This window comes from Corvus moneduloides, chromosome 3 (assembly GCF_009650955.1).
Source record: "Corvus moneduloides isolate bCorMon1 chromosome 3, bCorMon1.pri, whole genome shotgun sequence".
In the NCBI taxonomy this organism is placed as follows: Eukaryota; Metazoa; Chordata; class Aves; order Passeriformes; family Corvidae; genus Corvus; species Corvus moneduloides.
The window spans coordinates 113,295,691-113,367,571 of NC_045478.1; the positions used below are offsets into that span (position 1 = coordinate 113,295,691).

General features: G+C 43.7%; 2 protein-coding genes and 1 long non-coding RNA gene across 3 annotated transcripts; all 3 read left to right on the forward strand.

Annotated features, from left to right (window-relative positions):
* The first annotated feature begins 744 nt into the window (after positions 1–744).
* On the forward strand, positions 745–19,052 carry LOC116441708 (serine/threonine-protein phosphatase 4 regulatory subunit 3B-like). Its single transcript, XM_032103929.1, is given in 14 exon segments — positions 745–1,033; positions 11,617–11,652; positions 11,655–11,957; positions 11,960–12,219; positions 13,473–13,550; positions 13,757–13,870; positions 14,616–14,732; positions 14,927–15,058; positions 15,704–15,806; positions 16,237–16,395; positions 17,069–17,230; positions 17,573–17,720; positions 18,161–18,329; positions 18,905–19,052. Coding segments are annotated over 14 exon segments (2,157 nt in total). The 3' UTR covers positions 18,992–19,052.
* A 16,486-nt stretch (positions 19,053–35,538) lies between these two features.
* Positions 35,539–39,022, forward strand: LOC116441709 (translation initiation factor IF-2-like). The gene is made up of 2 exons (XM_032103930.1): positions 35,539–36,761; positions 38,077–39,022. Exons 1-2 carry the CDS (start codon positions 35,539–35,541, stop codon positions 38,099–38,101), a joined length of 1,248 nt encoding a protein of 415 aa, XP_031959821.1. The 3' UTR covers positions 38,102–39,022.
* Positions 39,023–41,981: 2,959 nt separating this feature from the next.
* Positions 41,982–50,203, forward strand: LOC116441565. Its single transcript, XR_004239147.1, has 3 exons — positions 41,982–47,225; positions 48,204–48,379; positions 49,010–50,203. It is a non-coding gene; the product is annotated as an uncharacterized LOC116441565 (long non-coding RNA).
* Positions 50,204–71,881: the final 21,678 nt, after the last annotated feature.

The window sequence follows — 71,881 nt, forward strand, 5'->3', positions numbered from 1 at the left end:
AGTTTACTTGGGTCTTGAGATCTTCCGTGGACACCGACAGCTCGGCAAGGATTAGAAAGAAGCCATCTGCCAACTTCCAGAGCCCCACACCGTGAGAGAGATGCAAGCCTTTCTGGGAATGGTAGGTTGGTGTCATTTGTGGATAGCAAATTATGAATTGTTGGTGAAACCCTTGTATGGAGCAATAAAAGCAGCTGAAAATGGCATTATAATTTGGACTGAAAGCACAAGGGCTGCATTTAAACAGCTGAAACACTCTCTAATGTCAGCTCCAGCACTGGGCTTACCAGACTTGACTAAGCCTTTTGAACTTTTTATACATGAGAGACTTAATGTGGCACTGGGCGTATTAGCACAGCGCCTCGGAAATCAACGGAAGGCTGTGGCCTGCTTTTCCAAATAGCTGGACAATGTTAGCCAAGGGTGGCCTGGGTGTTTGAAGGCCGTGGCAGCTACTGTCATCCTGATTCAAGAGGCCTGGAAACTCACCCTTGGACAACACATTGTAGTGTATGTGCCACATACAGTAGCCGCAGTACTGGAACAGAAAGGAGGACATTGGCTGTCCAGCAACCGGCTGCTTAGATATCAGTCACTGCTGTTAGAACAGGATGATGTTACCCTGAAAACAACTTCTGTTGTTAACCCTACCATGTTTCTGTCCCCTACCTTAACTGACGATGTGCCTGAGCATGACTGCAGACAAGCAAGGAGGTCTATTCCAGCAGACCAGACCTGAAGGACATGCCCCTAGAAAATCCAGACTGGGAGCTGTTTACAGACAGGAGCAGCTTCATGAGAAATGGTAAACTAATGACAGGTTATGCAGTAACAACCCAGGACAAGGTGATCGAGGCGAAGGCCCTGCCGGCAGATGTGTCGTCACAGAAAGCTGAACTGATTGCACTGACAAGGGCCCTAGACCTGAGCGAAGGAAAGAAAGCAAATATATGGACTGACTCTAAATGTGCACTTAGTGTTGTCCGCGCCCATGGAGCCATCTGGAAGGAGAGAGGACTGTTGAACGCTCAAGGTAACCAGATCAAACATGCTGAACAACTCCTTGCCCTCTTAGAGAGCATCAAAAAACTCACAGAAGTAGCTATCATGCATTGTAGGGGTCACCAGAAAGGGAAAACCACTCCAGAATTGGGAAATTGCTTTGCTGATGAAACAGCAAGGGCTGCAGAAAAAGGTATTCTTGCAGTAATTCCACAAAAAAAGATTGATTTGTCAGGGTTCACCCCAAAATATGATTAGGCAGACCACAAGTTAATTAAGTTTCTTAAGGCTGAGATCACACAAAATGGATGGGCTGTTACACCTGCAAATCAGGTTGTAGTCCCACCTCTAAATCTTCGAGAGCTAGCTCGAAGAGAACGTGAAAGCACACATTTCGGGGTTGAAAAATCTTCTGAAACCTCTGAAAAATGTAGTAATAGAAAAAGGAATGACAGATATTGTACAATCAGTAGTGAGCAAGTGTGAAATCTGCTGCAAAAACAATCCTGATACAAGGAAAAGAGCTGTGTTAGGAGTATAACAGAGGCAGGGGACCTTCCTGGCAGATTACTGGCAAATAGACTTTGCTGAGTTACACACAAAGAAGGATACAGGTAAATACTGGTGTTGGTTGACACCTTCTGTGGATGGCCTGAAGCTTACCCCTGTCGCACTAATACAGCCAGGGAGGTGGCAAAAGTTTTGCTTAATCATACAATACCAAGGTTTGGGGTTCCTTTGGGTATGTCCTTGGACAGGGGACCACATTTTGTAGCAAATGTGTTTCAAGAAGTTTGCCAGATTTTGGGAATTGCTTGGGATCTGCACCACCTTGCAGACCCCAAGCAAGCGGTAAGGTGGAACGCGTGAATGGGACCCTTAAGGCACAAATCAGCAAAATTTGTCAAGAGACATCCATGACGTGGGTTCAGGCCTTGCCTATAGTTTTACTGAGGATCCGCATAAAACCGAGGCGGAGGGATAACATCAGTCCCTATGAAATATTGTATGGCAGGCCGTATCAAATTCCACATGTTCCAGGTGAAATTCACATGAGGGGAAAACTTGATTTGCAGAGATATCTAATGGCTTTAGGTTCTAGTTTGCAGAAGCTCCAGAACTACATCGTGTTATCCAGACCCATAGGACTGGACACACCTGCACATCCCTTCCAGCCTGGAGACCGGGTCTGTTAAGTGGTGGGACAGTGATCCTCTACAGGCCAAGTGGAGAGGACCATTCCAGATTTTGCTGACCACCCTCACCGCAGTCAAAGCTGCTGACAAAGGACCCTGGATTCACTACTCCAGAGTTAAGAAGGCTTCTGCTCCTGAAACAACTGAGAAAACAGATACCGATACAAACGAAGATGATGTAGTTTAAATTATTTTTCCTGTCCTTATTATCTACAGAGTTGATAACCCTGGCTCAGGTTTGGAACTAAATTTTGCATATGGTTCTAGTCCAAAGTGTATCCAAAGGCATTCATTTGGATACAAAACTAATAATTGACATGTAAACTGAAGTGGAAAGATCAACAAAATTAGTTTACAATTTGAGAATTAACTTAGATCTGATATTGGATAACATTCAAAGCTGATTGTATCTTCCATACCCTGGTTTCATGGTTACCAAACTGACCCTGGTTTAAAGATTGTTTATAATGATTGTAATTACAATTCTTGTTTATAGATATATACTGCTGTTAGACACATATTATTAGTAGATATTTAGAATATTTGGAATAGAGTCTTGACAAGATAGAGGCCTTGTCAAGCCTCTAAAGGGGGGAAATGATGCCTTAAGTTTTAACCTTTATATTTTTCAAATTCTGTACTGCTTAGTGTGTAACTCTGAAGTTTCTTGTAGCCTGTTAATTTCTGCTCTCTCATGCTAGGTAGACATAACCAAGCCTCTCCTGCCCTGCTTTCCAAGGACACCAAGACTGTCCTAGGCCAAATGTATAAACCAAAGAGCCGCTAAGGGGGGAGGGGGGGGCAAGCTGAGGGCAAAACTGAAGTTCTAATTGGAGAATTAACCCTGCTATGTAAATAAACCAAACCTATAAACGAGTGAAGAACTCATGACCTGGGCCCATCTTGGGGTCCATCTTGGGGTCCATTTTGAGAATAGCTTCCGAGTCCCCAGGGTGTACCTTTGAAGGCCTTTCAAATAAATACCTACTTTTAATCCCTTACTCCTGTTTAGTCTCTGTTTCTGGGAGGCCTCTTAAGGCATCATACTAAGCAGTACAGGATTTGAAAAACATCAAAGTTAATGCCCTAAGGCATCTGTAAAGCTCTTTAATGCTTTTTCTATAAGGTACCTTCCAAAATATTGAGGGTATTCAGAGTTTGTATTTTTTACTTCACCCCAGCAGAAGACAGACCAGCTCTGCTTGATATCTAGTTGCAGAGGATCAGGAAAAAATAACATTAGTATTCATCCACAGAATAGATAGAGCATCCTCTGCTCAGCTAAAGCTGACCTTGGATTCTAACATTGTTTTTAGTGGCATATTTCTGTGTTGTTGGTATCAGTGTGTTCTTTGTAATTCTAGTACTAGGGAGATGGTACTCTTGATTTCTACCAATGAACAGTTCCACAACTGTTAGTACATGCAAGAACTGGTGAATGGACTCTGAAGAAGTCACTTACTTCCTTTAATTCTCTGATTGTGCATTAAAGTCTGGTGGATGGAGCAGGCCCTGATGTCCCAGAAGACAAGAGCACTATGTTATTGGACAGAACAAACTGTGACATTACAGTAAACCAGTACTTGGGAACAGAGAGATCAGAAAATGTCTTGCACTTGGACTGCTGTGAATCAGGGGAAGAGGGGCAAGCAGAGGTTAAATGATTTGCTAAGAAGCTGTTTGTTAAAAGCAATGCATACAGCTTGCTCAACACTTATTGTGCCTACCAAAGCAGGATGAGAAGATATAAGACTTTGATAAAGGGAAGGAATCTTGACCAAAGATCCTGTTTGCAACCTAAAACTAACTTAAACCAGCCTTGAAGTTTGGACTTGGACCAGGGACATAAAGAGCATGCGCAGGGAAGGAAGGTGAAAAGTTCAGAATGAGGAAGACCCTTTACTTCATCTGAGGAAGACCCTTACCCCATCTCAGCAACCCCTGCCCATGACCACCAGACAACACTGCGCAAGTGTAACGCGGATGTAAATGACTTTTGGGCTCATTGTAATACGAGGCGAGGCTAGGCAGGGCTAGGTAATGAATATGTATAGGCATATTGGGAAACTTAATGAATATGGAGCTTGTAACCCAAATATACCAAGCTGAATGCAGCTGTGGGCACACATGACTTTGGAGGAACTATCCCACATGTGTCCCAGCGCTGGAATAAACATACCTACTTTACTACTTATTCCAGTAGTGGAGTCTTTTCTGCATATTAGCTGGCTGCTGAAGTACCTTTTAAATTGCAACCTGTGCTTGAGCGAAGTATATCTTTTTACATCGGCAGAACTGAAAGCTCTTTGCCAGAGTGGAAAATGCCAGGGCTGCTCAAAATCCTAACTCCAGTTCTTGTTTCTCACTCAGGGTAAGGTTTGGGGTCTCACATCCTCCAGGGATCAGGGCACTGGGATCAGGCACCAAAGCTCTTCTTGAGAAGGAGAGGCGTTTTCTAAATGCATCCCTACAGATAGCATTTCCTATGGACCACTGCTAGCCCTGTAGCTCCTCCAATTTCCGTTAATTGCAGACAGAGACTCCAGATTCCTGGAGTTACATAAAAGCTATATAGCCCAGGAATGCTTGTCTCTCTGCATCTCCACTCTGGGTTGTGGTGATGTGGATTTAAACAGTGTTTTAAGGGCTAAGTGCTGGCAAAAAAAAAAAAGGGTTTGCAAAAGTAATGTCTCCACTGTACTAGGCAGTTCTTCCTTCCTGATCACGCCTGGCATGTGTCTCAGTTTAAAGACAAGTTTAGGAGAAAACACTCTGGAATGAGTGTTTCCTCTAAAAAAAGATTTCAACAATCCCTTTCTGACAATGAGAGATTAACACTGGTGGATGAACGTGAAAAAAACTAACCGTTTATTGACAGAGTTCCAACACGGCATGGGAAAAAAAAAATTGTGAATAAATGCTAGATATTGAACTGTCAGACCTTGCCCTCCCCATACACACACACACACACACACACACACACTCACCGGAACAAAAAAAAAAACCAAAATGCCAGGGAAAGAGAAAAACAACGGCTGACCATGTGACAGGGAGGAAGAAAATGGTGCCCGGCTTCTGTCTCAGGGAAGAAAAAACGAAAAGGTTCACACAGCAGCTCAGGGAAAAAAAACAGATGGAAACCTAGTGAATTTCTGATGTTGGTCTCCTCCTCACAGCAGATGAAGCTGGTGGATTTGGTGTCCTTGCTCTTGTGGGTTCAGCTTTTCTGAGGTCCAGGGCCAGGATGGAGGGGCTCCTTGGCTCCCTGCCAGTCCCCTGCTTCTTCCGTCAACTCTGACCTCAGACCAAAACCAAACCAAACAGTTCAGGAGAAAAAAAAACTGCTGAAGGATTGCTGTTGAAGCCTCCAAGGCCAGGGAAAGGAAAAAAACTTTCTTGCCAGAGCTAACAAAAACTGAGCAACAAAGTAATGCCCGTCAGCAGGGAACTAGGGGCAAGAGTGAGGTACCAGAGCCCCCAGGCTCCCCCTTCCCCAGCCCCACCTTAAAGCTACAGCAACCATTTCTGGACATAGAGCAGACGATTAGGGAATAGAGTATCATCATAAAATCACCCCAAGACAGCATGGAGCTATGGAGGTAATGACCAGGCTGTTCCTTGTTGGAAACTGCCTTTGCCAATGCCTGGGCATCTGGGCATGCCTCTAGTCTAAATCCTTCATACTTATTTATTGTTTTCCAAAGTATATAGGTTCCTCAGGCACTGAATTGATTTAAAAAACAGCAAAGCCATTTAGAAGTCCCAGAATGCACTGACAATCAGCAGGATTCAGGGTGTGCTTCTGGTCTTGACAAGGCTGTCTGAGCTCCTTAATCGCCAAGGGTATCCCAATGACATATTGATCAGGTTCACACTGAAGGATACCCTGAATATCTTGGCAGGGCTGATACACTCTGAACAGCCAACTGTGATAATGTGAAACATGCCTAGGTTTTTAATGAAAACTCAAGAAATAAGTAAACCCATTATAAACCAAACAACAAAAATTGTACCTTACACCCCATGCCCCAACAGTCCCAGCTGAATCCATCTTTAACCACTAAAGGAGATGGTGAGCAAAGCATCTGCCAGCACTAGCTGGAAACTTTCTGTACCCCAAGTCCTGCCTCTGGCTCTTAGAGCTGGCGCTGGTCTTCAGCAGACACCAGAATTTTGAGGCTAAAGAAGATGTTGTAATGTTGCAGTGTGATTATTTTTGTCCATGCAATGTATGGAGAACTATGTCACAGTCTGCATGGATGCACCAACCTGGGAATGTCCTCAGGTCTGCAGTGCTGCACAGAGGAGTTACCCAGAGTCAGATTAACAGTGTAGTGGGAAAAGTCTTTGTCACACTTGCAAATCATGTTCCTCTGTGGATCACTGAAAGGTAGTAAATCATCCATAATCTTGTGAGAGCAGCTGCCTGCACACTACCACCTCTGTGAATGGAGCTGAGCTGATCTTCATAAAACCAGCATTTTGAAATGTGGGAATTATTTCTAGCTAACCTAATACTGGGTTTCAAAATTGTCACTTCATAGCTAATATCTGGAAGCTTTAGACAGTCTTCTTAAAAGTCCTTTCTTTTCCATTTCAAATTGATGTTTTTCATTAAATGCTTTCATCACTTCCCCCCCCACCCCCCACATAAATGGAAAGACAGATCTCTGGTTCTTTGGAGACCAAATACCCTTCAATTCATATTCCACGAAGTATTTTTGCATATTTTTAATAGAGTAAGTAGAAACATTTTTCTTGGTTTTATGATGTTTTAATTGAGGTAAAAATCCAGAGCTGAGCATTTTCATAGAATTAAAATTAAAAATACATGACTACGCTCAAAACATTTTAATTCTAATCTCTCTCATTTATAATACTTACTTTCTTTTTTTTTAAAAATATGTTTTCAAAGGCAAAAGAAAGCAGAGTATCACAACTATTAAGAGAAGCTTCATAGCTTAAAGCTCAAACAAGAAATTCCTCAAAACTGACTTCTACCATGATTATTTTGCTAAAAATAAATCAACATCTTACAGTAAAAACTCCCTATTAAAAAGATTCTGATCAGCAAAAGTATCACAACTTGTGCCTGTGCATGGTCTCCTGTTTTCCAAAGGCATCCACAAAATTTTCTGTGTTGTTTTCCATGGGACTCATTCCATGTCTATTTCAGATGCAGTTTTCCTTTGATGCCGAATTGATTTTTGCCTTTTTTTCTTTTATATATTTTCTGTATTCTTTACACATGTATTTGTAGCCTATTAGTATATTTGTAGTCCCAGTACTTTTCCCTTCCTTTTTCCCTAGGCAGAAAGACAAAATGTATTGAAGAGCTCCAAGCCCCAGGGGGTACAAGGCCCCTATCCTATCTTGGTTCCCCCTAGGAACCAAGATCAAAACCAGCTCTTTGAGACACATTTTCATCAAGAACGTTTAGTCCCTAAAAGGAGGTGGGGTGGGATTCAGAGGAGAGTTGAACCAGGGGAACTTGCCTGACCACTTATGTCTCTAATTGGTGATTTTTGTCAATTATACTGATTTGCTAAACTTAGAAAACTGTATTCACCCCAGGGGGGGTAGGGGGGAGGGAGAGGGGGTTGGCATTCTGTGGACATTTTCCATATCTGCCCCTGGAGGCCTCCAATAAACACCAACCTTTACATTACCTCCTATACTAATATAATCTCAAAAGTGTCTGTTGTTTCATTACTAGGCTCTTTAAGACATCACCATGGGTAGAAGAAGCTGGGACACACCATTAATTGTGAAACACTGGACCTGTTCATTGCCATCTGATTTCAAAAGGCTTTCCAGGCCTAATGGGCTGGTGGGATTGTTCATTGCCACTGATGTCTCCCTATATAGTAGCATGTGTCCTATTGCTGGAAGGGCCAGTGTGGCCCCTAGTGAGTGTGGTATGAAGGGACATGTGGCAGCTTTAAATTAACTTTTATTCTTAAAGAATACTTAGAATGTAATTCGAAATTTCTAAGGTGTTGTGTTGGAACTGTAAAAAGAGGCCCAGCGGCTCCGGTGGGGGGAGAAAATTGCAGTCCAAAACCAATGTGGTTGATAAGAGCAAACTCCATTTATTAGCAATCCAGAGGCACTTATACAGTATACCAGCTCATTAACTCTTAAGTCGCTTAAAACTTATCAAAGCGCATTTCTACTTCTACATAATTGGACTTGCATTGGCAAGCTTCTACAGTTATGTTACGATAAAAAGAATTCAGAGTTTACCTCCCCTTCTCTGGGTCTTATCTGAACAGCTGCAAATCTTCAAACTCCCTCTTTGTTTCCCAGGCCTTTCTCACAGGGATTTTTCTCATGGAGAGTTTTTCTCACACACAGGCCTTTTGCTTACAGGCCTATTGCTACAGTTCTTTTATTGATCCCATAATTCTATCAATGATCCATGCCCCTGATCCTTTAATAATTGCAACAGTGTTGCACAAACATGAATTATTTTTTGCATTTACTGAAAAGATAAAACCAGCTGCTATTACCAAGCCAACATGATAAGGGTAAGAGCCGTGATACAGTTATTACTGTTTTTATATCTTGTCCAAATTATAGGATCATAGAATGGTTTGCATGGGAAGGGACTTAAAGATTATACAATTCCAACCTCTCTGCCATGGGCAGGGATGCTTCTCAATAGACATGGTTGCTCAGGGTCCCATCCAGCCTGGCCTTCAACACTTTCAGGGATGGGGCAGCCACAACCTCTCTGGGAAATGTGTTCAGTACTTCTCCACCCTGGCACTAATGAATTCATTCCTAACATCTAGTCTAAACCTGCCCTCTTTCAGTTTAGAACCACTGGCCCCTGTCCTGTCCCTGTGTGCCTGTACAAAAAATCCCTCTCCCTCCTTTTCATAAGCACCTTCAAGGTACTCAAAGACCACAATGAGGTCTCCCCAGATCCTTCTCTTCTCCAGTCTGGACAACTCCAGCTCTCTCAGACTGTTTTCATAGGAAAGGTTCTCCAGCCCTCTCATCATCCAGACCCTCTCTAACAGGTCCATGTTTTTCTTGTGTTGAGGACCCCAGAGCTGGATGCAGCACTTCAGGTGGCATCTCACCAGAGTGGAGAAGAGAGGAAGAATCACCTTCCTCAACCTATTGGCCATATTTCTTTTGATGCAGCCCAAGAAAGGGATGGCCTTCTGGACTGTCAGTGCACACTGCTGGTTCCTGCCCCAAATCCTTCCCCACAGGGCTGCTCCTAGTGCCTCCTCTCAGTCTGTACCCATGCCTGGGATTGCCCTGACCCAAGTGCAGCACCTTGCCCTTGGATTTGTTGAACTTGAAGAGGTTCTTGTGGGCCCACTTCTCAAATTTGTCCTGAGATGTATGTCATCCTATCCCTGCCCCAGGCTATGCAGCTTCATCAAGTGGTTCTGAGCCTGTTCTTCACATACAGTGGGTATTACTCCCTGCACACCCCCACAGAGGATGAGGGACTTGAGAGGTGCAGGAAGCCTGACTGCCAGTGAAGACTGAGGCAAAGAACTCATTGCGTCTGTCAGCCTTCTCCATATCAGTCGCTACTGGTTCATCCTTCTTGCTTATCAGGGGTATACCCTCCTTGGCCTTTTTTTTCTGACCTATGTACTTAGAGGATCCTTTCTTGTTACTCTTCACATCCCTTGCCAAGTCCTGTTCCAGCTTTGCCTTACTTTTCCTGTCCCCATTCCTACACTTTCAAACTGTATCCCTTTACTCTCCCTGGGTCACCTGTCCCTGCTTCCCCTGGCTGTGCATTTTTCTTCCTCCTAAGTTTGAGGAGCACATCCTTTCTCAGCCATGCCAGGTTCCATTCTGCCTTGCTCCATTTCCTGCACAGTGGGATACTGAGCTCTTGTGCTCTAAGAAAAGTGCCTTTAAAGAGCTGCCAGCTCTGCTCAGCCTCTTCATTCACCAAATACATAAAAACAGTTGGAAGTTTGCTCTGGAAAAGTTCAGGGTCCTGACTTTTCTCCTCACCAGGCTCACGCTCCTTGACATCACAAACCCACCCAAGGGCTTGGTCACTACAGCCCACGCTGCCTCCAATCTGAACTCCTTTAATGAGCTCCTCTGCATTGGTGAGCACCAGGTCCAGGAATACCTTACTTCTGGATGGCTTGTCTAATACCTGGATCAGGAAGTTGTCCTCTACATGCTCCAGGAGTGCCCTTGGTTGCTTGCAGCCAGCTGTATTACCTTCCCTGCAGATGTTGGTGAGGTAGATGTTAAAGAATATATTCAGTGCAGATAATTCAGGATGCAGCTGCAGTACAAGATGCAGGTTGAGCTCTGGTGGGGCAGGAGCCCAAGTGCATGGCAAAAGGCCATGAACTACCCTTTGCATTACAAAGGGCACAGGGACCTGTGGGGCAGCCAGGAGACTGGACACTCAGAGACACAGCAGGAGGTGATGACCCCCAGACTTTTATGACCTTAAGACTGTGAGGGGATAAAAGTGCAAGTGGTTCCTTTATTCCAGGTCCCTCCTCAGAGGAACCAGCTTGAGGTGTTATTTTGTTATTTAGTTACTGCACCATGATTAAACTATTCTGAGGATCTGGACATCCGTGACTCTGTTATGGGAAACCCAGGGTTAAGCTGGTAAGGAAACCTGGTCTGACTGTGTGAGTGTGGAGGGTATAGCTTTGAAGGCCTTTGGTCCCACATCAGGTGATGTGAGAGTGACTCCAGAGTGGCTCTTGGGTGGTTGGACAGGGAAGTTTCCTTAACCTTTCCCCCCTTCCTAGCCTCTCACTTCTGAAAAGCCAATAGCCCTCAGCTGCAGTGCTCCAGTTGGGGAAGTGTCCCAGCATGTTTCCATGATGACAGTTTGATCATAGTTAGGTTTGGAAGGGACCTAAAAGCTCATCTGGTTCCAATGCCCCTGCCATAGGCAGGGATACCTTCCACTAGACCAGGTGGCTCAAAGCCCTATCCAGCCTGGCCTTCAACACTTCCAGGGATGGGGCAGCCACAACCTCTCTGGGCAACCTATGCCAGTGACTCAAAACTCTTATAGTCCAGCATTTCTTCCTAATATCTAATAAAAACAGCTTAAGGCCATTTTCCCTCTTCCCTTCCTGCCCTTGGGAAGAGGCCCTCTCCAGCCTTCTTATAGGCCTCTAGCAGGTACTGGCAGGGTTTCTAGAAGTTCTAAAAGGTCAACAACAAACAACAGCCATTGGTCATTTACCATGACCTTTGACAGTCATGAGCCCAGCATTCTGGAGTCCGGGAGTTAGAAGGACAGACCAATCAGAATGCTCTGATCCAGGTGACATCATAATGACTGAAGAACACCTGAGGCAGTTGGAGGGGCAGAGCAGCAGAAGGGCAGTGCAGAGTGGGCTGCTGTCTTGCTTCCCTCTTGCCCCCTTTGGATATTGGTGTCATTCTGCAGAAGTCACCCAGGATCTTCTTGAGTCAGAAGAGGGACACCTAAAGAAATGGGTAGAATTAGTCATTTGATGGACCTTCCTACCTGTGAACTCCATAGACTTGGAGAGATTGCAGACTTAGTGACCTCTGTTCACCTCTCACGTGTCCATAAGGAAAAGCTAGCGCTGGCCTTGAAGAATGGAGACTATATTCCAAAGCTCCTACATCTTTTCCAAGTCTGTGAGAATGCAAAGAACACTGAAGGCTTGCATCTTCTGTTTGACATTGTGAGAGGAATTTTGTACCTGGACAAAGCCATTCTGTTTGAGTTGATGTTTTCTGACCAGTGTATTCTGGGTGTTGTCGATGCCTTGAGTATGATCCATGTTTGGCTCAGCCAGGATGGCACAGGGAATTCTTGACCAAAACAGCGAAGCTTCAGGAGGTTATTCCTGTCAGAGACTGGATTTTGCCTGGACTCAGGCAAAAAATCTGCCAGACATCCAGGGCACAGTACATTCAGGCCATCATCTTGCCTAATCCATCCGATTTTGAAGAGGGTTTTCTTTCTACCCTCAATTCCTTCATCAGCTCCAGCAAAGAGGAGATTTTACACGGGTTGCAGGTAAGTGTTTTTTAATGTGGCTTAGATGGGATCTGTAGAGATCCCTCTGGCTGTAGTTTGGAAATGATTTACAGCTAGTGAACACTGTATAAGTTAATCACAAGCACTTTCATTTGCACAATGTTTTGAATGCTCTCCTTTCTTTCTGATCCCTTGGATTTTGTATTTTTGAAATGATAAATTTCAGGTGAGTATCTTAATACTTTTTATGGGCTGTAACAAGATAAAGTCCTTCTCTTTGATTGCCAAGCAAACCTTTGGAGCTAGTTTTGTAGAAGTATTTAAGGAACATGCATCTTCTGGTATTTTGTTTCAGGGACATTTATTACACTGTTTTCCAAGTAAAGGGGTGCAGAGAAATGGGTGGAGAGAGATGGCAGAAAGTGCCAAAACACTTGAGAGATGATGATGTTCCTAGGTTTTTTGGAGTCTGAAGCATGAAATGCTTTACAAGAAGTGCAGTGTTGTCCTATATATCCTTAAATATCCCATAGCAGTAGGCGATGTGAATCTGAAAAGCAAATAATAGTCACAAAAGTTTCCCATCTTGGCAAAGCAGAGTGCCTGCATGTGGGAGAGCTGGTTTTTCTGTGAGTAAGATTCAGGAGAATGTGGCTGCAGCCAACTTGTACCCTGTCCCCTTGCAGAGGTGGACTGAAAAGATGCTTTGCAATGCTGCAGATCCAAAAGAGGGAAACTGATCCCCACGGGATGTTCACAGTGTAGTATGAACAGTGCAGGTACAGTAGGGTCAAAGTGTTCTCTTGGTTAGCACTTTTTACGTCAGAAGTGTACCAGTTGCTTCCCTGGAAGAAGTGCAAAGTGCAGCGAGGGAGTCTGAAACAAATTAGCACTGTCCTTTTCTCTCCTTTTGATGTGGATGTGGGTGTGGCAAATCCCACAGGGAGTCCGTGGGATGGGCAGAACTGCAAAGCATAGGGGTGGCAGGCAGAGAAAGAAAGGAAATGTCACACTCCGTAGAGACGAATTTAGGGATCAGCTTTAGGGATCATCCCCTGTGTCCAACTTCACCTGTGGCTCTGGTGTCCTGGAGCTATTTCGCCTGCACAAAAGGAGTGCTGAAAGACTGGAAATGATCCTGCTGGAAGTGTACTCTAGCATTTACCTTCCTTGTGATAAAAATAATGGAAGTGTAGAAAGTTTGACTTTGTGCAATGTGGGATCCTAGAAAGATCATGTTTTCACTTTCCAGAGGCACTGTGTAATTTGCGTTCTTTTTGTGTGCTCCACAGAAAGATGAGGAATTTTTGCCTGAAGTTTTTGCACAATTAACAAATGAAGCTACAGCTGGCAAGCAAAGATGTGAATTGGTAAGTCAGTAGTCTTAGTGGTTCCTCAAAGGCTTTAAATAAGAGGGATGGAGTAGAAAGTGAAACTGTTCTGAGAGTTCTGCAGTCTTAGAAGTACTTCTGGAGAATCAGCCAGGACACACCCTGGTACAAATTGTAACTGTTCCCTCCTTTCAGAGAGTTTTCTGACTCATATGTACAAAATGGTTTTTTCCCCCGTGCACCAGATAAGGTTTTTCAAGGAATTCTGTGCCTTTTCTTTCACGTTACCTGACGAAAGAGATGAATTGCTTCAAACTTTGGCAAAGTTGGGAATTCTTCCAACTCTTGAAATGTTAATGGTAAGTGAAAACTTAGAACTGGTTTTAATAAAACTAGAAAAGCCCACAGCCATATGGCCTTTTTTTTTTTCTATCTGCTGAGCACCTTTGTGTAAATCTGATTGGAGAGCTTTGCTCTGCTGAGAGTGGAAGTTTCTGGTAATGCTCAGAATCCAGAAACTGCCCACAGTTCTACTCTGGAGCAGCCTGCCTTGACTGCTCTTACTATTTTTACTTTTCGTGATGCAGAAGTCTGAGGGCAGTGAAGTCCTTGTGACAAGGTAGTCAAAAGGTAAAAGAGATTTTTTCATGTGGCAGCTTGATTTTTGGTTTTTTATCCAAGAAAATCACAACCTTTAAGGAAAGGTCTGAATTCTTGTTGCCTGTAAATGGGCACAGAAACTATTGTACACCTTGATTTGTACAGTTGGTCCTTTAGTACAAAATTAATAAATTGTGGATAGCAGGTATAGAATATCAATAAAGTCTTAGATATTCAAGCAAGTAGGATGTTGTGAATGTTTCCAGCCTAAGTTAGGGCTCTCACATTCACAGAGAGCCTTGTGTCTTTTCTAAAGGAGGAAAATAGTAGGGACAGGATTTCCCTGGTTCCTTGTTGTTTTTCTGTAACCATATTATTGTGTTTCTCATGAAAATTTTTGCAACGAAACATTCTCCAGTCTTCGCCTCTTATTTGCAGCTTAACGTGATAATAAATACCAAACTTGATTTACTTTAACAAAATAATCTCCTTTTTTTTTGTGAGGGAATGGATGATCTGCAAGTTAGATCTGCCACTACAGATATATTGTCTTATCTAGTAGAATTTAGTCCAGCCATGGTCCAAGAATTTGTAATGCAAGAGGCCCATCAGAGTGAGAATGTAAGTAAAAGTGGTTTGGAGTTTATTGAATATACCAGTTTTAGAGCAAACAGGAAAGTAACCAGCCAAATAAAGTCTCAATTTCTGTGTTTTGTTTTAATTTTTATTTTTAAAATTTGCAGAAAGTGGGGAAGTCTTTCCATTCTTATGAGCAATTATTTTGTGTTTTCTTTGTTTGGGTTTTTTTTTTGCAGGATACCCAACTCATCATTGAGGTCATTAAGCAGATGATCTGTAGTCCCGACCCTGAATTTGGAGGAGATAATCAGTTAATGGAGATTTTGTGTGCTCTGATCAATCCAGAGAAAATGCTGTCCACAGCTAGTGTAAGAGAATATGAATGGCAGAAGACATGATACTGTCTTGGAAAACTTAAAAGCCTGATACTCTCTATTGCTATTATTGTGGGCAGAGGATAAAAAATTAGAGGGTGTTTTTATTGAGTGGAGTGTGGTCTGATAGCGACTTTAAAGAAGCAAAATATAAGCTAGTTTTGCTAATGAAAGGTGTATGTCTGGGGCATCGTGCAGGTATTAAACCATGCAGTCCCATGTGTCAGTGCCATAGCACTGTCTGACCATAGCTCACTCTATCTGGATGATAAATTCTGGAAGATTTTAATACATTGTAATATACCAGAATACCTGTAAAATGGTTTGCAGGTTGTTCTGGGCAAAAGTAACTGCATTTCAGAATGGTTTAAGGACACTTTGTCAAGCACTTTGAGTCATTGATGTTTTTTCCAGTATATATTTGCATCCATGCTGGGGATTCCTTTAATGATAGCTAGGTGGGTTGGATGTCTCACGAATTTTTTCCGAAATAAAGAAATTGATCTTGTGTGAAGACAGTGCTGCAGGCCCAAAGAACTCAGTAGAATTCTTTGTAGGCTGTTTCTTCTGTTACTACTCTTTTTTATTTAAAAGGTTATATGTAAATGCCAGTGTTTAATGAAGTTATTTTTGTTTTAGAATTTAGAAATATTTGAATTTCTCGAGATCTTCGACGATCGTTACATTCATGTTCTTACTGCGCTGCTTCTGGCTGATACATCAGAAGAATGGTATGAAATAGGTAATGACAATTTTAATTTTTTTTCCTTTGAAGGGCCTTACAATCCTGGTAACAGCAATAGACTTCTGATGCGTGCTGGGAATATACTTGCTGCAAGCTGCTGTTCAAACAGGGATTCTGTGGGCAGTTTTCATTTCTTGGAGCTGTGAATGCTGATGTATCTTGATAGTGTACTTTGTAAAGATGCACTTCCTTCATGTATATTGAGAATCATGTTGTAGTTTTACTAGTCTAATTTTAAAGAATATTTACTGTAAAGCCACAATTGTGTTTGTTGTTTTTTTCTGACCCAATGTCCTAATTCCCAAAGCAATTCAGTAAAACAAAAATCCACTAAAAATATGTCAGGAACTGCAACAGCAACTTAGTGTGCACTGACAGTACATTATTTATTTTTTTGTACAACTTAAGGCATTAATTTTTCTTGTAGATAATTATCAAACAGCAGAAATACTTGCCTCAGTTTTGGAGCTGCTGTCTTTTTGTGTGGAATGGCACAAGTATCACATGAAGATTTACATTATCAACAAAGATCTGCTAAGAAGAACACTGGTCTTGATGAAATCCAAACACAAATTTCTGGCCTTGTGTGAGTATGGAGATGCTGTGATTTCCTTCTTCAAGGCTTTGCCTGTCCTGTGTGGAAGGTGTACCAGTACCAATGTACAGCTGAACTCAGAATTCCTGTTCATTTGCTGTGTTTTACTGGCTACAGTAAAAAAAAGAGGTAGCAGCTGTCTGTAAGCACAGACCAATGCAGTTTCTGGTGGGAGAAGGATTGTTGTCTCTTTGGAAGTCTAAAGGGATTCTTTCAAGTCTTCATGACAGGATCCTTTGTAATCAGATTTCTTGCCTCATTTCACTGGAAATTGTGTCCTTTCTTAATAATGTCCTAAATCTGGTTCTTCTTATGGAGAGTGAATGAAATTCTGTCAGCCAGGATCTTTAAGGACTCAGGGCTGGTTCTGGGAGGGGAACAAGGGAAAAAGCATAGGACAGAGTTAATAGTTTTACTCCATGCATGCTGGAAGTGTATTGCTGCTGGACTTGAGAAAGAAATCCATGGCTCCTGATGACCTTCAAATACCCAGGAAAGTCCAAGAAGGAAAGAAAGGTGACCTGTCAACAAATGCTGCTTCTGCACTTTGGGGGTGCATCTTCCTCTCAGGATAACACTAACACCAGGTTTTTCAATTCTTCCACAAGAAGATGAGAGCCCTGGCATGTGGTTGTTGAATGCTTGAATGTCTTTCTTCACACAGGTGCTCTTCACTTTATGAGGAGGATAATTGGCCTGAAAGATGAACTTTATAACCGTTACATCACTCTGGGAAACCTGTTTGAACCAGTTGTAAATGCTGTGTTGGATAACAGGAATAGGTGCAACCTGCTCAAGTCTGCCTTGACGGAGCTGTTTGAATTCAATCCAAATGGTAAGTTCAGCAACAGCCTCAGCACTAACACATCCATGACCTCGCAGGGAAAGAGACAAAAGGCAGATTTCCAAGATAGCAAACACCCTGTTTTAGTGGAAGGGTCACAAACAGAACTGGGATGTTGCTGAGTCTATTGTCCCTTTCTAAGGGAAGTTTAATAATTCTTTCTAGATCTCAGCTCTTTTCTAAGAATAAATCTGATTGCTTCCCATCTGTTCTTGACAAGAATATTTTGGCTGTGGACAAGGAATCAGTTACTTTCCAAAATAAAGTTAAAAGCTTTCTGATTTTCTGCATGTGAACATTTGAGACTGAAACCCTGATTTGTTCTTATTCAGGAAGACATTCAGTTCCTTATTGCACATGTAGTTGAGAACTTCTCTGATGCACTGGAATCTGTCAAATACATTCATACATTCCAGGGACTGAAGACAAAATATGAGCACGAAAAAGACCAGCAAAATGAGAAACTGAGCTGGTATGGCTCAGTTTCTGTCTTATGAGGCTGCCAGTGACTGCCATTCTGCAGGTCTGCTGGTTGGTTTTTAATTTCCCAGAGAGCAGCAGAAGCAGGTGTCTGGGATTGGGGTTTGGTTTCATTCTTGCTGAAAACTTCTTGGGTTAGAGCAAATACCCATCTACCTTTCTTTGAGTAGAGCTGATGTGGTCAGTAGATCAAATGTTCTGTTCAGCTTATGAAAAGCAGAATCTTGCTCTGTCCTTTTTAATTAGGATTCAGTCTGCCTCATTATCACCTGGGTATTGGTGAAGCTTATGGTTAGGATGGAAGCAGGGATGGAGCTGGATTACCTTCTCCAACACGCTTAATTAATTCTAAAGCTTTGGAAGCCATTTCTGACCTGGCTGAGTCTGAAACATCAGGCAAAGCTTTAATCACTTGTCCTATATCTCTTGCAGTGTCATATTGCCTGGTGAGACATTTGTCAAAGAAGCAGTAGTCTTACAGGTGGATGAAGATCTGCGGTTCAGTGAAGGTGAAGAGAAGGCACCTCCAATGTCACCAGCAAGCTCCAATGGCTCCTATCCAACTTACACAACCCTGACCACAGTGGTGACAGCCCCCAAGGTGGGAGAGAACTTGTATGGAAGCTCATGTCCTCACGTAGCACAGCAGAGCAGCTTCGTGGGGCTTCACCAGGTGTAATGCAGCACAGTCAGTAATAGCCTTGTACAGGGTATCTTAGTTAGGGATATAGTCACCCAAATCCCTATCGAGTGAAACCCTGACTAGTTTGGGGTAAGGTTTAAGGAGGATAAGGTGGGACTGGAGTCTGTTGCTAATCTGGTGGGCACAGGTTAATTTTGCCTCTTCTGCATGATTGAATTGTTGCTACTCCTTGGCTTTCTTCCCTGCCCTGCTGGTGCCCTGTGTATGTGATATACAGATGGGATTGCATTTTTTGGATTCTATTCCCCATCAGGGAATTAGTAAGTGTTTTCAAGCAGATAAAATGCAGGAAGTGATTCATCTTTTTTGCCTTTTACAGCTGAGCATTATTTGAATCTTAGCTTCTGAGCAGCTACAGGAAAGTGTGGCAAGAATTTTACTGCCCACTCCTAAGATTTGGGGGCAAAACAGATGTGCAGTGTGTATTTTTTCAATGTGAGAATTTAATTTTTTTACCTTTTTCTAATGGGCAGAGAGGTCTATTTGAAGTATTTGGTTATCCTGAGGATGAAGATGATGAGACATCTCCAAAGAAAAGAGGTCGTCATCTGGGTTCCTAAAGGAAACTGAAATTTTTAAATAAGAACTTTTATTGTGGGGTTCCAGTGCTGCAACTGTTTAATGTTAAAATACAGAACCAGCTGCAATCCATCACATAGATCTATCTTGTGATATATGTTATTATATAATAATAATGTAATGTAGCAGTAATATGTTTGTAATATAATATAATACAATATAATATAAGTAATATAATTAATATTCTGCAATATAGTAGTAATATATAGTAACACATGTTAGGTCAATTTCTCCTGGAATAGTTTAATGTGAAGCCATTTCTATGTTTTCGAGATTTAGTTAGTAGTTAGTTTAGAGTCGTAGTTAGTTTTAATTAATTGCTCTTGTTTGGGAAAAAAACCCCTGCTTTCTGTATAGATATGTAAGATAGTTTGTTCCATCAAAAAAGTTTATTTTGTATTAAAGATCTCAATGTACTTGTTTTACACCATTTGTAAATATGTGGCAATATTAACGCTCAGCTGTAAAATTCAGGAATTAAAACTGGACTCTGTAATTTCATAAGATGTATTATTTGTAAGTACTATTTTAATAAGAAGTTACATGAAACCTGACTGGCTGGGTTTGCTTCTTTTCCTGACAGTTACTGTTGCAGTCAGTGATGTCACACTGTGTACAAAGGGTAACCCCACTCTTGGCTTCACTTTCAATCTGTCAAGGCTAAGCCAGTACAGGGTTTTAAAAAGATTTCTACTCTTGAAACTGAATTGCAGGTGACATCTCAAACTTTGCAATTAAAGCAATTATTTTTGCTTAAAGTTGCATTATTTTAGCAGATTTCAGTATTTGCTTGTACTCGATAGGCTCTCAAGAGGCTGAGGCCAATGATTGAGCAACTCTCTGCACTGCAGGGGTGCTCAACAGCCTTGCTGCTGAACGTATCAGTGAGTTTCCAGCAATCTGGAAAGTCAATATCCATGTAATTTGAAATACTGATATATAAAGTACTGAGTTGCTTGTCTGAAAGGTGAAGCTAAGTGTAAAATTAGAAAACAAATCCCTTTGTTTAGTGATGGTATAATTTATTCTCAAAATAGCCATCTTTTCTTGGGGTCTGTGATGAGCTTCTCAAAACCACTGCTTCCTTCCAGCTTCTTCTTTGCCTTTGAACTGAAAGACACCCTGAATCAGGGGCTAACAGCCAGCTCAAGATCCTCCAGCAGTGCACTTTCTTCCTATTCTGTGCTTCCAACTCTCCCACTGACTTGGTTTTTCTGTTGAGGCAACTTGGCAGGTGATGGCAGCACCCACCCTTCTGAGTGCCTTGTCCTTCTAAAATGTATCAGCATCATGTCACTTCTGTTCCCTTGGCTGAGGGATACAGAGGAAGGATTTCATAATTTGAAAACTCCCAAAGAGGAATGAAAGAGCAAATTTTTTACTTTTATAAAATAAGACTTTTCAATAGAAAAATGTTTTCTTCCATTCAGCTGGGGGGAAAACAAATCCCTGAGAGTGATGGGAGCCTAAACAGTAGGTCACAGATTAGGAGCAGAACAGCATTTTAGCCATTCATTGGTTATGTTATGGTTATCACAGATGTAGCATTTATTCCTATTAAGCTGCAGCAATCCCCATTAATGTGACACTTCATCTTGCATCAGGAAAATGGGGTTTTCCAAAAACATTCCACGTCTATCTAAACCACTTCTGTTGAAGGTCTGCTAATGCCATGTGCTTGAGAAAACTTACTTGAAGGTTTTATACTTTTGTCATCTTGGCTGGGTATGAAATGAGAAAAGAAAATAAGAAGCAATGAGCTGCACTGTCAACCCAAATCACTTCAGCAGAAATCTTTAGTATATTTGTCAGAGCACTTTATTTAGAAACCCATAACAGAAATTCATTTTTTATTTAACAGGACAGAAGAAACTTTCAGCTCCCAGATCTTATGGATCAGGGGGAAATTTAATTATTATTTCTAGAATAGCTCGTTATACAATTTTTTTAATCACTTATTCTTAAGGTTTCTGTGAGGGACTGCCCTCTTGACTTCTCAGGGCTGATAATTACTGTGTCTGGAGAGAGGGGATAAAGAAATCAGGTAAGATTATCCCTGAAATGAGGTGGAGTGCTGCAGGGCGGGAGTGAAATGCAAAATTAGGAAAATTGAAAATGGATAAAATTTAGTTGAGACATTTTATGCTTAAAATAAATTTATATTAAAAAAAAAACCAAACCAAAACCAACCAACCAAACCCCACCAAACTAGAATAAATGTAACAACTGTATGATGGCTCTTGACCAAGGCTGGATTTTTAATGGTAGTCTAGACTTTAAAAGATTTGAGTTTTATACTTCAAATGTGTGCGAACAGATGTCACCTCCCTGCCACAGAAACAGGGAAATTTAGAGCTCAGTTAAGAGAGAGCGCAGGAGCCATGAAATCATGAGTTCAAAGTGCTTCTCTGAATTATCTGTCTATTTATGAAGAACTCTCTGTTACAGAAATCTCTCTGCATGGAAAGTAAACCAGGTTACAAATACTTTTTGAGGCTATTTAGATATAGCTCATGTTGGTGACTGTACTATTCCAAATTAGAGAAACGCAAAAGGATCAACATTTCTCTAAACAAGAATTAATGTGCAACCCTTACACTGGTTGCATTTCTTGTCTCCAGGAAGCAGGAAAAATCTGGGTGGTTTTACCTCTAAAGGTTCTATGTAAAAGTGGACATAAAAGTTTGTACTTGTGCAAGTGGAGGTTCAAGAATAGGATAAATACATAGCTCTTCCATGTCTTCCAGCTAGCTGTGGGATCAGGAGGGCTTGTATTGGCTGACTCTCATGTATGTGCTAAACACTGCTACAAGAAGTACGTGCAGCTTGCAGACTGCTCACCACATAAAGCTATTTATTTTCTAGAGCCTTCTCTCTACTGACAGCTTATATTCAACATTTAGGAGTGTACTAGTTTGAAAACAAACCAGTGGGAGGCACTAAGTCAGAATAACAATTTAATGGAAATTAAAGAAAAAAGGGGAAAAAAAAAAGGTAAAAGAAAACACTGTCAAACTGACAGAGTCAAGGTACAACCTGACACCCTGTTAGGCAGGGTGGTGGTAGCAGTCTGGTAGAATGGTGGCTGCAGTCCTCTGAAGCAGTGATCCTGTAGTAAAACAGTCTGCTCTTCCTCAGGAAGTCCAATGGTGGCTGTGTAGCTCCTGTCCTCTGGAAATCCAGTGGGAAGCCAGTGTCTCTGGTGTTCAGCCTCAGATTATATCCACGATGGGATGCTTGGTTCCTCCCTCTGGGTGGAGCATCTCACAATGGGGTAACGAGTCATGAGGCCAAGTGTTGATTAGGCTCATTAACAGGAGATAGTCCGGAGGGAGTTATCTCTGAGTCAGGTGGCAGGACAATGATGGGCAATTAACAGAAAGATAGTCTGGGGGGAGGAGGCAAGGAAACACTGCCCCACCTGGTTTCAACGGCTCCTGAGGATGGTAATAGAATACACTGCAACCCAGGACATTATCCACCCCTTATTCTATTACCATCTACATTATCCCAAATCAATACCTTCTTAAACTCTAAAACACACATACATATATATATATATATATACACAGTGAAACCTACACACCGTTCTCACCTAAGATTAGGTCTCCTTGTGGTACACAACGGGTTTCCCCATCTTTCTGCATTACCCACCAAGTGCAACCAGGTCCTTGAGCAAAGACAATCCCACGGATGGGTTTGTCTTTGCCTGAGGTGGGATTAATCCAAATAGTCTTTCCTAAAATACCTCTCAGGTGTACCACAGGGACTCTATCTCCATCCACTGTGTGCAAGGGTTCAGACTCGGCAGGACCAGCTCGACTGATGGACCCTCGGGTATTGACTATCCAGGTGGCCTTTGCTAAGTTCACTTCCCAATTTTTGAAGGTCCCCCCACCAAGTGCCTTTAGGGTAGTTTTAAGTAGTCCATTGCAGCGTTCAACTTTTCCAGCAGCTGGTGCATGATAAGGAATATGATATATCCATTCGATACCGTGTTCTCTGGCCCAGGTGTTGATGAGGCTATTCTTAAAATGAGTCCCGTTGTCTGATTCGATCCTATCAGGGGTGCCATGTCTCCACAGGACTTGCTTTTCCAGGCCCAGGATGGTGTTCCGGGCTGTAGCATGAGGCACAGGGTAGGTCTCCAGCCATCCAGTGGTTGCTTCAACCATGGTCAACACGTAGTGCTTGCCTTGGCGGGTTTGGGGAAGGGTGATGTAGTCAACTTGCCAGGCTTCACTATACCTGTACTTTGACCATCGTCCACCATACCACAGAGGCTTCACCCGCTTGGCCTGTTTGATTGCAGCACAGGTCTCACAACTGTGGATGACCTGTGAGATGCTGTCCATGGAAAGGTCCACCCCTCGGTCACAGGCCCATCGGTATGTTGCATCTCTCCCCTGATGACCAGAGGCATCATGGGCCCAACGAGCTAGGAATAATTCTCCCTTGTGCTGCCAGTCCAGATCCACCTGTGATACTTTCACCTTGGCAGCTCGGTCCACCTGCTCGTTGTTGCGATGCTCTTCATTAGCCCGACTCTTGGGTACGTGCGCATCCACGTGTCGAACCTTCACGGTCAGCTTCTCTACTCGGGTGTCGATGTCCTGCCAAATCTCAGCGGCCCAGATGGGTTTCCCTCTGCGCTGCCAGTTGGCCTTTCTCCAGCGAACCAGCCATCCCCACAGAGCATTAGCTACCATCCATGAGTCGGTGTAGAGATAGAGCCTCGGCCACTTCTCTCGTTCAGCAATATCCAAAGCCAGCTGGACGGCTTTAAGCTCTGCAACCTGACTCGATCCACCTTGTCCCTCGGTAGCTTGTGCAACTCGTCGTGTGGGGCTCCATACTGCAGCTTTCCACTTTCGATTAGCGCCTAAAATTCGGCAGGAACCATCAGTGAAGAGGGCATAATGTCTTTCAGTCTCCGGTAGCTCATTATATGGTGGGGCTTCCTCAGCACGAGTCACTTGCTCTTCCTCTTCTTCAGAGGATAATCCAAAAGTCTCACCTTCAGGCCAGTTTGTTATAATTTCTAGAATCCCAGGGCGATTCGGGTTTCCAATACGGGCACGCTGTGTGATGAGGGCGATCCATTTGCTCCATGTGGTGTCGGTGGCATGATGCGTGGAAGGAACCTTTCCCTTGAACATCCACCCCAGCACCGGTAGTCGGGGTGCCAGAAGCAACTGTGCTTCAGTGCCAATTACCTCTGAGGCAGCCTGGACTCCTTCATAGGCTGCCAAGATTTCCTTCTCTGTGGGAGTGTAGTTGGCTTCAGATCCTCTGTAGCTTCGGCTCCAGAATCCCAGTGGTCGGCCACGAGTCTCACCAGGCACCTTCTGCCAGAGGCTCCAGGACAGACCATTGTTCCCGGCTGCAGAGTAGAGCACATTCTTCACCTCTGGTCCTGTCCTGACTGGGCCAAGGGCTACCGCATGAGCGATTTCCTGCTTGATCTGGGCAAAGGCTTGCTGCTGTTCGGGGCCCCAGTGGAAATCATTCTTCTTGCGGGTAACCAGGTAGAGAGGGCTCACGATCTGGCTGTACTCGGGAATGTGCATCCTCCAGAAACCTATGGCGCCTAGGAAAGCTTGTGTTTCCTTCTTGCTGGTCGGTGGAGACATCGCAGTGATCTTATTGATGACCTCGGTGGGAATCTGACGTCGTCCATCTTGCCACTTTACTCCCAGGAACTGGATCTCTTGGGCAGGTCCCTTGACTTTGCTCCTTTTGATGGCAAAGCCAGCTTCCAGGAGAATCTGGATGATTTTCTCTCCTTTCTCAAACACTTCCTTTGCTGTGTTTCCCCACACGATGATGTCATCGATGTATTGCAGATGTTCTGGAGCCTCACCCTTTTCCAATGCAGTCTGGATCAGTCCGTGGCAAATGGTGGGACTGTGCTTCCACCCCTGGGGCAGTCGGTTCCAGGTGTATTGCACACCCTTCCAGGTAAAAGCAAACTGGGGCCTGCATTCTGCTGCCAAAGGAATGGAGAAGAAGGCATTGGCAATGTCAATAGTGGCGTACCACTTCGCTGCTTTGGACTCCAGCTCGTACTGAAGTTCCAACATGTCCGGCACAGCGGCGCTCAATGGTGGCGTGACCTCATTCAGGCCACGGTAGTCCACCGTCAGCCTCCATTCTCCACTGGACTTACGCACTGGCCATATAGGGCTGTTGAAAGGTGAATGGGCCTTGCTGACCACCCCTTGGCTCTCCAGTTTGCGAATCATCTCATGGATGGGAACCACAGAGTCTCTGTCGGTGCGGTATTGCCGGCGGTGCACTGTTGCTGTGGCGATTGGCACCTGTTGTTCTGCAACTCTTAGCAGTCCCACGGCAGAGGGATCATCTGAGAGGCCAGGCAATGTACTCAGTTGTCTGATATCTTCTGTCTCCACAGCAGCTATCCCAAAAGCCCAACGATGTCCTTTTGGGTCCTTGAAATATCCATTTCTGAGATAGTCTATGCCGAGAATGCACGGGGCCTCCGGGCCAGTCACGATGGGGTGTTTCTGCCACTCGTTCCCAGTTAAACTCACTTCAGCTTCCAGTACAGTCAGCTGCTGGGATCCTCCTGTCACCCCAGAAATAGAAATGGGTTCTGCTCCCACATACCTTGATGGCATCAAAGTACATTGAGCACCGGTGTCAACCAAAGCCGTGTATCTTTGTGGGTCAGATGTGCCAGGCCATCGGACCCACACAGTCCAAAAGACCCGATTCTCCCTTTCCTCTACCTGGCTAGAGGCAGGGCCCCTCTATTCCTGGTCATGGTGCATGTTGCTCCCTTCCGGTGAATACGTTCCTGAGGTCCCTTCAAGAGGATCGGTCATATTATCATTCTGGTACCGTCTGGAGTTCTGTGTGCGGCAGACCGGAGCAATGTTGACTCTAGATGCGCTTCTTGTGGTAGTTGTCCCTCTTTTTAGTTCACGTACCCGAGCTGCTAAGGAGGAGGTGGGTTTTCCATCCCACTTACTCATGTCTTCTCCATGTTCCTGAAGGAAAAACCAGAGATTACCTCGTGGGGTGTATCCTCTCTCCCTGGTTGGGGGTCGCCGGCTCCTAATGGCAGAGACTCTTGTTGGTTCTGGTGAGATCTGGTAAATCTCTTCCTTAAGTTCCTTTTTCAATTTCTGATGGCCTTCTTCAATCAAGCTCCGGACTTGCTCAGCCAAAAGGCTTGTTTCCACAGATGAGACATGGGTGCGAAACGGGGCTGTGACGGTGTCCTCGTAAATCCTCAGTTTGTTCACCAAGACGCCCACCCTGTCCTCGCCTTCCCTCCATTGCAGCGTTGCCAGGTAACGGGAGTATATCTCTGGTCCAAGGCGTGCGAACCTCAACCACATCTGTGACGTGCACTGGACACCATCTGGGCTCTTAGGAAATCTCTCATCTTCTGAGAAAATGATCTCCAGCACAGCCAATTCCCTCAGGCACCGGATACCTTGTTCCATTGTGCTCCATTTTCCTTGGTACACCTGGAGGTCTTCTTTACAAAGGTACCTGTCCCTTACACTTGTAAGCAGTCGCTGCCAGAGGCTGAGGGTTTCTTGGGTTCTCCCGATCCCCTGGTCAATGACCACATCCCGGGACAGAGATCCCAGTTGCCTGGCCTCACTTCCGTCCAGAATGGTGTCATTGGCTGCAGCGTCCCAGATGCGGAGCAGCCAGGTCAGGATAGACTCGTTCATCTGGTGGGTGAATTCCCTCCGCAGGTCTCGCAGCTCACCCAGGGATAGCGACCGAGTGATGATCTCTGGCTCTGCCTCTTCTGCTGGGTGCGAAGGTCCTGCTGCATCCTCGTCAGTCACTATGCGGACTGATTTGCTTTTTGATTTCTTCTTCTGCACGGGGGAAACTGCAATCGATTTAGGCTGTTCTGGTTCAGTGATGGTTTGCATGGGGACGCTGACAGTGCTTTTGGTTCCTTTCTCCTCTGAGTCAGTCTGCGTAGACATGGACGCTGTTGTTTTACATTTGGTTCCTTTCTCCTCTGTGACAGTCTGTGTAGAGATGGACACTGTTGCTTTTTGTTTGGTTCCTTTCTCCTCTGTGTCAGTCTGCGTAGAGATGGATGCGGTTGCTTTGCTTTTGGTTCTTTTCTCCTCTGTGACGGTCTGCGTAGAAATGGATGCGGTTGCTTTGCTTTTGGCTCCTTTCTGTGTGACAGTCTGTGTAGACATGGTATTTGCTGCTTTGCTCCTTTTTACCTCCTCCTCAAGCAGACGTTGCACCACACTAAGTAGTGTTTTGTTTCTAAGCATGGTGTACACAATGCAGGCCATAGAGAAAAAAGAGAAGAGAACTGACAAGAAGATTATACCATCCTTAACATCCAGAGGGAACTCAATTTTTTCAAAAACTGCTGTGCCTGGCCTGAAAGGCTGGAAGAAACCACTCTCTACTCCTCCCACCAGGGGCTGGCTGTGATTGTTGAAGAGGTCCCAGACATAGGAGCCCAGACTAGGACAGCCAAACAAAATTGAGTATATATTCCGAATGGTATTCATCGCCTCACAGGTTATTATGCTATAGACATAATAAACCAATAAAGCAATTCTCATACCATTCCCTGGTTTTAACAGGAGTAATACAACAGGCAGGTAGTTCCCCATGTGAGGAAAAATATAGAGAGCAAGATACAGTACCCATGCAGACCAGCTGAGCACCATGGTGAATAGATTTCTGTTTATACAAAATTGTAATTCTGACTTTTTCTCAGAGCAAGCCCCACATTGGGCGCCAAATTATGTACTCGTTTGAAAACAAACCAGTGGGAGGCACTAAGTCAGAATAACAATTTAATGGAAATTAAAGAAAAAAGGGGAAAAAAAAAAGGTAAAAGAAAACACTGTCAAACTGACAGAGTCAAGGTACAACCTGACACCCTGTTAGGCAGGGTGGTGGTAGCAGTCTGGTAGAATGGTGGCTGCAGTCCTCTGAAGCGGTGATCCTGTAGTAAAACAGTCTGCTCTTCCTCAGGAAGTCCAGTGGTGGCTGTGTAGCTCCTGTCCTCTGGAAATCCAGTGGGAAGCCAGTGTCTCTGGTGTTCAGCCTCAGATTATATCCACGATGGGATGCTTGGTTCCTCCCTCTGGGCGGAGCATCTCACAATGGGGTAACGAGTCATGAGGCCAAGTGTTGATTAGGCTCATTAACAGGAGATAGTCCGGAGGGAGTTATCTCTGAGTCAGGCGGCAGGACAATGATGGGCCATTAACAGAAAGATAGTCTGGGGGGAGGAGGCAAGGAAACACTGCCCCACCTGGTTTCAACGGCTCCTGAGGATGGTAATAGAATACACTGCAACCCAGGACAAGGAGAGACTAAATCATGAAGCTGTGTTTATGGAGAAAAAATGTAGTTTCATCCTCTGAAGCTGTTACATAAGGTAATTCCCTTTTTCAGGAATTTGCTGCAGATGTATTTCTGGTGTGCTTTGACAACCTGAGAGTTAATACGCATCTTAAAGCAACCCTGGTGTTCTCTCTCTTCCTGTCTTTCTGGCGGTCACAGATAACAAAGGCATTGAGTATCATTCTGTGCCATATCGCCATGCTTCTATCACAGATAGCTCTTTTTTGTTTGATTTCTGGTTTCTGTCATTACCATCTAGTGAAATAAAACACAGGATCAACATGAATGACAGAGAGAGATGTCAGAAAAGCTATTAATAGTGATTATACAATTTATATGCTTTTTGTGCCCTGAAAGTATTCAAAGCGTTAGTTTCCTCAAATGCCCAAGCCAAATTGGATTGTTTTTTTCTTTTTTTGTTTATTTCCTAATTTTCTGTTGTATCTTAATGTTTGTCATCCTCCTCCTTCTATACTCTGGAAGACGCCCACAGCTGCCTATACCTTTCTTCATCTTTACACCAAGTACCATATTCTGCTGCAGTGTCCCCACCTATTAAAGGAGGAGAATGACCCCACCACAAGAAGTCACGGGAAAGTCATAGGGAAAAAAACATGTGTGAGCTTAGAGTTCCATTAAGATGATGATGGACGATGCTCAGAAATGGAGAAAAAGTAATAGTGGAGGAAGAAAAAGGAAATAACTGGAGGGTGTCTTGTGGCAGGAGGTTTTTTAGAGTGCCAAGAAATGGGTGGAGTATGGTGTGTGGTCTGCCTTTATTAATCTTGCAGGCTGAGCAGCTCTGAGGAAAAGTGATTGCCTGATAGATATTTGCCATGACATCAGTGGGTAAGGTTACAAACAGTTGAGCTCGTTTAACAAGACAAATATGAGAAATCAAGGAGGCAGGGAAGCAAGCCAGAGGGCCGTCCTTTGGTTCTTGAGGCAGCAGCACAGTGGTTGCAAATAGTGCTCAGCTTTTCATTCCTAGAGGACATAACTCAGATGACATTCACTGAGGCTGAAGAGCACAAATAAGACGGACTCCAGAACTCAGGGAACATGCAGGAATGTAACTCCACTGCATGTCAGCCCTTGGAGGTATTAGCCACATAGTCTGGATTTTCCAGATTACTTCAGTCTGCTCAGCTCAGAGCAGCCAGACAGACATCCTAGCTGGTGCAATCCCATGTAACTAGATTGGAAGATGCTCCTGGGATTGAGATGCCAGTCCATATAAAATCACATGGAGCCGCTTTTATTATTCTCAGCTCTGCTCTTTCATAGAAGGCCAGGACACGCCCCACTATGGAATAAGTCTCCAACACCTTACATCAGTAATTCCATGTTTGTGTCCCTGCCTGCTGGCAATATGCTGCACTCAGGTGCTCAGCTTGACAAGCCTCTTCGCTGCTGTCAAGTGATGCTTTTGCAGTGAGCATGTGGGCTCTCTTGGTACTACACATTGCTCATTTAACTCTCCACTGACTGGAAAAGCAGCTGAACCAAACTGTCTCACTAAGGGAAAAGTAATTAGAGGCAAGACCTCATTTAAAAAGAAAAAAACCCAACTACATAACCCCAAAATCCAGAAAAGTCATTGGGAAAGAGTGGTAACTCATTTAAGAACCTTTATCAGCAATCTAAAAATTCATTTAAAAGACCTTATGAATCTGCAAGATATGATTAGATTTATTTTTTCAGAAACAGCCTATTTAGCATTGCTCTGTGGAATTTTGAGAGAGATATCCCTGGTGCATTCTGGCCTTCTGGAAACCAGAACAAAATTCCTCCAAAAGAAACACCACGGAACACCTGACCTCTCATGCAATGGAATACTAAACAAATAAATTTTAGAAAAGGTTTGAATTATGTATTCTAGTTATACTACACCAGTCTAAGTTATCCATCACGCTGTAGTTCCCCAAGGAGGGAAGGAAAGGGCAAACATCTCTCATGTTTAAGGAGTTTCAAGGTAATGCTTGTCCGAACCTTTGCACTTCCTCCTGCTGGGAAATCTCAATGGCACAATCAGGAAAATGCAAACACCATTACTCAACTTTAATTTTTTTTTTTTTAAATAGGGATGTGTAATCTGAAAAATTAAGAAGTAGATGTATTGCTGCAGAGGAGAAGAGAAAATGTGAGAAGAAAAGGCAGGAATATGAGCTGCCATTCATGTTTCTTGTAGTGTATTGGAGCCCAGTCCTCTCCTTGGTGGGCTGGGTTTCTTCTGTCTCTACTCAACCTCATGCAATGCAAGGAAGTGCACTGTTTTCACCATCTTTACCCAGCTCAGGAAGGATTGTGTATCAGTCATTATATTATTGACTTATGAGTTCTCAGCTTTACTACATGAGGTGAAGGGGACCATGAGTAAGGGTGCTCATCACCAAGCTCCCAGTCCTGCTAGAACAACATTACTGTTGCCATTTGAATGTATTTAAAGATTATAATGGATTTTAAAAGATCAGATTAAGGAAGATTTATGGTATTTTTCAGTATCATTACTTTCAACGTATATAAATAATTATATCAGATATATGAGGTAGATTATCTCAGATATGTGAGATTTCTTTCTTGGCAGATCAGTAAGGCAAAAAGCAACACTTCATTGATTAATAGTTCTTCTTCCTCTGCTTCCTTACTAGATTAGAAACCTACAAAGATACTTTGCTACAGATTATTGTATTTACTTTCTTTTGATTTCTTTTCTTTATCTTCCTGGTTTGATCAGAAGATTGAGCTGAAAAATATCAGTCATTTGATACATAATACTACACCACGGTTCCTAACCTAGATAGATGTTTGCTACTACTGCTTCTTCACCAAATTACTTTATCTTCAATCCTGATTTAATTCTCAAGGAATGGTTTCATTTTGCAAGTGTAGATGCTTAGATTCAGGAAATTACTCTCCATTCACATATTCTGATTCTTGTATAATTCTCTGTTGCACTTTTGCTAGCTACTTCCTTTTGAGTCTTCCTCATTTAACATCTTCAGATATTAAAGAGAGTAGAAAGAGAGCTTCTAGCCTCACCAGAATATCATGTATGGAACTGTATTTTGAAGGGTTCTTTTGGTCACTGAATCTTTCTATACTTAAATCACCATTTTGTCTGGGGGAATCTCTCCTAAAATGTTGAATTGTAAGCTGCTCACTCTGTTGAAATATAGTCAAGTCACATCATTGTGATGTAAAGAATTGCTGTAATCATGTTTTAAAAGTGTGGAAATAAAGCCCACACAGACAAATAGCAACAGATGCAAACTCTGCTCAGGAGTAATAAAACAGAAGGTATTAAATGCCTTGAGTTCATGAAAACTTCACAGGAGATGCTTCTGCTCTTGTTTGGAGCTCAGCCCTGCCAGTAGAAATGCTGGATACTTAAGGGAAAAGATCTTTGTAATCCCGTAATGAGAAACTGTGTGGGATTTGCCAAGAGGCAAGAGTTTGCTATTAAGCAAATCCTGCACTGAGATTCAGCAATTTGTTATATTCCAAGGGTGCCAGAGATGGTGAGCCTGAAGAGGTGTATCCATATGCAGTCACAGGTGTCTGAGTCTTTGCCCTCACACAGCTTCTCAGTGCTGGGGTGCACTGTTGATGTGTTGATGCTGACCTATTGTTTCACAAGTATTCCATATATCATAATCCATGATATTTCAGTGGTGCAGTTCCTGCCCTTGGGTCTTGTTCTGCAACGTGTTTTAAGGACTGGATTTGAAATTTTATTTTTCAGTGCAGAGCGGAAGGACAGTTTTCATGTATTTATCAAAAGTGGAAACTGTCCAAATTAGACATGGAAGTCAAGAGGAAAAAATCCTTTCCAGTGTATCAAATGGCTTCAAACTTCTCAAGATGAGTTCTCTGCTCCTTCAGTTTAGCAAAACCAGTGCTCTCTGCAAAATTTGCTCTGAAGGCTGTGTTAGCTCCTGAGTTAATTAAATCAGAGCTAATTAACTCAGAGTCAATTACCATGCCAAATACATGTTCCTGTGGCTGTACAGGTACAGAGATGCTACCAAACTCGGGTATATTTACTTCCACTACGGCACGGTGGACACATCCAGTAAGTTTATCATAGTCTTAACCCTCTCTTTTAGATGCTAAATTGATTCAATTTCCCCTGTTTCACATTGTAAAGCTCTCTGGAATCTGGAGACATTTTCTTAACTTCCTTCTGAAACCTTCCTAAGGCTACAGTGGCATGAACACTAGACCTATTGTCTACACACAGGTAATAACTCTCTATTGCAATCTTGACAGCCACCTACTTGTACAAGGGGATTGATGATGGGAAGAGGTTAATGAGGAGAAAAGGTGGAAAATATTGTCATAATTGCTTTGTACATTATTGCAGAAGTTTTTAAAAGGGGGAAATGACAGATTTTTTTTATTATTTTGACCTAAAATACTGTAAAATATTATAAGGAAGATGAGTACTACTGTGACATTTTTTGTTTATTTGAAAAGATTAATTATTCTTGAATGCCTTGATGGTAAGTTTTCAGTCAGCTCTGACTATTGATCAAATGGCTGAAAGCCAACAGTTATTTACTACCCAAGTGTTACTTAGGCAGACAATCAAGGGCATTATCCTAGTTATACAATTATTATTTTGGAAGAAGAATGTACCATTTGAAACCATAAATAATGCACTTCACCATCTTAGCATTGTGAAGGGGGGCACTGGCGCTTGGTAAATTGGTAATTTCTGAGAAATTGCTTTGTGGAGATTTTCAAAGATGCCATCATGGAGGCAGGTGTCTGGTTCCTGGAAGTCAGATGGCAAATGGATATTACTTAAGTTCTTCTGGATTGCTGTTTTTTTTCTGAAGACCACCACTGCTGCATAGTCTGTCATGTACTCTGGAGCAAAACAGGGGCTTGGAGTAAGAGCTGATGTTTGGACCTTCCCCTACATTTCCAGTGACAGACACTAGCAGCTTCTCTCTTGGCAGACTCATATCTGTCCTTCTTGTTTGAAGTAGCTCAGTGTAATGCTGGAGATGCCATTTATCCCTACAGATAGTCACTCACACCAGACCGGAGTTTTTAGTGTTGGACCTTCCACTTCTGAACTTAATGACTTCACCCAAGCAGTGCTATAGTAATGCATGGAGTGCCAACAGGGAGAATTTAAGTGTTGTGTTCACCTTAGGATCTGAAATGATGTCAAGTAATTTGGTCTGGAATCTATAGGTGTCTAGTGAGAAGAGTAAAATATCCAGCAACGATGGGTTAAGAGCTCTTAAATAAAACAGTGTAATATCATGTTTTAAAAGGCTATGTCTTAATGTACAGGAATATCAATTACATTGGCATATCCTGATTTTTTTTTCCTGAGCTTTAGTACTTGTTATATGTTACTTTGATTCTATTTAATTCTGAGCATTTGGTTGCCTGTATCCCTGGTGTCCTTTCAGCTTTCCTGAATATAAAAGTGGAGGTAACACTCAAGTTGATCACTTGGAATATGGACTTCAAGATGCAGATTTTTGACTTATTTATAAAAGTAAATACCTCTTCTTTACTTTGTCTGTTCTTCTTAAGGTACTAAACTCTCTTTCCCCCAGCTGAGATTTTCAGAATGTAAAAAAATCTCTTTACCTTTCCTAATATATGCAAAACTGACATTTGACCAGTAGCATTGTTTGGCCATGACATTTTTAGAGTAGACAAAAGCCATCCTTGTGATCACCAGCTCACTTATTTGTCTTGGCTTTTTCAGTCTGTGAGGTCCATGGCAAGGTCTGTAGCAGGACATGTCCCCCTGCCACAGGAGAGCTTATCTGTTGCTCGTTAGCTGATGAAATAACACAGGGCATCTCACTCTCACATAAGCCTCACATGAGCCTTGGTGAAATGACTCAGTCAAGACAGTTTGACTTGCAGTGAGTTATTTCAGCACCATGGAATTGATGCTTTCAGGTGACAGGAGCTGTGGAAGCACATGTAGAAAGATAAGCTGGAATTTCTGACTGACAGACACTTCACTTTGTGGATGCTAAAAGGCAGGAGCAGAGGAATTTTCCAGCTGCTGAAGCATTTGCGAAGTTTTTCCTTTCTCATGGTTTAGCTGAGAAACAGACTGTTTGGTAAACTATCCACAGGTGCAGGTTGTTGTGAGAACGGTGGAATTGTTTTCAGTCTTGTGAGAATAATATTTTGAAATGGGTGGTTATACCGCTCAGCCACTCACTGTGGTGGGTGGCTAGCCAAGGGGCCAATCACGTAATTTCTTTATTGCGAACCACACTATAAAAGATGAGCTTTCCATTAAAGGAGCCTTAGCTCTGCTTCGGCCATATCATCGGACCTGCACTTATGTCGTGATTTTCGCCGTCTCTCTGGGGATAACAGTGACATCTGGTGACCCCTGACGTGTACTGCGACCGCAGCCTCTCAGAAGGTACGTGCCAGACTGTTGGGGCTCGTCCCCCCCGCCATGTGGCCCTGGGGGGGAGGCACGGGGTTTCCCCCGCCCCTGCTCAGCCTCGTTCCCCATTGGTTGGTTTGTGTTCCCTGCGCGGGCAAGGACCCTCGGGTCCCGTGATTGAGCAGTTCCTCCACAGGTCCTCAGCCATGCGGATGGAGAAATAAACATCTTTCTGAAACATCTATCAAGAATCGGTCCATATATATTTCTTTTCCACGGGTCTCGTTGTCTGATACACGTGTTGCAGTACCCCCACTGTAACACCAGACCGCAACCAGACTTAGACAGTCTGGTGACACCGCATGTACTACAGCCGCAACCGGACTTAGAAGGTCTGGTGACCGACCGACGTGCACGTCTGGTAACAGCCGCATGTACCGCAACTGTGTCCCAGACGTAGGACGTCTGGTGTCCCAACCGACGGGTACCAAAGACATCTGGTGCTTGTCCGACGCCTATACAACCGCTCGGACTTTAGAAGGTCTGGTGCCCTGCGACTGTACATCGGACTTTAGGAGACATGGGGCGTGCGCAGCGACTGCCTCACCAAAGCCGTGAGACAGAACCGTGGACTGCAAAGATGGGACATAAAGACGCGTATAAGGTACTCTCTGTCTTAAAATCTGTGATAGCACTCATGGGAGCTGATAATACTATTGCAGACGGAGGAAAAGGGGAAGAACTGCCTAACTCTGTGTCCTCAGGATGTCCTCCGATCACGGATGGAACGAACCGTCTTTTCTCTTTCGTTCCGGGAGATCACACCCCCTCCGGACCGGCGCAGCCCTCAGCTGCACCATTGCCTTCCTGGAGGGGGGGGGGAGGGCTGGGGGAGTCGCGGTGGCGGCGGTTTCGGCAGGATTCGCTGCTCCCTGGGTCGATCCGCCGCCGCCTGCTTGCCAGGTCGGTCCAGCACCCACCGCAGCTCTGAGCGCGGCACCAGCGGGCGCAGCGTCGCTGCCAGCCGCGTTACAGCTCCCTGTGCCGCTATTGCAGGGACTGCCCAGGTCGGTTCTGGGCGCGGCCAGGCCGCCCCGGTCCCCCGCGGTCCCGTATCCCGTAAGTTTCAGTCCCGCGCAAGATTCCGTAGTGTTGGGCCCAGATGATCGGGACTCCCCGGCGCAAACGCAGTGGCGGCATGAGCCAAGTTCCCCGAATTGTCTTTATGGGGGAACGAATCTTGGCAGCGCTGCAGGATATAGAATTGGAGCTCACAGCGCTGCCGGGGATTATAGCAGAGCCGGTTATTGTTGCGCTGGGGCGGGAGACGGGGCAGTTAGTCCCGGTGCCGGAACCGGGCGCGGCGCCAGACATTCAGAGCACACCGCCGGAGCCGGCCGCGTATGCGTCAGAGCTGGCCACCGCGGTACATACGCGCACCGCAGATCCAGCCCCTGTTGCGGCCACCACCGCTCTAGCCGCCGAGGCTCCAGGCTCCGGCGCTGCCTCTCCCCTGGCCCCAGAGCTGGCGCGGGCGGAAGTGGCGCTACCTGCCTCAGCCGTGGAGCCGGCCGGGGGGTCGGCCCCTGCGCCCCGGGAGCCCGCATCACGGGGGGCGGGGGCGGAGCCGACCACGTCGGCGGAGCCGGTTGCTGTAACCCCGACTCCTCCGCGAAAGCGGCGGCGAACTCGAGCCGCAGGGTCCCGGGCGCCGCCCGGATTCCAGCCTCCGCGGTTTCACTCCCTGCCGCCCCGCCCGCCAAGGCTCCGAGCTCCGGCGCGGCCCCACCTGCCAGTCCAGCGCAGGCACGGCCGAAAGCGGCAGTAGCAGCCCCGGCCGTATGGCGGGGCACGGCCACGCCTTCTGGGCCAACATGCCAATCTCCCAGGGGATCGTCGGGCACTCTCCTGGCCGGAGGGGTGAGCAGCGTTGCCACGCCAACGCTTGCTTCATGGCAGGATTGCGTAACAGAGCCTAGGCGCAAAAAGTAAGCCTGCAAATGCGATGCAACAATGAAACAAAGTAGTGATAATAACACAGATGGGATGGTCCAGGTTTTTCCTGTGCAACAGGTTTTTTCCAATTCAGGTCAGATGGATAAACCTGAATGTTTTGTTCGGAAATATTTAGGACAAAAGAGGCCTAGAGTTACGAGCACTCCAAATCAAATTAGAAAAGGTGGAGAAACAAAGGGAACAGGGTTATTCTGTGCAGGAGATGCAGCAGGATAGGTCATGTTGCAGAATACTGCCAGTCTATATTTCATGCTAATGGTCAACCTCTAATACGTTTAGGGAATTTGACCAGGAATGCAAAAGGGAGTCAAATGTTTCCCCAGGGCATAGCTCCCCTGACACAGGCCTGCTGTGCCAGGTTGCAGCTACCACCCGGGAATCAGCCAGGGTGGTTTTATACAGCTGCAATAGGCATCTTAGACTCCAGTCATGTTATAAGGATCCTTTTTGTGAGTATTCATCTCTATCTGAATCCGAGAAAGTTGTTGCTCCTTGTAGTCACTGAGAACTTTCAGGGCCTCTCCTTTTGAACCATGAACACTACTTTGATTGTTTCGTTGGACCATTGTCAGATTCACTGGGGTGGACAAGGTACAAGTACCATGATGACAATCCAAATATACAACATTAAGATATGCAATTCTCAGATTCTATTAAGACTTTAAATGATGCTCAGAAGTTGCAGGGTATCAATAATTGGTTATGTCTTTCTTCAAGGCTAACCACAGCACAGCTCTCCCCGCTTTTTGGAATTTTAAAAGGGGGACCCCAAGTTGAATTCACCTTGGAAATTGACTCCCAAAGCACGATGAGTGCTGCAGGAGGTTCAATAGGTTGTTTCTGCTCGACCTGTTTATCAAGTGGATCTCAGATAGCTTTGAATTTGGTCACTGATTAATACTCAAGCTCAAGTGCATTCATTTTGCATACCTGAAGCTACACCAAATTGCCAGGTTTCATAACAGAAGGTAATGCTAGGGCTGATGTGCTGGCTAACCCTGCATGGGTAGCTTCTCAGCCTGATAAAATTGCATAAGCTAAGGCATTGCAAAAAAGTTTATTCACACTTTCTCCTCAGTTACGTGGGCATCTGCTCATACTGGAGAGAAAGGTCGTGATGTCATTGCCCATTGGAAATTCGCTTTTGCGATCTTGGGCGTGCGTGCTTCTGTGAAAGGTGATACTGGCCTTGCCTATGTCTCTCAGAAGACGCGGGCAAATAATCATTTTACAGTGCTACCAAATTCAAATAATCCTGTTATCTTGAATTATTTTCTCTCATTGCAGTCTGCAGGAGACGCACCTGCCTTGAGCGAAGGTCTGGGTACAGGACCTACTCACTGAGAACTGGAAAGGCCTGTATGAGCTATTGCTTGGGGGTATGGGTATGCTTGTATTCCCACAGATACTGGGGTACAATGGCTACCTGCAAGATGTGTTCGGCCCAATCTGCGGCACCAGCAGCAGAACAGGCAACCTCCAAGGCAACCCTCAAATGATGACCAGAATGCAGATCAACCACTGAATGATTCTTCAGATGATGACCAGGATGTCAACCCTCAGCCTGGTCCTTCTACAAGCAGAGACTGAATTTTAACAGAGACTGAATTTTAAGTTTCTTGTGTTATGGAGTCAGAATGTTATGCAGAATATTGGAGCCCTTAAGGCTATCCAGAAGCAGTAATTGATGTAGAGCCCTTAAGGCTATTCAGAATTAATGACTGGACGTATAGCTGGGTTTGCTAGATATATTTCCCTTGGCACTGCTGGAGGATCTCTCTACCTGCCTTAAATCAGTATCTGATTTAGATTCTGTTTGGTCAAACAGACCCCTTACACTGTGTTTGTTCTCCTTGCTTCAAGGGGTCCCGCAGAGGATTACAAACGCGACCTTTTTGGTCTCAGACAAAAAGGGGGAACTGTGGATGCTAAAAGGCAGGAGCAGAGGAATTTTCCAGCTGCTGAAGCATCTGCAAAGTTTTTCCTTTCTCACACTTTAACTGAGAAACAGAAAGACTGTTTGGTAAACTATCCACAGGTGCAGGTTGTTGTGAGAACGGTGGAATTGTTTTCAGTCTTGTGAGAATAATATTTTGAAATGGGTGGTTATACCGCTCAGCCACTCACTGTGGTGGGTGACTAGCCAAGGGGCCAATCACATAATTTCTCTTTTGCGATCCATGCTATAAAAGATGGGGCTTTGGCATTAAAGGAGTCTTAGCTCTGCTTCGGATATATCATCTGACCTGGACTTATGTCGTGATTTTTGCTGTCTCTCTGGGGATAACAGCAACATCACTTTATAAACTATAAAAGCAATACCAAACTATCACAAAGCAGAAATCTTCTGCACATTCCGTGGAAACATGTGGAGCTTTCTCCCCAAAGTCATGACACCGGCTCTTTGTGGTTACTCTGCTGGGGATTGAGGGAAAGGACTCTGTGAACACTATCATCATTTCGGTGGTAAATTACATTGACTCCTAATCTAAACTATTTCTTTGCTAGCTTTAATATAGGTACCCTGATCTTGTGCACTGTTTCATGTAATCTAATAGTAGTTCTTTTTTGTCTTACACTGTGTAGTAAGTAACTCTGTTTAAGGCATTTTGACTCTTAATCTCCTATCTATTCAATAAGTAATTCATTTTATAATAGACCTAATCTGCCATTCTTGACAATTTGTGGTCTGAAGCAATTTAGGTGCAGGCTGCCTAAATTCAAGCTGCTGCCAAAAATCTTAGCCTAAGGCAGGGCTTGTCTGAAGCTCTCATTTGACCTGTATGTAGCAAGGTCAAATAGGAAAAATGGGAGAATGCTTTCTAGCTGGAATCTCTGAGCAAGATTTCAGTTCAAAAGGTCAGATTTGTGTCTTACCCACCTTTCCTGACTCCTCTGGGTCAACTGACAAGAACATCCTGCCATAACCTAGGTCCCAGCTGGGATTGTCCTGCTATCTTCAGTGAAGCTACTCTAGAGGTGTCTTTTTGTTACTGAGAAAGGGGGTGTAATTTACAGTGTAAATTTTGATGAGACAAATGAAAGCCAACAAATTATATGTGGAGTTTATAGACTGGAAGATTGCTCCTAAGGCTAAAGTGCCATGTAAAAATATTTTCTGTAAGACATTGGGGAACACCCAAATCCACAGACAGGGAAAGGATAAAAGTCAGAGCTCCATCCCAGTTCATTTCTTAGAGATTCTTCTGTATTATGAATATGATTTATTTGTTATATTCCTAGTTGAAGAGTTTGTATTAGTAACTTCTTTTGGTCATCAGTTCCTCAGCTCTAGAGTAGTCTTTTCCCTAGTGTGTTCAAAGTAACATACACAATATTTCTTGAACGCAAGTATATAATGCACATTCTACTTGGTTTCTCAGATGCTATTTTATACTGAAGTACTGAAAATTCAAGTACTGAAGAAATTTTGTTACCTGTAGTTTTCAATAATTGAAGTCACAAAACACTGATACCTCTACCAGTGATACTATGTAGGAAATAAATACTACACCTGTTCTAAGTTTTAGAAACAATGTACATGGTTTATAAATTCTCATCTGGTTTTGCTTTATATTGATAAATTATGCCTTGCTTTTGATGACACCCAGACAAAAACAAGAGAAAATATAGTTTGTGTAGATTAAGATGAAGCTTTTCTATTTATAGACACTGAGAAAAAAATTGAAATATAAGACCCCGTGCAAGACCTGATTTCCTGAACATCTCTCAACCCCACTGAAATTAGTGGGACGAGAGTCAAAGCTGCCCTACCAGAGTAAAGACGCTTTATTCTTCTGTGTATTCAAAAGTTACAAAGAAGGTTCAGACATTCTTTGGAAAAATGGAGACAAATGCTGCTTATTTACCATTCTACACCTGTTCATTGGCCATGTAACAGGCAACTGTACATTGTATTCGTAGGCTGAGTTATTGCCTATCTCTAACTAAAATATTCATGGAGCATCTCTGAACAGTTTCAGAAGTCATCCATTATAGATTCAGGTCACGGTTTGCAGTCTGTATTTTCACTTGTTTTGATGCAGAGCAGCAAAACCTCTGCTTTGCAGCTTAGGAGAGTAAACCCAGATGCCACAAACACAGTAGGAGGAGAAGGCTAGGACTCTATCCCATGTGGAAAAGTCTGACTCTTTGCTCTGTTGCTGTGCTCTTCCATCCATTTCATGCTGGATCCTCCTCATATGGCCAGGCATGAGCCTAAGGAAACAATGAAGTCTTATAGGGCACGAAAGTGCAAAAAGAGGAAAGTGAAAAAACAAGGGGAAAAACAACTGATACCGGGGGACAACAAATAACAATAATTAACAAGATACAGAACAGCCTACTTCCGTATTCACAATTAGAGGGAGAATACTGACCTCTGCAGACCTTTGACACATTTTATCTCCTTTCAAGTTATTATCCCCAAGTCTGGAGGTGGTCAGAAAGAAACTGTATATTTATGCTAAAATTTGCCCTCTAAGAAAAGTCTTTTACTTACTTCTTGAGGTGAGAATTTGGTTATGCTTCAAAGTTAGAGAATTTACACTTCTTTCTAAGCAAAATGCATTACTTCACTGATTACTTCCTCTTTTGTGATTGTTGGCAAAAGGAACGTGTATTTCAAGAGTGCATGAAATAAACAGTAGAGGAAGTAAATGAAGACTGTGCCCCTGCTTTCCAGCATGGAAGGACTGGGCAGGAGGAGGGAGTACAGCTGTCCTTTACTGCAGGGAGACATTGCTGCTTCTCATTCCTGGACTGTCACTTGTTTAATCCATCCTAGGACTTTTCCTTTAATGTGAAAAATATCAAAAGCCAAGTGCTGTGTGCTGTGGATCAATTGTTATTTGTGTGCAGCTCTCTGCCTTAGGCCACTATTACAGCTGGCCTGGTTCCTACGGTATATCACCGTGTCCCGCAGCCATAGGGAGGAGGAGGAGGAGAAGATCCAGCAGGCAGGAATTGTGCAGCAAGATTGATTTATTTAATTATTTTACAAACTCTTTTATAGACTTTTTCTTCATAGTCTAATTGGACAAAGGACCAGCCACCCCTTGGGGGTGATTGGCCAAAATCCTAAAACATCCATTATCAAAATATTTTCTACTATACCATAAACAAGACTTTCCAAGGTTGCAGGTGGCTTGGTTGTTTACATTCCCTGCTCCCTCTTCTGTGAGAGAGAAAGTCTCTCACGGACTTAGAAAATAACAAGAAGATCCTCACTAACAGCATTTTTGTACCTACAGGCCACTTCTCATCAAATTTGACATCAATTGGTTTCAATTGCACTTCCAAATGGGTTTATCATTTGGGGGGGATGGAAACTTGTTTTCTGATGGATTATTATTACCAAAATACACTGCTGTCTGTCAATCTGCAGAGGGTTGTAGAGCAAAATCATGCTCTCTTCATATGTAACTTTTTCTCTACTATTGATATTGTCCTCTACTCCTCCAAAGCCAGGATCCCTCTGCTGTCTGGGTTATTATGATAAGTTTTGTGTGCTTCATCCCTCTGAGAGAAAACAAAGAAGTTTGTGGAAAACAGCCTGTGGAAAGAAACTTGGAAAATACATTGTTTGTATCCACTGTCCAGTGACAAAGTTATTTTTTTCTCATATTAAAGTAGCTCACAACAGGATGTTCTCACCCTAAATAAACTAATGTCATAAACAGCACATGAAAACATAATATACTCTGCAAAAGAAGTGGATTTTCTACCCAGCTGTCTATCTGCAAGCTTAAGAGGTGTGCAAAATCTCTACCCAAATTTGGCCGATTTTGGGATGTGAGTTTTTCTGGAAGAGAGAAATAAGTACCAGGACTGGTTGCACATAAACAGTGCAGTTGTATGGGCTTCATTGCTGCAGGACATCATGCCGTAACATGACCCCTCATAGTTTTAGTCAGAATTTTATTTCATGAGAACAGCTTCTATTTTTTTCCAAATTGAATATTTAAGTGGTTTTAATTTTTCTTTACATCTTTACAGAATGCAATAAAAAGAGTAACTATGATAAAACACATCAGAGCATTTTGATGATGTCACCATTCACAGTGTCAGCATTTTGCTTTGAGAAGAATGTCAAAGTTGGTGTTCCATGTTCTGATTAAGCTAAAAGAAAACAGCAGTAATTAAAAACAGTTCACACAGGAAAACTGCAGTTCACACAGGAAAACTTCTGCAGGTTTTCAACTTTAGTAAAACATTAGAACAAGCTAAATGCTTCTCTTTGTTTGAAATGCCTAATAAAATTTCAGTGCAAATGAAGCCAGATTGGCTGTAGGTCTAAGCAGAATTCAGAACTGCCTCCCCAGGAAGCACTTTATAGGCTGAAGGGTATCCCTAAGGGTACCTCTGTTTTGGAGGGATGCTAATGAGGGCAGGACCACCCATCTTGTCCCAGCACTGCCCCTTCACATTCTGCTTGTTGGTATCTCAGATTCTGAGGCTTCTCCTTTGCTCACAGTTTGAGAAATGAAAGGCTGGGTGAGCCTTGAGGTTAATGTTTTGTGAAGGTGATGGGAGAGGAGGAGCTGCTGGGAAATAGGAGGTTTTTCTCAAGTTTCAGTTTTTCTGGTATGTGTTTTGTGCATCTCATGCCTCAGGGCTGATAATCCTGTTATCACTTGTGAACCCTGAATTCATGGAAAAGGCTTTTCAAAGTGTATTTTGCAAGAGGTTTGTCAGTTAGAAATCATTAAAGAGAAGGACTTTTTTGTGATTCTACAGCAAATTTACCAACTTTGCTCTTTGTAGCATCAAGTACACTTCCTATCTGTACCCACAGGAGCTGGCATCAGCTACCTACTAAATTGCTCAGTGTATTTTATTGATTGACTCCATGAGTCAGAGTGAACAAGTGACAGGTATGTTCTGCCTGATTTGCAGTTGAAGTATTTTGGAGGAATTCTCTTTAAATTTTCCTGGTTCCCTGGGTTTGCCTGGTGTTGTGTATAGTGATCTGTTACTTGAACAAATCAAAAAATTCTGCCTCTGCATGAGGGTCTGCCAACTGTAGCCAACAAAAAAAAAGCTGGGGTTAAAATGACATCCGTTCCTCCAAATGAAAGCTAGTAATTTTTGATTGCTTACCTTTGGGCACAAGTATTTTCAATTAATAAATAAACAAGAAACAAATAAACTTTAGGTGAGACATCTGAAACACTAATTTAGCAGACAGGTGATCATTCTGAAGACCACAGAGCATCTATATTGTAGTTATTGGCTGTCATTTATCTTACAGTAGCAGCTAAAGCCTCCACTGAGATTGGAAGCAAAATTCTGTTCTATACCACAGTGAGAGGCAGGTCCTCCCCCAAAGGATTTATTACTTCAACAGGGAGGGGGAAATAACATAGCAAATGTGCAAGGAGCCTGCAGAGAACATGAAAATCTCTCACATGTAGAAATGTGACCCTCTGTAGAGCTGAGTGCTCTGTAGGAAGAGCTTTGGTCCTTTTTGTTTCCAGAAAGAGCCAGAAGTAGCCATCACCTGTCATGTGCTGCTAAGGAGAAACCTGACCCTGATATTTTGCTGCAGAAAACAGGAGCTTAGGTGTTAACTCCATACGTACACTGCGAAACCTGCAGCTTGCTGCTATCACTTTAATTTCTTATTGTAGTCACACTAATTTCAAACCTGTATAAAGTGTTTTTCTGTTCAGGGACTGTAATTAGCTTGTATGCACTAAGTCCAGAAAGATGACTGTAATGTTTTTCAGATTCACATGGGATATCAGCTAGGTTCTCTGTGACACAGCTCCTAGGAACAAGTTACAATTTAGGAGCAGGATTTTGAGTTTTACCATACCAGAAAAATCCAAAATTTAGCTAATTGAGAGTGACAGAAGCATCAGTGACTACTAGTGATTGAGAAGGGTCCAGCATTTGAATCCCATTTACCGGATATGAATGCTCAATCACTTTTACCATGTGCTTGTGGACACTTGAATGCCTACAAAAAAGTTATAGATCAAGCAAGAAAAAACAAGCTGGGAATGAGTAAAGGGATGGATTTACAGAGCATGTAAAAACATATCTTTGAGTAAAAGGTGACATTTCACAAAGGGTCTGATTCAAAGAGTACAGTAGTGTTTTCAACAGAATTTCTAATTCTGAGTGAATTCTGAGTGAAAAAGGTGAGTCATCTTTTGAGCTGTAGAAGGATCTTGGAAGTACCTGTGCTAAGTTTGGAGTTGAGAGTGACTTCTTCCATTGCAGCTGGAAGGACAGATGTACAAATTGTGCAGTTTCCACACCTGCCCCATCCGTCACCATCCTCCAGCTTTCATGATGTAAATAAGCACTCATAGCCTGTTTCAGTGCAACCCAAAGAGGCATCATTTATCACTTCTTCGCCCCAAAGTGGATTATAAACCCTCACAGTGCCACTTACTGCAGCTCAGTAGCTTCTTAACCACACAAAGATCTGACTGTATAGAAAGGCTTATCCTGCCTGTAACTCCCACACTGATCTGTACAAATGTGCCTGTAGCATCACAGATTTTCAAGAGAATCTAAAAAGAATACCTTTGGGAAAGCCAGGGAGTCAGGGCATGCAGCACCCACCTTGGAGTGAGTGCTGGAGTCAAATGTAGACAGTTAAGAATTTTTCTTTCCAGTCCTGGCCTCCAAGCATGATTTTGTGTGCCTTTACTGTGAAACTCCTGTTCATGGTGATGGCATTTTCTTTGGAAATCACTGTTGTGGATGTTAGAAAAAGCTGAAGAAGAAGATATTTCTGTTCCACCATGAATATTAACTTTTCAAGTGGTAATCACCACCAACTGCTGGATGGCAAAAGCAACATGAAAATGTTATAAGGCAGATGGACCAATGAGAAATAGTAAAGCTGGAATGAAAGACATAAATCTAAAATGTGCATAAGGATAATTTACCTTTTTTTAATAGATAAATATGTGGAAACAAGAGAAGACATAGAATGGCTAGAGCTTTTATGTTGAGTAAGAATTAATGTGACCAGACTGACACTGACCAGACTTGTAACAACTGTCTTTTACTAGATTTTATAAATGCTTCAAATATGGGGGGCTTTATTATTGCTTTCTTTAGCAAGAACAGAGAACTATAAAACATTTATCTAGAGTCTGTTTCCATGAGATAACAAGTTTACTTACTCGGTTTCAAATTTGATGTAGTGTGGAAAAATATTCGTGCTCACCTTGTCGTATTTAGTTGATGTGTGTTACCCAACTATCTTTTGCTACATACTGTTCTGGATGGAGCTCGGTCCCTACTGACCAATACATCCTGTTTTAATAAGTTCTAACTACACATGGCAAATGTCTGTACCTTGTGGATAACTCATTGAGAATCAGGAACAAGAACTCCATTTATGTGTTTTCAAATCCAAATCTACCAAAATGTCTAGGTGCAAACAGTATAATCCATTAGGTTAACCTACAATATAATCCATTATATTAATGACTTGATAGGGGGAAAGCATTCACCTTCTTAGCAGGATGATAAAACTATGATTTTCTGATCTGGCTCTTTGCATAGTTCCTGAGGCCCTGCTTTATCTGCAATGGTATAAACTGTCACCAGGTTTCACTTGTCTTGTCTCTCAAACTCACTTAGAGACTTTCCTTCAGCAGAATTCAAATAAGTCAACTGAACATCTGGCTTCCTTCTTACATGAAAAACTGTTTGCCTGTGTGAGGTGATCTAACATTTTGTTACCCTGTGGTGATCTGACAAGAGGATTAGAGCCAGACATTTCTCATCCATTTATATTTAATTAGAAATAGCCATTACCAAGACTGGGACTTTCAATAATTGTGTATTTCCTGCTTGCATTTGTTTTTCCTTATCACTGCTTTCCTGTAAATCTTACATTAACCAATAATGATGCACTAATTGATCGTGAAGTTGTAAATAGTAGACAGAACTTGTGAGTGCTTTTGATTCAATACAGGAACAGCAAGGCTCCTGGTAGCTGAGAAACACTTCACAATATCAGATTTTTATATGTTTATTCATACTGAATTACATACTATTGTTTAGGTCCTTCAAATGGCCTTGATGGACTTTAATAACTATCTTGGAATAAAATGTCTCTTGAATACCAGTTACAACATCAGAAGCCCATCCTAAGCAGCTTACTAAGGACATTTGCACTTTCTGAGAAGTTCATTGAAACACTGATATCAATTCTCATAAATTTTAGAATAGTGCATTTTTATTTCAGTAAATGCTAAGCACCACTAAGAGGTAAGTTGCCGTTAGCAGTTATTCTAGAACAGATTGGTTTGGATGCCCTTCAAAAATCAATTTGCACTCACTTAAAAATACTGTGATAATGAATTGCATTAATTGTTAATGTTTACTTTCAGTGTCATTACAGAACCCATCCTAAATCCTTCCCATAGAACAACCAATTGGCAGTATGTGCTGAGAAGAGAAATGTAAGGATCCTGAGTGTAATTATTTGTTTGTAATGGCTCAAGACCCATTACTTACTTAGGAGAGTGATTTTGTTCACATGTTCAAACTCTTGGCAGCTCGCTGGCAGAGGTCCCTGGCAGATTTATGTGAGCTGCTCACTTTGAATCCACAAGATATGTGTAGACCAAGTAGCAGGGCCAAAATTACTTAAGAAGTATCAGCTATTATGTTCTGACACTGTTCAGATAAGCCAGTGGCATTTTTAAAAAACAGACTATTTATCAAAAGGTTGTGATATGAAGCAAAGCAACAATTAAAATATACACACCAAACTACATCCTGTGGGAAGTTTAAATTAGAGGTCATGCTTATATTCATTCATTGCCGGTTTTATACTGCTTAGGGTTTTTTCTGAGTGTTATATTTTTATTCTTTCTCCTGTCTCTGTACCATATCTGGGGGGTCCCAGATTATCTTCATTATCTTCATGAGATGAGAAATAACTTTCAAAGACCTTTCTTTTCTTGGTGGTTAACTGTTCTTTGTTGATTGATTGATTGATTGATTGAGCATTCACTGCCTATTGGCTCCAGCTACATCCAGGAGGGTTATTCAGCACAGAGGCTAAGCATAACCAGTTGAGGGGGAGAAAAGTGTGATTTGATGATTAAGTCATAGGATCAAGATTCACATTCTTGGAGATATTACTGTGCCTTCCAATGCTTTAATTTTTCACTTGAAAAATGGGAGGGTGTCAGGAGTTTTATATCTGGAGTTTTATGAACATGTTGATAACTGTTTACAGGACCAGAGAAAATAGAGCTTTTAATTATAAACCTTTTTGAAGTGTTGGAATTCACTAGGTCAAAATCAAAAACATTCGAGATATGTTGTGGTTTTGCTATATATGTCTAGAAACGTGTTCGGCTGTTTTGCTAAAATTTCTAAGGGGAAAAAATATCTTTAAAGCAGTTTGTAACTATGAAAATCTTTTGCAGTGCCTCTGATAAAATGGGATTGACTCCACTTGTACCCTGACTGTTTGAATTTATGCTGATTGACAAAATAAAAAGCCTGGGGAAACCAGTGAAATGTGAATGTGGGAGGTTTCCAAAGGCAACTCTTCCCATGTAACTGCCAGATAAAACTTACAGTTCTTCTCTACAAATCAAAGGTCAGTTATTTGGGAGGACAGACACATAAGAGAAAAGGCTGAGTGACATTTGCAAAAGGAAGATGGAGTAGTGAAACGGAGAGAATGAAGGGTGAAAAGTTTGAGATCCAAGAGAAAAATGAGAAGTGAGTGCTGGAGTAGTACAGAATTTAGCCAGCAAGTACCTTTAAGGAAAGGATTTCCATCCCTTTGATAGCATGGCAGGGGACAGCTGTGCAAAGTAAGTAAATAAGGAGGGAAGTATGCAGAAAGTATTGTAGTCTTTTTCTCATGGGAGAAACGTATGGCAAATTCACCTGCTGTTGAGTGCCAGCTGTCCTGATAGGAGAGGGCAGGCAAATTTAGAAAGCTGCCATAGCACACAGGCTGCTCTGCAGGGTTGGCCATCACATACTCCTGTGTTGAAGCCAGTCCATTTTCCAGAACAGAATTAAATATTTGCAAGGCAGAACAATATTTATTTCATTTGGTTGTTTCTTATGAAGTAGCTTCTATTAGCACACATAAAACCTCTCTTCCCCTTGCCCTGAAACCAGTGGCAGTGAAACAGCAGGACAGATGTGTCTCACTGCCACTCATTAACAGAGCTGGTGCCTAATTTTTGGTCATGGTTCATATGCTTGTTTGCAGGCTGCCTGAGGAGTCACAGATGAGACACCAGCTACCAGGTCCTTGGAATGTTAAAATCCTGCTGTATGTCATGATGGCAGATGCTGGCATAGGTTGAACCTTATTAAGGGAATCAAGTTGGAGAGACAGGGTATCTTTCCCAGAAAACAGCAATTCATGGGTAGGTACATTTTGACCCTTCAAGCTTTTGCAGCTGCTTTACACCACCTGAAGGCCCTGCATGTTCTTGATCTGTATCATAATCTGTACTCATTAGGTCAAATTTAGAGTAGCATATGAATTAGCTGAAAGAAATGGGGCACATTTAATAGATAATGCACTGCTGAGATTAGAAGTACACTGAAGTGGCTCATAATGTGTTACTCAAAGGCATTTCTGCTTAATTTTTGAAAAATGACTAATGAAAGAGGCAGACAGCAGTACACAGTGAACACTCTTGCTCCGACGTGTACTATTATCAGATTTCAGGTAGGCTGCAACTGACCAGATACCATAAAGATTTTTAGTGAAGCTGTGAGTAACACAGAAGCACAGCACCATCAGCAGCATGGTTACATCAACAAGGAGAAGGTCAGTGAGAGCTGCAGGTGATCAGCATCTCTTGGGGTCTGGCTCAGGAGCAGCTTTGGAACAATCTGTCCAAATGTACCTAACTTTCTCTTTTTCAAGCACCAACAGCCACATATCATCTCCCAAAATGCAGATGTCTGCTGTTTGAAGTCAGCATGTAACACATCTGATATTCTGCTATTCAGAATGATCACAAACATTACAAGACTGGAGGTCTGGAAGTGAGCTCAGGAGAATTGGAGCTCATCCTTATTAAAATGCTGGCCTGGTAGAACACAGTTTATTTTCCACTTTGGTGAGTGCTGTGGGAGTTCACTGTGCCAAATCCCTTCTTCTCTTACAACCTGAGCATGTACCTATATCTACCTTGCAACAGCAGAGACAGAAACGAGCTCCTGAGTCTTAAAACTGTGCCTCAGTTTACACCCAAACAAGGATTTTACACCTACTCATAAATTTAAGGACTTCTCATGCAAGAGAGCTCTCTTCTTAAAATTTAGGAAGTTACAGGTCTCCAGCCAAGAGGCAGGAAATTACCTGTGTTATAAACGCGTATCATAATATTGGCTTCTCGCAAGTATTAAGGTGAATATTATATAATGTTAGAAATGCTTTTGCTGTGTGGATGTAGTTTTCTTTCTTTTTAGCAAGAATATTAGCAAGTGTGAGCAAGTAAGAGAACCTCCAATCAAACAGAGGATGAGGCCCGAAAAGCTGCTAATCAACATTTTGTCCAGAGAACAAAGGGACCCAAAGGCTGCTCTGCCCGGAGAACAGGAGGCCCAGGGGAGCCCAGAGCTGCTATCACCGCTCTGCCCGGGGAGCAAAGAGGCCAAAGCTGCTATCAGCCCTTACTATCTGAGGAAATTAAGAGGCCCACTCGACTATCAACTCTCACCTAACGAGCCCAGGTCCAAGAATCAAAAGAAATAAAACCGCAAGGCAGAGAAATTCTCATGCTCTAAAAAGGCGGAACCAGGAGTGGCCATGCAGAACAGTTCCTGGAAAAGTTTGAATATGCATAAAGAACAGACAGTAAAAATGGTATAAAAAGGACTATCCTTGAGCACCAGGTGTGCTCTTGGCAGAGCACCAAGGCACCCAGCCGTTACCTCTTTGCTTTATTTTATGTGTCTCTTATTGTCTTTATATTAAACTTTTTAAATTCTCACAGGAGAGTGAACCTCGTTTTTCACACCTGTAAATGATCCCTGGCTGCTGTGAAAGCAAAGGCAAGAGTCAGCTCTTACCTTTTCCCTTGCCTCAGCTTTGGGAGGAGCAATGCACCTGCAAGGTGATAGTATTGCATTTCAGCAACTTTTTACAAGGAGAAGTGGGAATTCAGGTATTTTACACTGATAGAAGAGCTTTTTGGACCAAGGAATCCTTGCTTCTTTTTGTGCAGTTTGCAGGACTTGAGGGTGGTCTCACTTTACCGCCTTGAATGGGTATCCCAAGCATGAGGAAAATACCATTTCCTCTACAATCTCAGCACAAGGGGCAAGACTAAGTCTAATTAGAGTATAAACAGGCATATTCTCCTGAGATGCCACCTATGCAGGTCATGGGTGTGGTGTACTGATACATTTTTACTGTGGGAAAGGGAAAAGAAAGAGCTTTCAAACTTCTATATTCAGACAATCACAGAATTAACTAGGTTGGGAAAGATCTCTGAGATCAAGTCCAACCTATGACCTAACACCACCTTGTCAACTAGACCCTGGCACTGAGTGCCACATCCAGTCTTTCCTTAAACACCTCGAGAGACAGTGACTCCACCACCTCCTTGGGCAGCCCATTCCAGTGACCAATCACTCTTTCAGTGAAGAACTTTTTCCTAATATGCAGCCTAAACTTCCCTTGGAGCAGCGTAAGGGTGTGCCCTCTTGTCTTGTCTCGATGGTTGCCTGGGAGACCAACCCCCACCTGGGTACACCCTCCTGTCAAGGAGTTACAGACAGTGATAAGGTCTCCCCTGAGCCTTTTCTCCAGGCTAAACAACCCCAGCTCCCTCAACCACTCCTCATAGGGCTTGTGTTCTAGACCCTTCATCAGCCTTCTTGCCCTTTTCTGGACATGCTCCACCATCTCAACATCCTTCCTAAATTGAGGCACTCAGAACACAGCAATCAAGGTGCCATCTAATCAGCGCAAAATACAGGGGAAGAATGACTTTCCTTGTCCTTCTGGCAACACATCTGTTCCTGATATGGGCCAGGATGCCACTGGCCTTCTTGGCCAGCGGGGCACACTGCTGGCTCATGTTCAGTTGACTGTTGACCAGCACCCTGTTGGGCATTAGGCTTTTTATTTTCCCCTCCAGGGAATTCTCTTCCCAGCTGTCACCCTGGAGATGATGAATGGATGGTACTTAAGAGACAAAAGACCTAGCTGGGCATCTTGGAATTCCATTTGAAATGGCTCTGGGGAGAAGGGGAGAGGTGGTGTGGCTGCAGCAGTCTCTTAGCTGAGGGGAGGGAGTCCTTGCCCCCGGTCGGAGGACAAACGGTTGTGGTTTTGGTGTTGGACTGCTGCTGCGGAGAAGATTCACTGCTACTGCAGAGTTTTTTCCTTCACTGCTTCTCCTTACTGTGGGTGAGCCTCTGCTCGCAAGAGCAGCCATTGAACTGGGACTTTTCAACACCCGACTGCACTGGGAGGGACCCTCACCATCTGCTTGGATGCCTCAGGGGAAACCCGAGACCCCCACCTCCTCCCTCTCTCTGGAGGAAGCACCTCCTGGCAGCTTGCCAGAGCCTGGCTGCTGCTGGTGTCACCAGGACATCACACAAGACATGTGAGAGCCAGGGGAAACCCAAAACACCCCCCTCCACATTCTCTCTTCCCAGGGCCACTCAGCCCCCGCTGTTTCTGACACTGCTTCAGGGTTTTTTCTGCGCTTTAGCTCGACACCCTGGGTTTGCCCAGCCCTACGCTGTTCCTGCCACCCCTTCAGGATTATTGCTACACTTTGTTTGCCGCCCCAGGTCAGCTTGCCTCTGCTGTTCCAGCTCGCCACTCCGAGGTTAGTGCTACAGTCTAGCTCACCACCTGGAGTGGCACTGAGACCAGCTGCTCCCTGTGGGTTTTGCAAAGGGAGCCACCTCCCCTTTTCCCTGTCACCTTAGTCACCATTGTCATGTGGAGATGTGGCCGAGCTCGTGCCACAGCGCCCCCTGCAGGCGCGGGGGAATCATCGCACCCGCCCTGCCCAGCTGGGAGCCACCAGCGCCCCTGCCGGCTGTGAGTGGAACTGCACCGAAGGGGAAACCACCTGCAGCCGAGAGAGGCTGGTGCTGGGTTTCTGCTCTGTTTGTTGTTGCTGCCGGTGGTGTTGTTGTTGTTTGTCTTGTTCAAGAAAATAACTGTTAATTCCTTTTCCCATACTTTTGCCTGAAAGCCCCAAGTCGGGGTTTTAGGAGTTCTGCTTCTGTTTTCCTTTTCTCTTAAAGAATTTTCCCCATACCATGTTGCCAAGGGGACAAATTACTGGGTTCTTAAGAAAAACAAAAGACCTGGCCACAGAGGGAGGGGTCCATCTGGCTACTCTGTTTCACCTGAGCTTGTGGGCTATTAGTTCCCGGTGTTTGGATGGAGAGAGAGGCTGGAAGGAATTCGTCAGCATGGTAGGCTTCTGCTTTTTCGGCTGCCTTCCTTCTACTGGAGAAACCCCAGGATTCCTAAGCCCACCTTTCCCTGCCCCGCTGGGAGCCGGGCTGGGGCCACCCTGCCCCCACCATTGCTTTGAGCCTTCGCTACTCTGTAGCCCTGCAACACCCTGCCCTGCCTGTCCAGACCTCCAGGGGTTCCCACCACAGCTCCTGAGTTTGGATACATCTCGTCTGGCACCCGGGATTTGTGCTTGTCCCTGCTGTTCCAGCCTGCTGTTCCTGAGGGTCCGGCCAGACACCAGGATTGGCTGCCCAGGGGGTTTGTGAAGCCTTTGTCCCATCTCTTCCTGGGATCCCAAGCCGCCAGTGCCGCGTGCTCCCCGAGCTCGCTCCGGAGCGCCCCCTGCAGCCGCGGGGGAACCATCGCACCTGCCCTGCTCACCGGGAGCCGCCAGCGCCCCTGCCGGCTGCAACAGTAACTGCACCCAAGGGGAAAGGGCCTGACAGCCGAGAAGGCTGGCACTGGGTTTGTGATTGTTTGCTGTTACTGCCATAGTTATTGTTATTTGTTTGACTTGTTATACACACACACACATATATATATAAAAAATAGTAAAGAACTGTTATTCCTATTCCTCATATCTTTGCCTGAAAGCCCCTTAATTTCAAAATTACAATAATTTGGAGGGAAGGGGGTTGCATTTTTTTTTCTTATTTCAAGGGAGACTCCTGCCTTCCTTGTCTTTCAATCAAGACACCCCATAATTTCAAAGTTATAATAATTTGGAGGGAAGGGGGTCATATTTTCCATTCCAGGAAGGTTCCCACCTTCCCTGGTAGACACCTGTCTTTTAAATGAGGACACTTCCCCAGGTCCCTTTCTGTTTGGCCTCTGTCCAGTCACTCTGCCTGTAGAGCTGCAGGGGGTTGTTGTGGCCAAAATGCAGAACCTGACACTTGGTCTTGTTAAACCTCATATCACTGGATTTGGCCCATCCATCCAGCCTGTCCAAGTCCCTCTCCAGAGCCCTCCCACCCTCCAGCAGATCAACACTGGTACCCAACTTGGTGTCGTCTGGTAGACTCAATCCTCTCATCCAGATCATCAATAAAGATATTAAGCAAGACTGGGCCCAACACAGATCCCTGGGGGACACCACTAGTGACTGGCCACCAACTGGATGCAGCACCATTCACCACCACTCTTTGGGCCTGGCAAAGTTCTTAAACTAAGAGTTTGCACCTGTCCAAGCTGTGGGCTGCCACCTTTTCCAGGAGTGTGCCATGGGAGATGGTGTCAAAGGCTTTGCTGAAATCAGGTAGACAACATCCAAAGCGTTCCCCTCATCCACCAGGAGGGTCAGCTGGTCATAAAAGGAGATCAGGCTGGTCAGGCAGGCCCTGCCCCTCCTAAATCCATGCTGGCTGGGTCTGATCCCTGGGCTGTCCTGTAGGTGCTATGTGACCGCACTCAATATGATCTATTCCATAACCTTGCTGGGCACTGAGGTCAAGCTGACAGGCCTGGAGTTTCCCAGATCCCCCTTCCAGTCCTTCTTTGGGATGGGGTCACACTGGCATCTCCAGTCATCTGGGACCTCCCTAGTGAGCCAAGACTGATGGTAAATCATGGAGAATGGCTTGGCAAGCTCTTCCACCAGCTCCCTCATCACCTTAGGATGGATACCCTCTGGTCCCATAGACTTGCGAGCATCTAAGTAGCTCAGCAAGTCACTAACTGCTTCCTTCTGGATTACAGGGGAACTATTCTGCTCCCCATCCATGTCTACCAGCTCAGGAGGTCAGTTGTCCTGAGGATGACCTGTCTTATAGTTGAAAACTGAGGCAAAGATGGTCTTAAGTACCTCAGCCTTTTCCTCATCTTTGGTAACTATATTCCCCCCCACATCCAATAAAGAATGGAGATTTTCCTTGGCCCTTCTTTTGCCATTAACGTATTTATAAAAACATTTTTTATTATTCTTCACAAAAGTTGCCAGATTAAGTTCTAATTGGGTTTTCGCTTCTCTAATTTTCTTCCTACATGACCTACTGACATCCTTAAACATTTCCTGAGTTGTCTGCCCCTCTTTCCAAAAGCGATACACCCTTTTTTTTCCCCTTAGTTCTTTCAAAACCTCCCTGCCCATCCAGGCTGGTCGTCTTCCCCATCAACTGATCTTTCGGCACATAGGGATAGGCTGCTCCTGCACCTTTAAGACTTCTTTCTTTCTTAAAGTATGTCTATCCTTCCTGAACCCCTTTGTTTTGAAGGGCTGTTTTCCAAGGTACTCTCCCAATCAATCTCTTGAATAGGCTGAGGACTGCCCTCCAGAAGTCCAGTGTGGAAGTTTTGTTGATGCCCCTCCTTGTTTCACAGAACATTAAGAACTGTTATGTCGTGGTCACTGTTCCCCAGACAGACTCTGAGCACCACATCTCCCACCAGCCCTTCTCTGTCTGTAAACAGCAGGTCTAGCAGAGCCCCACCCCTGGTAGGCTAACTCACCGGCTATGACAAGAAGCTCTTCTCCGTTTACTCTAAGAACATCCTAGATTGCCTCTTCTCTGCTGGTTGAGTTCCCAGCAGATATCTGGCATGTTAAAAGTCTCCTACAAGAACAAGAGCTGGCAATCTTGAAACATGATCCAGCTGCTTGTAGAATAATTCATCCACCTCTTCATCCTGGTTGGGTGGTCTGTAACAGACTCCCACCAGAATATTGGCCTTGTTGGCCTTCCCTATGATCTTTACCTATGGGCACTCAACCTTATCATCATTAATCTCAAGTTCTGGAGTATCAAGAGCCTCTCATATACAGAGCCACCCCTCCACCTCTTCTCCCTCACCTGTCTCTTCTGAAGAGCTTGTAGCCATCCATTGCAGCACTCCAGTTATGTGAGTCATCCCACCACCCTTCCATGATGGTGACTACGTCATACCTTTCCTGCTGTACCATGGCTTCCAGTTCCTCTTGTTTGTTACCCATGCTGTGTGCATTAGTGTACATGCACTTCAGGAGGGCTGCAGATTTCACCCAACTCTGGCTTAGCACCCTTAGGGTCCTCTCTGGAGAGCCTGGTTTTGATGCCTTAATTTCTATATTTTTCAAATTCTGTACTGCTTAGTGTGTAACTCTGAAGTTTCTTGTAGCCTGTTCATTTCTACTCTCTTGTGCTAGGTAGATATAACAAAGCCTCTCCAGGCCTGCTCTTCAAGGACACCCAGACAGTCCTAGGCCCAAAAAGTATAAACCAAAAAGCCTTTGAGAGGGGGGCAAGCTGAGGAGAATTACATCATTAAACTGAAGTTTTTAATTGGAGAATTAACCCTGCTATGCAAATGAACCAAACCTATAAAAGTGTGAAGAACTCGTGACCTGTCGTCCATCTTGGGGTCCATCTTGGCAATAGCCTCTGGCTCCCCAGGGTGTACCTTTGAAGGCCTTTCAAATAAATACCTACCTTTATTCCCTTATTCCTGTCTAGTCTGTTTCTAGGAGGCCTCTCAAGGCATCAATTTCATCCCCTTCCCCCTTCAAACCTGGTTTAAAGCCCTCTCATCAGCCCCTGCCAACTCATAGGCTAGAATACTTTTGCTCTTGTTAGATAAATGGAGCCCATCTGACTTAAGCAAACCTGGTGCCATAAAAGTAGCCCCATGATCAAAAAATCCAAAATTCCACTGATAGCACCAGCCCTTAAGCCATTCATTGATTAAGTGGGTTTTCTTGTTCCTTTCATCATTCATCCCTGCTACTGAAGGGACTGAGCAGAACACCACCTATGCTCCTGTCCAATCAACCAATCAACCCAGAGCTTTGAAATCCTTTTAAATTACCCTGGTACCCTTCTTGTCAACCTCATCACTGCCAACCTGAACAACCAGCAACGGGTAATAATCAGAGGGCTGAATTAGTTCAGGGAGTCTCCTGGTGATATCCCATACCTGGGCCCCAGGGAGGCAGCAGACGTCCCTGTGGGATGGTTCTGATCGATATACTGGGCCCTCTGTTCCCCTCAGAAGGGAGTCACCTACTATAACTACTGTGAGAAAGAAGTTAGTGGAAATTGGCTTTCACAAAATATTACATGAATTGGTATTAAATATTTCAATGTTGGCCTTGGAAAATATTAAAATAATAGTACATGTTAAAAGTGGTTAATGTTGTTACAACAGCCTGGCTGTGAAGTTGGCTTCCACAAGGGTTGGGTGATTCGTCTATTGTAATGTTAGTATTGTGACTTTGCATTGGACGAACTGTTGCTAGCCAAACTTCTAAGATGCAACCATAAAAGGAGTGGGATTCCATCCAATGAGGACCCCAACAACCACAGCGACGGAACTGCACCGGTGCCAAAAGGAGTGACATAGGGCGAGACTATGCAAAACCGAAAGTAAATTATGCATAAGGGCTGATGCACTCTCAGGGGTATAAAAAGGGGAACCACCATTTTGTGAGCAAGCCTCTGGCATTTTGTCATGCTCCCAGCGCTGTCCCTTTTGCTTTGCTGATTTTTTATAGTTCTCAATAGAATTTTTATAACTCATTTCCACTCAGGATCTGAGTCATTTGTAACAACTACCTGTCAGAGACTGAAATATTATAGTTTATGACTTAAACGTTTTCATGAAGGACTTTTAAAACTGTATTACAAAAGCTGCAAAGAAGACTACTGCACCCTGAATGGGATCCTGACTGAGAGCTTACACCTCTTGCTGATGAAGATAAGATAAAGTAACAACTCAGGGCTGGGGACATTCACAAAACACAAGCTTAACACCTCCAAGGTGGAGACCACAGCCCCAGGGCTATTAGCTGCCAGGCTCACACAGACCCTTGCACCAAAGGGTGGGGGGGAGGAGAGACTTTGGATATCTTGGAAAATCCTCTGGTCAGAGGTGCAGTGACTGCTCATCCTCCACTGTGCAGAGGAGCCCAACTGAGGGGCCCTCACTGGTGGGGGGGGCGATAGCTTATCCACAGCAGAAGGGGGTGACATGACCTATCAAAGGGGCCCCCTTCAAAGGGGTCCCCAGACCCTGCACCAGAGCACCAGAGATGATGCAGCAGACCCTCAGTGTTGCAAGGGACAGTGTCAAGCTAGCCCCTGCAAGGGGAAACACGTGGGTGTTCCCACCTGGCCCAAAGCATATATTAATCCATGGGATCCTGTACTCTCTGGCGTGAGGTGTGGTGGTGTGTGGCAGCATGTGGTGGCATGCGGCAGCGTGGGGCGGCATGTGGCAGCATGGCCACAGCAGCAACAGGGGACCCTCACCACCAGCAGACCAGATGGAGGTGTGAAAAACAAGGTTCACTCTTTGTAAAATTTTAAGAAAAAATTAATAAAAGGGACAATTAGGAAACAGCAAAAAGGGTATTACAGCCGGGTGCTTTGGCAGAGCCAACGGCACACCTCTACATCCAAAAGATGGTCTTTAAAAGTACATCGCTTATTGCATATTCATCACCATCGTGCATAATTCATGAATTCTTTGGAGTTTCTAAGTATCATCCCATCAGCCTTATCTTCCTCCTTGGCTCCATTCCATCTCTGCTCCCTCCATCAATTCTTCTCTCTGGTTTCGGGTCTTCTTTTTCTTTGATAAGATACTTCAGGAATGTGAAGACTCTCTGCCTACCTTCTCCAAACCGACTACACAAACAGTAGACATTCTATACCATGCATTACATCATAGAACCTAGGCAAAGTTTCTCCAACATTAAGTAACATGCAAAAAGCCAACATCACAATACATTCATAACAATTATATAACGTGAAAAGCCAACATCACAATACATTTGTAACAGAGGGGAGCAACAAGACATCGTTGGGACCCTCGGATGTGTGATATGCTTCCATCTAATCCCTGTCACCTCTCCCTGTCCCCCACCCCCCACGCACGCTTCTTTTTCTATTTCTTTCTTTCTTTTCTCTTTCTTTCCCTTTGCCTCCCTACTGTTAAATAAAATACCTGAAATTTTCGGCATCAACATTTAATCTCGTTTGGTTCTAATCTTGTTTCTGGCAATATTTTGAACCTTCTAAACTCTTTCCAGTTTATGCTCAGAGACTTAGCTTTTTTCGCTTTTCCGGGCTTAAACCAGATTGTAACAGCACCAGACACCAAAAAGGTTAATTGTCATGGCTTTAGATTGTGAGCATTAAAAACTAAAAATTCTGTGCTCCTACTGAAAGGAATGAGATAGGATTTTTCCTTACAACAAACTGTGGGGTCTGCTGATAGGTAAAGCTAGGTACTGAGAGGTCAAAGAAACAATGGGAGGAATTCCACTGACTGTTGAAAAGAGTGAGAGGGATTTGTCTTTACAAACAAACTGTGGGTTTGTGTCCTGGGTTGCAGTGTATTCTATTACCATCCTCATGAGCCCTTGAAATCAGGTGGGACAGTGTTTCCTTGCCTCCTCCCCCCAGACTATCTTTCTGTTAATGGCCCATCATTGTCCTGCCGCCTGACTCAGAGATAACTCCCTCCGGACTATCTCCTGTTAATGAGCCTAATCAACACTTGGCCTCATGACTCGTTACCCCATTGTGAGATGCTCCGCCCAGAGGGAGGAACCAAGCATCCCATCGTGGATATAATCTGAGACTGAACACCAGAGACAATCCTTCCCACTGGATTTCCAGAGGACAGGAGCTACATACCTTCTGAGGAGGAACAGACCCTTTTTTCTACAGGATTGCCACTTCGGGAGGACTGCAGCCACCATTCTACTAGACTGCCACCACCACCCTGACTAACAGGGTGCCAGGTTGTATCCTAACTCTGTCAGTTTAATCCAGTGCTATCTGCTTTTATTGTTTTTTTTCTTTCCCCCTCCTTTTATTTCCCTATTAAGTTGTTATTCTGACTTGGTGTCTCCCACTAGTTTGTTTTCAAACCAGTACAGTTTGCCGATAGGTAAAGATAGATAATAAGAGACAAAAGAAGCAACGGGAAGAACCATAAATTTCATAGGAAAAGAAAAAGGAGGAGGGTATACATTAGAAGGCGGTCTGTATTAAGCAATTTGGGAAGTCTGTACCTCTCAAGTACCTCAGCCAGTGGGGAAAGAGAGAGGGAAATGTGGCTGGGAAATTAGGATAAAAAGCGGGCTGTGTTCTCTAACAATTTGAGAGACCTCAGAGGAATGTCCCATGGGCTCTCCCTTTATTCGAACAAAGTAACAGAACTCCTCTGTCTCCTTTTTGGACATAAACCTCTGGTGTTTATGTATTAATTTTCCTGACACTACCCTCAGAGGATAAGTATAATTTTGTGACAAATAGTACCTGTAATTGAAGATTTAAGCACATGGAGTAATGTGGTGTCACTGGCCTGTGCAAGATTTCCCTCATGAGACACTTCTTTTTTATTTTTATTTTTTTTTTCCATTCTGAAGTCAACACATTTCTCCTCTCACTTCACACATTCTCCACCCCTCCCCCCCCCCCCCCCGCCCAGATTTGTCACATAGAAATTTTGCTAAGATTCTTTTTGAGCCTTTTGCAATCAGTAGGACTCTGGCCTTCAGATTAAATATTTATTTTATTCTGGCATCTAAAATTATTTTTACTGCAAAGAGCAGGGCTGCCCTATTATGGCCCACATATTTGATGTGCTCAGTGTGCATTTGTTAATGAAAGGCACAGCCAGGCATCAAACCTGCACCTGTGATACATCATGAACATGGAGTCTGAAGTAAGAGCCTTCTGGGTCCCAACACAGCCCTGTGAAGGAGGCTCAGACAGCAGCACTCTAGACCCAGACGCACAGCCCAGCCTGGCAGTGCCATGTAGTTGGACTTCTCCCAGGAGGCAGCTCAGAGAAAACAACCTCTACAGCATGATATTCTGCACATTATGGATCAGCTGGAATAAAAATACTCAAGACAGGGTAGTGCAAGAGTGGCTCATCCTCTGGGAGCACCTGGTTGAACCTAGTAACAGTGGTGCAGTGATACTAGATGACAGCACTTAATGGGAAGCCAGTTCAATTAGCGCCATTGTAAACAGCAAAATAGCAGAAAGCTACTCTGCATGAAAGTGAAGGGAGGAGTGAATTAGACTCAGATGATGGTAGTTAACAGCTGGCTGGCAGTGAGGCATTTTGTCTGCCCAGCAGTTGAAAGCTCTTTATTACAGATAACCTCCCAGCAGAGCCTCAGCATTGCAACATGCCTCTTAGAATGTTGGAAGTGGGGAAGCAAGCTGCTGTCTTACATTGATGAATGTGCTACAATTTTGTTAGGTAAACATTTTGTTGATTTTTCATTTTCACAAAATATATCCTTCAGGATGCAGTTATGGGAAATTCATCCTGGAGCTCCAATATTGAATTTATTAGAAAAACAGTATCCTCCATCCCAGGCTAAAAGCAAAAAAAATATATATTCTTAAGATACATGTATGGGAAATTGTTTATCCTTTGGTAAAAGAGATAAAACACAGATTGTGAATACTAGAACTTTGCTTTCTAAACCAGCGTCTTTGGGGAGAATCTTTTAAAATTATGCTGAAATTTTCCAGGTTTAATTTTATCTTATGTGGCATTACAAATAGTAAGTTGATCAATAGAATCAAACCTACTGCTCGTATCTGTTAAAATAATAGAGCTGCATTCCCTTCAGTTTCAGTAAAAGGAGAGTGAAACCTTGTTCATAACTTCTCAAAATATTTTGAAAAACTTCCAGTCCTGCTTATGAACAGGTAAAGTAGGAATGCTTCTGGGACAAATGGTGCTGTGCTGTATCCGTGGCAAATTTTGGTAATGGCAATGTGGTGTTGTCAGGCTATCACTGCAACTGGTTCATCTGCAGTCACACAGCAAGCTGAAAGCAATGTCCTGCCCTCAGGGAAGAGGACCCTGGGCTGGATTTCCTGCTGACGCAAACAGAGCAAAATCATATAGGAACCAAGCCTAGGGAAGAGGATGGAAGGCAAAGCTGGGATTTGAGGAACAGAGATTGTAGGAGCTGGTTTGGCTTTGCTGCAGCATTAATGCTTCCTCTTTCAGCAGCCTCAGTTACAGGGAGGATGTTTGTGAGTGTTCCCTCAGCTCCAAAACCTCCTGCCTGCATCTGCCTGAGTCAGGGAAACAATGGTTAATGTGAATTACTAAGGGGCTGCTTGCTTAAACAATGCATATAGCTTGCCTAACATTTATTACATTTGTCAAGTAGGAAAAGGGAGGATACAGGATAAGGAGAGGCAGCCATGACCAAAAGATCCTGCTTTGGACCCAAGAACCAGGTCAAACCAGCCTTGGGGCTTGAACTTGGGCCAGGGATTCAGGGAGCATGTGCAAGGAAGCAAGGTGAAAAGTTCAAATTGATGAAGACTCCTTACTTCATGTGAGGAGGACTCCCTACTTCATCCCGGAGACCCCTGCATGAGGCACTGTGCAAGTGCAAGCCATATGGAAATGACTCTGGGCTCATTATAATATGAACCGGGGCTAGGCGGGACTAGGAAATGGTTATGTATAGGCGCATTTCGAAACTTAATTAATACGTGGCTTGTAACTCAACATGTACCAAGCCAAATGTATTGCTGGCGCACATGCATTTGGTGGAGCAATCCACATGCACCCCAGCACTGGAATAAACATACCTACTTTACCATTTCAGTAATGGAGTCTTTTCTGTGTATCATGCCCATTGCCAACTGATCACACTCCTTGGTAGTAACTCACTTGTGATAGCAATAAATCTTTGTAAAGCATTGGGCTTGAATTTAGCTGTGCGGGACGAAGTGGACTTTTTTTTTTTGATAAATTGTGTCTGCCTTCTAAGTGTTTAATATGGTGCATTAAAGCAAATTGCATAAATTAGTGTGGCTTGGGAATTGTAAGCTATTATCTTTTGGTGACATATCTGGAGGAATCCCATGGTAATGCTCATGGTTTGTTATTACCCAGATAACTGCCTTGTGATCCAGCATGTTGGGTGACAAACAGCTCGGCTTCAACAGCACAGGATTTTAATATTGGTTCATTGATAAGCCATGTTTCATCTTATTTCATTAAAGGAATCTGCACTAACTTCAATTAAGGGAAATTGGACAGCCTGTATGATTTCCAGAGGTCTTTTTTTTTCTGTATGGGGGATACGTGTGGGAATGTTGATCAGATTTTAAGTGCATGTGGCAAAGCAAATCTTTTTCTATGCTGTCTGAGTGTATCCATCTGCAACACAGAGATCCTGGTCCCAATGCACACTTAAAGTGAAGCTTAGGTCACTTGCTAATCACTTTTATAATGTAGGGTAAATGTGTAGCATACAATTATATCTGAGCCAAGCATGCTTTATTCTTCTAAAATAATAAATAAAATATATGTATGTTCTGACAGAACTGAAATGTTCAGAATCTGTGGATCTGAAAGTGCTGATCTGCAGTGCTTGAAGAAAGGAATTGACATGAGGCACTTACAAATTAAAAACTCATGGCTTTTAACAACCTTAAAAAGACAGGGCATGAGGAACAAAAACAAGAAGTTCTGTCCTTCAAGAAGGAAAAGTCAAATTTGTTCATTGGTGTTGCAGTGGGGTCTCCTGCAACATGCATTAGACAGCGAGGCCCATGGAACAAAATAGGAAGCGATTCTTAATAGAAGTTTCAGAGATCTTTATTTTCCAGCCACATGGCCAGGGGACTGCTGAAGAACTGAGCAATCACGGGACAACCAGGGTCCTCCCCTGGTAGGGGAACACAAAATAACCAATGGGGAACAGGATTAGGGTAGATGTGACCAGGGAGCAGGGAGACCTGGTGCCTAGGCCATGCCTCTGCCCCAGGGTCCCGTTCTTCTTCTTGATCAGTGGCTGTAATTATGGAGTAACCAACCTTGTTTTGATCTGTAACTCTGTTCCTCCTTTCACTGTCTGGCAGGGGCCTGACCCCTGAGCATGGAAGGACTATGGTTGACCACACTGGGCTGAGCACATGCAGAGTGGGGTTGAAATGCTGTGGTTATTCCCTGTGCATTAACCATACTGCAGGTCTGTTGTCACAAGATTCTCAGGCAATGGCTAGATTCAAGGAAACTAAGGAGAAGGTGTTTGTCTTGGCTGATTTATTGGGAATGCAATTCTGATGAGGGGGAGAATCTAAGTACCACATATTTGTACTGCTCTCCCTTCTCTCACCCTGTCCCAGAGCTGATTTAAAGATGAAGCTATTGGTGCAACAATGACGTTCTAGCATACTTCTTAGTGCTGGGTTTTAAAACAGCTTCAGTGTTTCCTGAGCTGCATTTTCATAGCAGTATGAAGACTCAAATGAGGTAGTCTGCTTATGTCAACAAAAGATAAGTACAGAGGCCAATGTAAAAGCACCCCCCAAATTGTTTTTAGAGAAACTGAGAATTTACCAATAGAGATATGCTTTTCCCTTGTGACAGTGAGGCACAGGTTGTGTGGCTCCTGTCCTAGCAGGAGCAACAGGCAAACCCCCAGAATAAATTTAGCACCTGGTAGATGGCACCTGAGCAAGGAAAGGTGGGGAAGGAAGCTGACCTTCCCTCTGAGACCCTCAATTACAGACCTAGGGCAGAATGTAAAAATAAACAAATCTCAAAAAACCCTCAAACCCTTAAAAAACCAAAAAAACCAAACCAGTTATGGAAGGTTTAGTCAAAGGGAATAATTTTTTTTTTTTTGCTTATCTTCACAAATGACCTTGCAGCCACACTGTATGTAGTGGGCAGCATTCGAGAGATGTCTGAATGGTTCAAGATGGTGCTGTAGCAACATTAATGAATGATATGAAAATTGTGTTCAGCTAAAAGCAGAGCTAAATGTGACTGTGCTTAAAAATGGTTCATGCAGAAACTAATGCAAACACCTCTCTACAAAGGCCACACAAACTGTTAACAGGAGCAGTGCTATCAGGGGAAGGATAAAATCGTGATCTCTGGCGATCACCTAATACAAAGTGACATCTTAAGCGAGGAGCCAGACCGTCTGCTGGTGCCAGCCAGCTGTGGAACTGGAGAACTGCCTCTGCCAGCTGGTCAGCTTTGCTGCAGCAATGGGGCTCATGTCCAGAAGCATTAAACCACACACCACCAATCTAGTCAGAAAGCATCAGTGAAGTCATGATGAAACATGAATAAGGATGTGGTGGTCCAGCACAAACCTGGAAATACCTAATTAAGGAATATTTTTGGTTGCCAGTGCCACTGCTGAGGTAAAAGTGTTTTACAGTGTGGAGAGGAATACCAAGCACAGGGAACATTAGGCTGTGTGTAAAACTTTTGTCTTCCACACAGTATTGGCTTTTGTGCATCAGTGAACCATGCACAGTATTAGGTAGGTGAGAACAAGAGCAATGACACACATTAATGAATGTCACTGGCTTCAAGACTGAAAGTAGCCCCATATCCAACACCAGGAGTATGTTATTTTGCACCTGCAGGTTACCTCCAGGAAGGCGTGATGAGCACGGGGCCTGTTGGACCTAGGGACTTGCATAGGTCTTCCTTTGAGCAGCTGCACCTAAGCTTTGCTTCAGTGTGAGGTCAGTCACCACACATTTGCCCAGATACTGTCTTTTACTATGTATGTGCACATCCATGCAGGGTGTGACTTCTCTATGTTCGTTCACTTTCCACCATGCTCTAAGGAGAAAATCACTGTGAGGCTTCCTACTGATTTCTTGACAGTTTGTATACAAAGTAATTTAAAATACTGAGCTTCGGAAAATATTAGTTTGTAGTTCCTGTTGCAGCAGCACTGACCTGTAGTTTTGACCCCTGTCCTTGAGAAACACTTAACTACAAATAATTAAACCTCCCCCTGGCTGTTTATCCAAATCGTAATCCAAATATTGCCATAATAAACATGAAGCACAAATTGGACAAGTTTTTCAAAGGAAGATAGACAACAGTAAAAACAAATGCTTCCCACAACTCTTGTCCCCATCAAATAAATAATGAAACAAAAGGGGGGGGGGAAAAAAGACCTGAAAGGCATTTTGAATTAAATGCATAAATAATTTTCGCCATCAGGAATGGGCTTAGTAATTGCATGCTATGAGTATGGCATTTCAGTTGAGCAGATGCAGAGGCTGGTGGTACGGAAATCTGTAAAGGAGCAGCTTGGATGGTCAGCAGCGGATGAACATCTACTGTTAGGCTCCTGACTCAGTAATTAGCAAGCCAAATTTTCAGAAGTGTTGAAGGTCTGACAGCTCCAGCTGGCTTCTGTTGTATATACTAGGAGTTCAGTGTTCAAATTCAATGCCTTGGAAATATTTTTTATTTAGCTCTGCATTTAGAAATCTAAGCATTGACAGTAGCTTCTAAACACTTCCTGACTTGCAGAACTTGTGAGCTGATCCCGAAAACACAGTATCACTGTAAGAGCTGGAAGTAGGGAAGGTTGCTACGTGGATACCTGCATAGAAATGTGTTTTAATATGAGGAATTCTCATGCTGCTATGCCACGTGTCATTCAAGGCTGCTCCAAGGGGCTTTAGCTACTGCTCTTTGTTATCTGCTTCTCACAAGATGCTTTCAGCCTTGTGCTCCGCCTCTGGCTCCAGCAGTAGAGACAGAGACAGATAAAGTGAGTAGGCAGAAAGGATATAGTATAAATGCCCAGGAAAATTATTAAGAGGAAAGAATTAGCTGTTGTCAGTTTTTGATATATTCTTTTTGAGACTGTTTTTGGGGAAAGGTTGGTGTCAAAGATACCTAGGAACACTTTGGCAGAAGAGAAAGAGGAGCCAGTGGCTGGTTTGTCAGCTTTTCATCATTTATTGGTCTTTTTGTATTCCAGACAGAAAACTCAAATATGGTGAACATCTAAATGCAACAGGGGAGGCACTGAAAGGAAAAACAGAGCTTGATAATTTATTACAGAATATACTTACTGTATTTTGACTGCTAAGATCCCTGTGTTAAAGCAGGGCCAGGACCTGGACTCGATGATCCTTGCGGGTCCCTTCCAACACAGGATATTCTATGATACCATAAAAGCTGCTAAGTGTTTCCCAGTATAACACTCTTGTTGGGTTTACTTAATTTGGTTGAAGATTATTAGAATTTGGGAGGAAATTTGCGGTCTGGAGCTGTAAAATTTGACCAAAAATCTCAGTTGTTTGATGCCAATATTTTTACTGAGCTTTTAAATATTTTTATTTTTCCTACCTCGTATAAAATAAAAGCCTTGCAAGTTTACAGGCTTTCTCTTGTTGGAAAGTCCCAACTTTCTGTTGAGATAGCTGAGTTGAAAGGTCTTATGATTAAGTTTGGGGAGGTTGGCTTTTGCATTTAAATAGAAGTTGTTAATTCACTTGTTAAGTGTTTTTATAATTGAATAGTTATGAAATTAATTATACTCCTGGTTGTTTGGCTAAGATATTTGTGAATTTAGTTGATTTGTTTGTCTGCTATCAGGTTCAATTGTTAAATCTATCAAGGTTAATAGTTAATCAGTTCATTAAGTTCATTATTAATAAATTTATTGTTAAGACAAAATGGAGAATTGGGGAATCTTCCAGAATATCTATGATGTAATTATAAGGGAGGGTGTAAGACCTTATTTACATAAAGGGAAAAATCAAGGACTGTCATTGGATGTTCACTGGACTAGTAAGAAGAGCCTAGACAATGGCCAGATGACAAGAAGCCAGTAGGAAGATCCTAGACATCAGTGAGCAAATCACGACGCTTTGGTTGGGTGGATGTCTTGGTTTGAAGGACAGGTGTCTGCTAAGGAAGGCAGAAGCCTCCCTTGGAATGGCAGATGTAACTCCTTTCCCTCCGAGTTACTATAATTTCGAAATCAAGGGCTTTTAGGCAAAGATGTGGGAAACAGGAATAACAGTTCTTTACTATTATATATATAACCAGTCAAACAAACAACAATAACTATGGCAGTAACAGCAAACAATCACAAACCCAGTGCCAGCCTTCTCGGCTGTTGGGCCTTTTTCCCCCTCGGGTGCAGTTCTGCTCACAGCCAGAAGGGGCGCTAGCGGCTCCCAGTGAGCAGGGCAGGTGCAATGGTTTCCCCGTGGCTGCAGGGGGCGCTCCGGAGCAAATTCGGGGAGCACACGGCACTGGTGCCCTGGGATCCCGGGAGGGATGGAACAAAGGTTTCACAAACCCCTGGACAGCTGGCCCCGGTGTCCGGCTGGACCTTCGGGAACAGCAGGCTGGAACGGCAGGCTGGAACGGCAGGCTGGCGCAGCAGGCTGGAGCAGCAGGGATGAGCACAAATCCCGGGTGGCAGACGCGATGTATCCAAGCGGGGAACCCCGCGGAGGTCTAGGCAGGCAGGGCAAGCATGGCTACAACGCAGCGAAGGCTCGAATCAGCGGCGGGGCAGGGCAGCCATAGCCCGGCCTCCAGCGGGGCAGGGAAGGTGGGCCAGGGATCCTGGGATCTTTCTCCACAGAAAAAGAAAGAACGGCCTAAAAGAACCAGCAGCTTCTCTCTCCACAGCTTCTCTCTCCGAACTCCGAGAGCGAACTGACCCCACACCCAGGTGAAACAAAGGAGTAGCCAGGCCTACCCCACCTCCAGTGGGCAGCTCTTTTGTCTTTCCTTAAGTACAGAGCGATTTGTATCTTAGTGACAGTGTGGGGAAAATTCCTTAAAAAAAAAAAAAAACAGAACTCTTAAAACCCCAACAGTGGGGAAAGGGGTGGCCGGGAGGTGGGGACTGAGGTATAAAAATATATCACTCGAGGCTGCGAGGGGAGTGTCTGATCTGATCTGTCTAGGCTTGAGCTCTTAGCACTGCACCCTGTGTTTTGTGTATGGCAGATCGGCGCAAGAGGTCTCTTATTGTCAGTTAAATTTGTTGTCATTAATAAATTTGCATTAAAAGCTCAATTGTGAGCCCGTTTACAGCAAAAGGTCATGGAGTCCTTAAGCACTTGAACATCTATTGATGAAAAAGAACAGGGTGTTACTGGGAAAGTCTGAGACGGTGTCTGTCCATCTTAGCTTTTCCTTTGTATGGAATTAAACCTATAAAGAATTGTAATGCAATTATGAATGGCTCTTGGCTACCTGGCTTGTGACACTTAATCAAATTGGAGGTGCAGAGCACTCAGCTGCAACCCAGGGCAATTCGCAATTTGTTGTTTTGCAAGGCAGGAATTGAAATAGTTACTCTTCTGGTGTCTCTGGTGGTTGTGTCTCCTCTAATGCACAATGATGAGTGGAATTCTTAATGTCAGCTCACAAAATTTTGAAACAAAAGACTTGGTTTTCTGTACCTCAATGACAAGATTTGAAACTGCACATTTATAACTAAATTCTGAAGTATTTCTTAATATTTCCTTGGCACTCTTTCCTCAGTTTCATCAGTGAAATAAATGTGTTGCTTGCAGCCCTTCAGAGACTTCTACTAAGGTACCAGAGAGCATTTATGTTGCAGTTACTGATGCTTTGCATCTTAAAACTGGAATTCATTTCCCAATTCTGTTGTTCTAGCCTTGGCACTGTAGGATCTCACTGGTTTTGTACAAAGATAATTAAAGGCAGGGAAAGCAATTAATTTTTAAATGGCATTATGGAACACATGCAGTTTCAAGTGAATTGTATCTCAGTTATTTGGGTTTCTTCATGAATTACACCTTCAATGATCAGTGTCAACAGATTTTGTAGGTGTAAGAAGAAACTTGCAAATGAAAAGAAATATAACTAAGCTCAGCTAGGAGAAAAGTAACAAGCAGGAGAATATTTTGGATTACTTTGAGAGTGTTGAGGGGAAAATTGGCCAAAGCTGAAGGCCATGGAGGAAGGAAGTGAGGGAGGATGCCCCAACCCAGATTAGATCATCAGTTCCAGATCAGTTCTAGAGGAACATCCTTTTTAGATCCAGTCAGCATTTTTTTTCACTACATGTTAATGTCAAATTACTTAGAGCTTTCAGTATCCTTCCTATTTGCTTTTCTGTCATTGCTGAAGCTGTTTGAAAGTGTCTTGAAGGTGAAGTTATTTCCAGGAAGAATTCCTGTACATTTTTCCTCCAGTGTTCATCATTCTTTTTCAATATATTCATTGACAGAAGGAAGATGATAATTTAAAATTTTATATATATATATAGAGAGAGAGAGTGATTTAAACTACCGTTTTTCATTTTTCTTTCAGAGGTTTAGTTATTGTATTTGGTTTGTGTGGCCAGGTTTTGGTAATGGAGGAGCTACAGGTCTAGCATTCTCCACCATTCCACCCCTCACCTTTATGAATCACATATTAAAGGATTATCATTAAAATCCACATTCATCACGCAACTTCCACTTACATCAAGAAGCCAAACTAACCAAAGCAAAACAAAAATTACCCTCACAAAAATCAAAATAACATCATCACAACACTGAATGAAAGTGGATAATTTACACATAATCTACCCCTTGTCTGATCACCACAATTACAAGAAAAATTCCCCGAGATCATTCCACTCTCTATCATTGTTCAGTGCTGTTGTTTTGCCCGTTACCTCTCCCAGTTGTTATCCCTGTCTCAAAATCCTTGTGATCAAAGTCATAGCACCAAAAAGATTGTAGTGGGTTGACCCTGGCTGGATGCCAGGCACCCACGAAAGCTACTCTCTCACTCCCCTCCACAACTGGATAGAAGAAAATACAATTAAAGGTTCATGAGCTGAGATAAGGACAGGGAGAGGTCACTCAATGAATACTGTCATGGCCAAAATAGGGATATTAACTGAATTCATTGCTAACAAAATCGGAGCCGGATAATGAGAAGTAAAATCAATCTTAAAAACACCTTCCCCCACCTTTTCTCCCTCCCAGCTCTACCTCTTCTCCCAGCAGTGCAGGCACATGGGAATGGGGGTTGTGGTCAGTTCATCGCCCGTGGTTTCTGCCGCTGCTCAGGGAGAGCAGTCCTTCCCCTGCTCCAGCATGGGGTCCCTCCCTCAGGAGACAGTTTTCCATTGATTTCTCCACTGTGAGTCCATCCCATGGGCAACAATTTTCCATTAATTTCTCCACTCTGAGTCCATCCCATGGGCAACAGTTTTCCATTAAATGCTCCGGTATGTGCCCTTCAGGCACAGCCTGTTACAGGGTGTTTCTCCCATGGGGTCACAACTTCTCCTTGGAAACCTGCTACAGCATGGGCTGCTATCCTAGGGGTCTGCAGATCCATGCCAGGAGCCTGCTCCAGCACAGGCTTAATTCCTCTCAGGCATCCAGCAGAGGCTTACGTCCTCTCAGGCATGCATCTGCTCCAGTGTGGGCTCCTCCACAGGCTGTGGGTGGATCTCTGCATCCCCATGGATATCCATGGGCTGCAGGGACACAGCTGCCTCACCATGGTCTGCACCACAGGCTGCAGGGGAATCTTCAGCTGGCGCCTGGTGCACCTCCTGCCCCTCCTTCTCCACTGACCCAGGTATCTGCAAAGTTGTTCCTCTGTTGGAGGTTAGGATTTTTTCTTTTTTTCTTTTTTTTTTCTTTCTGTCAGGGAATTTTGTCCCATTTGTTGCCCAAGAGATGATAAAGTACTTAAAAGATGATAGAGTACTTAAGAGACAAAAGTGGCCAAGGTGGGGGGAAGGGTGCAGATGGCTACTCTCTTAGCTGGCAGGATTTTTCTCCTGGGAAGGGCAGAGATACAGTGAGATTTTGGCTGGGGGTGAGGGGCTGGGCTCAGCTCCTCTCTCACTCGCTCTTGGATTAGGAGGGGAACGGTTGA

Bases quoted from the DNA above. Each gene is read 5' to 3' on its own strand.
- LOC116441709 (XM_032103930.1), top strand. From the start codon at position 35,539: ATGTCCTCCGATCACGGATGGAACGAACCGTCTTTTCTCTTTCGTTCC. The intron at 36,762-38,076 runs GTAAGCCTGCAA...CTCTCATTGCAG, and splicing joins ACAGAGCCTAGGCGCAAAAA to TCTGCAGGAGACGCACCTGC.